The 72,089-nt window shown below is 38.2% G+C and overlaps 1 protein-coding gene across 9 annotated transcripts; it reads left to right on the forward strand.

The window, feature by feature from the left end:
• The first annotated feature begins 35,234 nt into the window (after positions 1-35,234).
• Positions 35,235-59,547, forward strand: LOC110604620 (tobamovirus multiplication protein 2A). Of its 9 annotated transcripts, none has more exons than XM_043952623.1 (8): positions 35,242-35,384; positions 39,239-39,375; positions 40,188-40,447; positions 50,656-50,755; positions 56,361-56,441; positions 56,570-56,674; positions 58,302-58,511; positions 59,224-59,547. In XM_043952623.1, the coding sequence occupies exons 2-8, from the start codon at positions 39,316-39,318 to the stop codon at positions 59,329-59,331; spliced, it is 924 nt and encodes a 307-aa protein (XP_043808558.1). In that variant the 5' UTR covers positions 35,242-35,384; positions 39,239-39,315; the 3' UTR covers positions 59,332-59,547. The 9 variants fall into 9 exon arrangements, with proteins under 9 accessions (XP_021598562.1, XP_021598565.1, XP_043808558.1 ...); XM_043952625.1 differs by having other exon boundaries at positions 35,243-35,384; positions 39,239-39,285; XM_043952624.1 differs by having other exon boundaries at positions 35,244-35,384; positions 40,143-40,447.
• Positions 59,548-72,089: the final 12,542 nt, after the last annotated feature.

A 72,089-nucleotide genomic window follows, 5' to 3' on the forward strand; every position in this document is an offset into this window, starting at 1 on the left:
ACACCATTCCACGTAGGAACTTAAGGTTTTTAGTGTTTTAATTAGAACTCCTAAAGACAAACTTTATATTTAGTTTCTGGCAGCCACTTTTTAACTGTTGATATAATTACACTTTTGACAACTTTGTTATTCTTTACTTTAATAAAAAGTGAGGAATTTTCTTTCTTTATGTTGCATTAAAAATTGACAAACTTGTCAAGGTTAGTAGCTAATGGTGTTTATGCTCTTAATTCTACTTTGTTAACTATGTTTCTAATTATATTGTCAGTTAAGAGTTCAGTAGAGCAACCTTGTAATTTGTCTAGAGCATGTGTTTTCTATATTGAATGTACATTGGGTTTTAGGATTCGTTGTAATCCTAGAGTTCCACATCAAGTTTCTATTTAGAATACATAATATATCCTACCAAAACAATCAAATCACTTGCATATATGCCAACTTTCCAACTCTTCTACATCTCTTTTAAGGCTTTTTTTCTTTTGATCTTTCTATGCTTTTACCCTTGATAGCAAACCCATTATCACATTCTTTAAGTGGTCAGGAGTCAAAGGATCATACAGAGGAAAAGAACACATAAACATTGAGCTTGCCATAAAATCAAAACACATGATTATTATATATAATACAACACCAATTAACAAAGGAATCAAAACAAAACTTGAAAAATCTTTCAACTAACTTCATAATATCTACAATTGAAAAACTTTCTCTCGAGGTTTATTTTTGTCTATGCGCTTTCATTCTAGCTATTTTTCTATAATGGCATATCCGATAAACAAAATGTATATGACTTTCCTTTATCAAAACAATAATTTCAGAAATTTTTTTCAAATTATATAACTCTTGGGTTTTAATTTTATATATCAAATTCAAACAAATAGATTAAATAGAACTAACAAGGCCAAAAAGGAAAATTGCAAGTTGCATGCAAAGCATTCAAAATAAAAGAAAAAATCAAAATAAAATTCTCTGAAAAAGAATGGGATTGAAGAATACGAGAATATAGAGGGGGCAACTTAAAAAAGACCGTCAATTGAATGAATGAACTATCCATTGGATTTGCCATGTCAACATCTATCAGATCCTTCACTTTTTATTATTGGAGCTGGCTTGAAGTGAAGCAAGTTTAATAAAAAATTTAAAATTATTTTTTTTATTGGGTTACCAGACATCTCATAGTTCATATATATTGATAATTCCTATTTACAGGAGAAAATATGATATTGTAAAATTAGAAATTTTCTGCTTTTTAATTAATCATCATATCATTATTGATAGGCATTTCAATCACTAAAAAGCTTTTTAATTGTGTTTTATAATTTTTTTTAAAATTGTTTTAGTGATTTTATGAAATAATTAATATTTATTCTACTATTATTTATTACTTGTCTTACCTTAATGAATAAATATATTCATGACTGTGAAATTTTATAAATAAATTAATTGGTTACTGTAGATTTTTTACTAGAGTTATTTTATATTCTAATTTCAATATAAATATAATTAAAAATTAAATGAGTCACGCATATATGTTATGAAACTAAATTCGCTTTAAATTATAGTGGTGTTGGAATTTCTATTTTAATTTTTCTAATTAAATTCAAACTATGCATATTTAATTTTTATAATTATGTTTTATTATATTTAATTAGAGTAAAAATATATTATTAATTATATCTTTTTTAAAAAATTTTAATAACATAATATTATATAAAATTACATATGAAAAAAAAAATAAATACAATAATATGCATAGCAGGTTATAATGAAAAACTAGTTAATTTAAAAATATAATAATAAAAAAATTTAAATTCTTTTAGTAATAATAACTATATTTAGAACAATTTTAAATTTAAAAAAATAAAATTAAAGTGTAGACTACAAAGTCTATCCTATGAATCTTTTCATATTAATAATAGTTAAATATATAATATATATTTTTTATAATGATATTTATATAATGTTATTGATATTGTTGAGATTAAATTAATGACGTGACCAAAAAGATATTATACTGTGGATGATTAAAATTTGCAAGACAGAAAATGTGAGATGCTAGGCAGCCACTCTGACGCTCAAGTCGTGGGCACTCACTCTGACGCTCAAGTCAATGCCTCGAAGAATAGAGAGAATGCAATAGATGATTCAAAGTTTTAATGGTATTAAAGATAGCCTACCTCTACCTTTGCAATTGCTCCCCTTTTATATTGCAAGTACATAGAGATAAATATGACATTTCTTGATGATTTGATGGAGATATGATCGGTTACTCGATAAGGGACATTACCAGCTAATAAGTTGGTAATCTTTCGATCTCAAGTGAGATGGGAGTACGCCTGATAACAATAACCCTGTGCCAAGAATCAGCCTATTGGATGAATGAGCGAGTCATGACGGTGATTTGGGTGCTAAAGTATCCAAGTCTTCTTTTGCTTGGGTGAGACTGTGTTTTTCACTTGTCAGAATTCTGCCATGTGTCCCCTGTTTTGTGGTGACAGCTCATAACTTACTTTGAGCGGATGTTATGTAACATCAAAGGTTATCCGCTGGTCTTCGATTCTTTAGGCTCAAAGGTGGCCATTTGCCTTTTCGTTTAGGACACGTGGCGTGATCTCGGTTGTGAGCGTCATTTCGCTTACTTGAGGTCTCCTTATCTTTTGCACTACATTCAAAGCTTTGTCGGCTTTCATGCTGTATAAGAGCCCTTCTTTCTTTTTTTTTTTTTTGGCTCACAATAGTTTCTCATGGGAGAAAGAAGTGGTGGTCCTTTTTCTTCTATTCTTGAGGGTGCCCAAATCTGTGTGGAACATATCATAATGGTCTTTGAAAAGCAACTAAAGGTGGGTCTTCATGAAGGTGCAAGCACACTACTTAGCTCTGTGCACTGGCCGAGGACTACAATCAGCCTGAGTATTGATGTTTATTTGCACCTATTCTACCTAATTTTGTGGTTTTAATCATATTTTACAGATATTAGGTGTAAAGAAACAATCTGGAGAAAATGCTCTTAAAAATGCCAAAAAGTGCCAAATCTGGAAAAGCCACCTTCAGAAGCACTTTCGGAAGCCAAAAGCCAGTCACCTTCAGAAGCAATTTCGGCGGCCGAACCTTCACTCCAGAGCCAAAAGTCACCTATCTTCAACAGTTCCTTTGGCGGTCGAACCTTCCGTCCAGAGCCGAAAGTCCAGCCTCCGAAACTTACCTTAGGCGGCCGAAAGTGCTCCCGAACAGCCTCCTCCTTATTCAATAAGCCAAATCTTGAAGATCACATGTTTCCCACTTTATGCCATGCACATTCAAAATTTAAATCAAGGCTCCACCTTCCTCTTTAGTGCATGAATAATGTGAAGAAGGCTTCTTGGACACACTTGGACAACAATTAAAAGATCAAAAAGCCCTTGCTACTCTACATATGCACATAGAAGACACAAGGGCACTTTGGGCAGCCTCCAAAAGATGCATGGACATCCAAGAAACCCTAGGCAGCCTCCCAAGACCTATTTAAAGGCTTCAAGAAGACATGAAGAGGTAGATTTTGTTCCACACAACTTCTCCAAGGATTCGCCAAGGCTTCTCCAAGGGTTCTTCCCTTTGGTTCTTCATCTTCTAGCTTTCTTTTCTTTTATTTTCTGTTTTGGTTCAGCCATGAGTGGCTGAAACCCTAATTCTAGTTGAGGATTGGTTGAAACTAAGGTTGTTTAAAAGGTTGTGAGATCTGAACATAAAGTGTTTGCTTTTGATTAGTTCAATATTCATGCAATTGTGCTTAATTCTAAGATTGCTTTGTTGTTTTGATCAAATTGGCCACTTGATTCTTGATTGCAAGTTAATTGATTGTTAGTTGGGATATTTGTTAGTCCGTAATTGCTTGAAATATTCTGACCTAAGAACACTTGGTGTAAAAACTAAGGAATTGCATGATCTAGTAACATCTCATGCGTTTGAGTAGCTAGGATTGGATCTCTCTCATTCTTTATGCAATTGAAAATTGTTTTGATGCCTAAGGCCCAAGGACCTTCCTTGGCAATTTGTTAATTAGTAATTGATTAGAGAACGTTCCCTAATTGATTTAATTATAAGGAGAGACATGGTGGTGAGAAGCGTTTTCCACCCCATAACTAATCTATTGAATGAATCAAGAAAACCTAAGTTTCAATGATCAACCCAAACAACCAAAGTGGATCCATATCTTCAACTAGACTTTTCTCATATTGATTTCCTCTTTTATTTTGATTACTTGCTGTTTTAATTGCTTTCAATAGTTGTTAGTCAAATCATCTCAAAACCCCCCCTTTTTTACTTTTATTGCACTTTACTTTCATTCAGCTTTCAATTACTTGCTTTCAATTGTGTTTTCACTTAGTTCTCTTGGTCTTGATTGAGAAAAATAAATAGGTAATCAATTCTCCGTGGATTCGATCCTTCACCACTATCTGCAGTTGTAAATTGTTGATAACCAAGAAGGTTATTTTTGACCGGTTTCGACAACCGCGAGTCACCTAGCGAATGCTGCCTTATGGCCTACCGAAAACTGCCTTGTGGCCTTGCTTAGCGGGACTATCACCCAAATGGCCTGACAAAAACTGCCTTAGGCCTGACCTGGTGAAAACTGTCTTATAGTCTTGCTTAGTGGGACTAACGCCCGAATGGCCTGGCAAAAGCTGCCTTATCACCTTATTTACTCTCTCTTTGAGAGAGGCAATCCCATCGTTCCTGACAAACACTACTTGTGAGAATACCCTATTAGTTTGTTATTGATAAAACTTTCTCAAACTACAGATATTTTAGGAATGGGGAATGACTTGACCATTTAACTTCGCCAGCGTATATGACCCTGGGCGAATAACCTTAGAGACCCTGAATGGTTCTTTACAATTCTCGCCTAACTTTCCAGACCTGGTGTTGCCACCCATCACATATGTTCTTTTGAGGACTAGATTCCCTATATTGAAGGCGTGTGATTGAACCTTACTATTGAATATTCTGGTCATCTTGTTTCTATAAACCGCCATTTTGATTGAGGCCTTTTCTCGCTAAAATTATACTTGGTCCAAATTAAAATGCATTTTTTAAGGGTTCCCTGAATATCTCTGGGTATTATGTCCTGAAGCTACCTACTTGGATTTCCACGGGAATAACTGCCTTAGCCTCGTACACAAGCAAAAATGGAGTTTCTCCTGTAGCTGTCCTGGGGAAGGTTCTGTATGCCCATAGTATGTGGGGTAACTCTTAGGGCCACTTGCCCTTAGCCTGATCGAGTCTTTTCTTTAGACCCCGTAGGATGGTTCTGTTTGTTACCTCAATCATACTATTGGTCTGGGGTGATAGGTCGAGTTGAACTTTAAGTCAATTTCCCATTTCTTACAAAATTCTTTGAACCTGGAGCTTGCAAAATGAGTTCCATTATCGGTGATTACTACCTTTGGTATTTCGAATTGAGTGAATGTATTTTTACTGACGAAGGAGATCACTTGTTGGGTGGTGATGAACTGTACTGCCTCTGGCTCTGCCCACTTGCTGAAATGTTCTACCGCCACGATTACGAACTTTCTTAATTCAGTTGCCTTAAGGAATGGGCCAAGGATGTCTATTCCCTACTGAAAGAAAGGCTAGATTAACAACCAAATGTGAGTCATTAAAAATAATGGATTTTTGTATACCTAATTGCTTGACCATTATTAAGGCCATTATTACAGCCTCATATTTAGCTATGTTGTTGGTGACATTAAAGGAGACCTTGGTCGTATATCGGAACTTTATCCCTATTTAAGATTGGGATCCCAATTCCTGAACCCAAAGCTTCATAAGCTCAACTTCCCAGACCTTCCACTCCTCTGTGTTCTCCTCCGAGGGCCTTGAAGGTTCTAACTGTAACGATCCAAAAACTGGACCGCTACCTGTAACGACCCGGAAACCGGACCGCTACCGGCGCTAGGATCCAGATCGGCTTAAGGCCGCCGGGACCTGTAGCAAGCCAAACATTCGTCCTGTAAACCTGTTTAATCCCATACATGATCAACAATTGCATAAAAATTTTAAAACTTTCTCATTTGGTCATTCATTCACTTATTCATTAATTCTTTCACTCATTCTATCATTCTTTCATTCATTAATTCCTTCGTTCACCAAGCTTAACCTGTGCATGCACAAATCATAACATAAAACCACTCACTGGAGTCCTCATCAAATACTCCAATGGGGTGACATAACATACATTAAGCTTGGTTTACAATAATCATCATTAAACATTTAAGATCATGTACTAGAAAGGGATTAACATCATACTATGGTCAAGCATAACTCTAAACTTCCATAAGCATCATTACATTACATTTCTATACCATACTTTTACATTACATCATATTCATGTCCACATCTAGCTATTACAATAACATAACTCTACTCCTGCTGACCTCCTGGTCTACCCTGTACCTGCAAACCTGGGGGTTAAGGGAGAGGGGTGAGCTATAAAGCCCAGTGAGCAGAATAATAACATATTCAATTTATATTTCATGCTTTCATGAAATGCAACACAGCACAAACAAATCACATCAAGGATGGACTTGTCACCAATAGTCCTCAACATAGTCCAATCGTGCCAGGGGCGTAGAATGGGCCTCATTGGTCTTTCTCTTACCATAGCATAACATAACATAACATTCCAAGGTGCCAGGGGCGTAGAATGGGCCTCACTGGTCTTCCGTACCATATCATCATCATACCATAGCATACGAGGACTAAAGGGTCATCCAACATCCATCCACATCAACATCAATTTATGCAATGCAACATATTCGTGAATTCTAATGCAAACAACCTAGTATATCTCATGGCATACGTGATGTATGTATCATGCTCAAAGTTCATTTACTTTAAAACATAAAAGTTTATTCCACTCACCTCTGGCTGAAGCTCTAATGACTCTGAAGCAGCTATCTCACTGCTGAGGTCCTCGGTTCCTCGGGTCCGAACCTACACAGGTGGACTCAAATGAAGGACCAAACATCCATGAACATGACTCTAAAATACTTCCCAAAAACCCCCCTAAAACACCTTAAAACAATCATAGAAATCATACAAATGAGGGCTGAACAGGGCACTTTCGGCGGCAGGTTCGGCGGCCGAAAGGCCCTCCAGAGCCGAAAGTCATGCACCTTCGGCGGCACTTTCGGCGGCCGAAGGTTCCCTCCAGAGACGAAACTCATGCATGTTCAGCGGCACCTTCGGCGGCCGAAAGTCCCTTCCAGAATCGAAAGTCCACTTTCGGGGGCAGGGTTCGGCAGCCGATACATGCTACCACAGGCAGGTTCGGCGGCCGAAAGAACCTTCGGCTGCTGAACCTGAGTTCTTCCCAAAGGGCAGAAACTCAGCCTCTCCATGCATAAAAGCCTCCTAACACATTCAATCAAGCATTTTCCTATTCTAAAACATGCATACTCAAGCATACAAGCTCCTAGGGGCTTCAAACTATCTTAAACCCCAACTACAACACATCAAACATACATATTCAACTTACATTGCTCAAAACTCAACATAAAAACTCATAAACTCAAAATAACCTAAACATGCATTTCTACCCCATAGATCATCATGAAACTCAACTAAAACATGAAAAGAAGTATGGATCTACTCTTACCTCTTGAAGAACGAGAGGAGAGACGATCTAACTCGGATATGGGAGAGATCTCACTCCTTGGGTCTCCAAGTTCCAAACTTGCTCTTTTGTTCAAATATCTTCAAAACAAGGTGAAAACTCGTGAAAATCATGAAAATTCGAAGGAAGAAGCTCGAAAACAACAAGGGACGGCGGAGAGCTCACCTTGGCCGAAAATGGGGAGAAAAGCTCGCCCGTTTCGGACAAGGGACCCCTTTATAGGTGGCTGGCCAGGCCACTTTTGGGGGCCTAACGTGCCTCCGCATGCATGCCATGTTCGGCGGCCGAACATAAGGTTCCAGGGGCCGAACCTGGACTTCCCTCACTTATGCCTTCGGGGGCCTAAAGCACACCTGAACCGCATGCATGTTCGGCGGTCGAACTTAAGGTTCGGCGGCCGAACTTGAGTCTTCCTCACAAGGCTATTTTCATTAAAAACTTAATTTCTTTCTTGCTTAAAACCATAAAATACATTAAAACATTTTATGAAAATATGATTTTACCCTTCTAGAGGTTTCCGACATCCGAAATTCCACCGGACAGTAGGAATTCCGATATCGGAGTCTAGCCGGGTATTACGTAGCGGCTCTAGGATCCAGATCGACTTAAGGTCGCCGAGATCCGTAGCAAGCCTACTAAACATCCTATACACCTAATAAAATCCCATACATGATCATAAATTTCCACAAAAACTTTAAACTTTTCATATACCAAGCTTGACCTGTGCATGCATCGAAACTATAGACATAAAAACTCCATACTGGAGCCATTATCAAATGCTCCAGTTGGGTCAACATCTCATACATCAAGCTTGGTTCAACATAACTTATCATTAAAACATTTACATAAAGATCATGTGCAAAAGGGATTAACCATACATTAGGGCCAAGCACAATACTAATCCTCATTACATTACTTTACATTACTTTACGTTACATTACATGTCCACTAAAACTCTATTACATCATGCTATACCAAAACTCTGATGACTCTCCTATAGCTACCCATGCTCCTGCAACCCTGGTGGTTAGGGGAAAGGGGTGAGCTACTAAAGCCCAGTGAGCAAAACAATAAAAACAGTTAATAACTATATGCTTTCATGAAATGCATCACAACACAAACAATTCACATCTCGGATGGACTTGTCGCCAATAACCCTCTACATATCCAATTGTGCCAGGGGCGTAGCATGGGCCTCACTGGTCTTTCTCTTAAACATGACATAACATAACATATCCAATTGTGCCAGGGGCGTAGCATAGGCCTCACTGGACTTTTTCTCACATGGTGCCAGGGACGTAGCATGGGCCTCACTGGACATTCAAATCGTATCATAACATATCATATCGAGGGCTAGTGGGTCATCCAATATCCATCCATATCAACATCATATTATGCAATGCATCATATTCGTGAATTCTAATGCAAAACAACTTAGTACATATCATGGTATTCGTGATGCATGAACATGTTAAAAATTTCATTTACTTTAAAACATAGTTCAGTTCTACTCACCTCTGGCTGAGTCTGAAACAACTAACACTGCTGGCCTCCTCGGTTCCTCGGATCCGATCCTACACAGGTGGACTCAAATGAGGGACAAAACATACTCTAACATGACTCTAAACATCTCCCCAAAAACCCCCTAAAACATCATAAAACATGCATAGAAAACATGCAAAGGAAGGCTGGGCAGGGGACTTTCGGTGGCAGGTTCGGAGGCCGAAGGTCCCTCCAGATTCGAAAGTCAGACACTTTCGGGGGCAAAGTTCGGCGGCCGAAAGTCCTTCCAGAGCGGAAAGTCACCATCCTTCGGGGGCAGGTTCGGCGGTTGAAACTCCCCTCTAGAGCCGAAAGTCCAAACTTTCGGGGGCGAGTTTAGGCGGCCTAAAGCTGCCTCCATAGGCAGGTTCGGCGGCCGAACCTTGCTTCGGCGGTCGAACCTGCATCCTTCTGAGTGGCAGAACCCGATTCTGCCATCCCATATTCAGGCATCCCAACTTTTCAACATGCATTCAACTATTCTAAAATATGCATAAACACTTATACAAGCATATAGGGGCATAAAACTAGCCTAAACCCCAATAAACATCACATAGCATCACATTTCTCATTAAACTAACATAAACCCTAACATTTTACATATACTCTAAACATGCATTAAACACCCTTAAAACCCCTCAAAACTTACTTAAAACATAAAATAAAGTGAGGATCTACGCTTACTTCTTGAAGATCGAGAGGAGAGGTGATCCAAACTTGGAGATTTGGAGAAATCGAGCTCCGGGGGTCTCCAAGCTTCAAAACTTTGATCTTAGCTCAAAAATCTTCAAAACAAAGTAAAAACTCATCAAAACTTGAAGGGATTGAAGGAAAACATAAAATCAACCAAAGGAGGGCGAAATCTCACCTATACCCAAAAATAGAGAGAGAAAACTCGCCCATTTTCGGACATGGGGCCTTTTATAGGTGGCTGGCTAGACCACCTTCGGGGGCCAAAGGTGCTTCCGCAAGAGCCCAATGTTCGGCGGCCGAACATGAAGTTCAACGGTTGAACCTGAGGTTTGGCGGCTGAACCTGAGGTTCGGCAGCCGAACCTGGCTTTTCCCTCCTTGGTCTTTTCTTTCAAAACTCAATTTCTTTCTTCATTAAAACCATAAAAACATATAAAAATATTTTAGAAAACATTTATTTTACCCTTCTAGAAGGCTCTGACATCCGAGAAATTCTAGATTCCAATGGAGATTCCGCCGGAAGGTAGGAATTCCGATGCCGGGGTCTAGCCAGGTATTACATTCTTCCCCCCTTAAGAACATTTGTCCCCGAATGTTCAATAAACAAGCATAGCATGGCATAACACACATATCAATAAGGAAGCACATGACAACAAAAACACTAACCTCAAAAGAGATAGGGGTATTGCTAAAGCATAGACTTCCGTGTCTCCCAAGTACATTCTTATATGTTGTGGTGATTCCAAAGGACTTTCACCATCGGGATTTCCTTGTTCCTCAGCTTTCTGATCTGCATGTCTATGATCCGCACTGGCTACTCAACATAGGTGAGAACTCCTAGAATCTCTACATCTGGCTCACTAAGAACCTTGCCCGGATCTGATACGAACTTTCGTAACATGGAAACATGGAAAACCGGATGGATCCTCTCCATTGAAGCATGTAAGTCCAACTTGTACGATACATTCCCAATCTTCTGCAAGATTTCAAAGGGTTCGATGTACCGTGGAACTAGCTTACCTTTCTTCCCAAAATGAATCACCCCTTTCATAGGAGACACCTTGAGCAACACCATATCTCCCTCCTGAAACACTACATGCTTCCTGCGGACATCTGCATAACTCTTCTGCCGACTCACAGCAGTTCTGATTCTTTCTCTGATAATGGGCACTACTCTGCTGGTGATCTCGACTAGCTCAGGCCTTGCTAAGGCCCGTTCTCCCACTTCCTCCCAGCAGACAAGTGACCTGCACTTTCTTCCGTACAAAGCTTCATATGGAGCCATCCCTATGCTAGCATGATAGCTGTTATTATAGGCAAACTCCACCAAAGGTAGATGCTGTCTCCAAGAATCGCCAAAATCTAGCACACACATTCTGAGCATGTCTTCTATAGTCTAGATGGTCCTTTCTGACTGTCCGTCTGTCTGTGGATAGAAAGCAGTGCTAAAGTCCAGCCTGGTACCCATAGCATTCTGCAGACTCCGCCAAAACCTGGAGGTAAACTGGGGTCCCCTATCTGACACTATTGATACTGGAGCCCCATGCAACCTAACAACCTCTTCCACATATACTTGTGCCAACTTGTCCACAGAATAGCCACTCCTGATAGGGATGAAGTGAGCAAATTTGGTCAGTCTGTCCACAATCACCCATATGGAGTCCAATCTGTTGGATGTTGCCGGTAACCCCACCACGAAATTCATAGCTATATTCTCCCATTTCTATTCTGGAATCAGCAGTGGGTTAAGCATTCCAGCCGGCTTCTGATGTTCCAACTTCACCCTCTAACATACTTCGTAGGCGGACACAAACTGTGCTACTTCTCTTTTCATAGCTGGCCACCAATAGACTCTTTTCAGATCCTAATACATCTTGGTGGCTCCAAGGTGAACACTGTATCTGGCATTATGAGCTTCTCTCATAATGTCTCCCTTCAGAATCATGTCATCTGGTACACATAACCTATTCCCATAGCGGAGGATCCCCTTATTGTCAAATCTGAACTCTTCATTCTTGCCTGCTTGAATTGCTCTAGCTATTTTCACCAGCTCAGGGTCCTCGTGCTGTTTCTGAGCCACCTGCTCCAGAAACACGGGTGTCACTCTCATCTGGGCTATCAAAGCACCTGTACTAGACAACTCCAACTGTAGCCCTTCATCAATGAGCTTATAGAATTCCCTCACCACCGGTCTTCTCTCTGCTGTAATATGGGATAGACTGCCAAGTGATTTCCGGCTTAGGGAATCTGCCACAACATTTACCTTACCCGGATGGTACTGAATTTTGCAATCATAATCACTAAGCAGTTCTACCCATCTTCTCTGCCTCATGTTTAACTCTCTCTGACTCAAGATGTACTGCAAGCTTTTATAATCTATGAAGATCTCACATTTAACCCCATAAAGGTAATGCCTCTACATCTTGAGTGCAAAGATCACAGCTGCCATCTCTAGATCATGTGTAGGATAATTCAACTCATGCTTCTTCAGCTGCCTAGAAGCATAAGCAATTATCCTCTCATTTTGCATCAACACACAACCTAGTCCCACACGGGACGCATCACAAAACACTGTGAGTCTTCATTACTGGTAGGCAGAGCTAACATCGGTGCTGACGTTAACCTTTTCTTCAGCTCTTCGAAGGTTTCCTCACACTGATCAGACCACACAAACCTTTGGTTTTTCTTGGTCAATCTGGTCATAGGAGCGGCAATTTTGGAGAAGTCCTGAACGAATCTCCTGTAGTAATCTGCCAAACCCAAAAAGCTCTTAATCTCTGTAACTGTAGTGGGTCTAGGCCAGTTAGCTATAGCTTCCACCTTCTTGGGGTCCACTTCAATTCCCTTTTCTGACATAACATGTCCCAAGAAGGAAATGCCCCTCAACCAGAATTCACATTTGGAGAACTTGGCATATAAGCCATGCTCCCTCAGGGTCTGCAAAACTATCCTCGGATGATGGGCATGTTCCTCTGCATTTCTGGAATACACTAAGATATCATCAATGAAGACAATAACAAAGTGATCCAGATACAGGCTAAAAACTCTGTTCATGAGATCCATGAATGCTGCAGGGGCATTGGTTAGCCCAAACGGCATTACTAGGAACTCATAATGCCCATATCTGGTCCTGAATGCCGTCTTCGGCATATCTTCCTCTCTGATTCTCAGCTGGTGATACCCGGATCTCAGATCTATCTTGGAGAAGCAATCTGCTCCTGCTAGCTGGTCAAATAGATCGTCGATCCTAGGTAACGGATACTTGTTCTTAGTAGTGACTTTGTTCAACTGCCTGTAGTCGATACAAAGTCTCAAGGATCCATCCTTCTTCTTTACAAACAGCACTGGAGCACCCCAAGGTGAAGTACTCGGTCGGATGAAACCCTTGTCTACCAACTCTTGCAACTGCTCCTTTAGCTCCTTCAACTCTGCTGGTGCCATCCTATAGGGAGGGATAGAGATTGGTCTGGTTCCAGGCATCACTTCTATTTCAAACTCTATCTCCCTAGTAGGTGGTAGTCCTGGAAGCTCGTCTGGGAAGACATCTGGAAACTCTTTGACTACGGGCACTGAGGCGGGCTCCCTAACTATGGGCACTGAGGCGGGCTCCCTAACCTGATTATCAAGCTCTCTCACATGAGCTAGAAACCCCTGACAACCCCTCTTGAGAAACCTATGAGCCTGCAGGGCTGATATCAGACCTCTAGGCATACCCCTCCTGTCTCCCCTGAAGACAACCTCTGACCCATCCTAATCTCTGAACCTGACTACCTTGTCTCTGCAATCCAAGGTAGCACTATAAGTAGATAGCCAATCCATCCCTAGAATGACGTCAAAATCCGTCAAGTCTAGAACCACAAGGTCGGTTGGAAGGCATCTACCCTCAACAAACACTAGACTGAACCGGTAGACTGACTCTGCCACTGATGGGTCACACTTGGGTCCACTGACCCAGAGGGGACACTCTAACCTAGAGACTATCAAACCCAACCTCTCTATGGCTCTCGGAGCAACAAAAGAATGAGAAGCACCAGGGTCCATTAAAACATACACATCTGAACAACCAATGATGAGATTACCTAACACCAAGGGGTTTGACGTGTTTGCCTCCTGCTGTGTCATAGTGAAGATCCGAGCTGGAGCTGATGGACCTTCACCCCGGGAACCTGCTGAAGAAGAGGCTGCCCCTCTCCCTCTGCCTTTACCACTGCCCTAAGTCATGGCTGGAGCTACTGGCTGAGCCACACTACCTGAAGCCGTCTGCTGGGACGGTGCCATAAAAGCTGCCCTAGGACACTCCCGTGCCATGTGTCCCTCCTGCTCACACCTGAAGCAGGCTGTTGTCCCAAACCGACATACTCCCTTGTGTGGCTTACCACACCTCAAGCATTCTAAACCATATGAACTTGAGCTCGAGCCACCACCTAATCCCAGACCGGACTTTAACCTATTCCAGAACTTATTCTTCTTTAGCTTTTTAGTAGTGCTGCCCCACTTTTTACTGTCTGAAGCTGCTGCACTCAAATAAGAGGGATCTAACTTTCCCCTGCCTGGGGTCTTAGAACCCGAAGACTGTGCCACTGATTGCTTAACTGACCCCTCAATGATGGCACTAGCCTCCATCTTCCGTGCTGCATCCACAATGGTGTGGAAGCTCTCCCTCTCTGCTGCAAGGATCAGGGAGGAATACCTAGGGTGGAGCCTCATGGTATACCTCTTGGCCTTCTTCTGATCTATGTCATATGCCTGACCCACATACTGCAGCAACTCCAGAAACTTGTCGGTGTACTCATCGACTCTGATATCCTCTGTCTGTCTTAGCTGTTCAAACTCAACAACTTTCAGCTCTCTGGAACTGTCTGGAAACGCCCATCCAGCAAACTCATTAGCAAACTGCTCCCAGGATAAGCTCTCCAACCTCGGGTCCACATAGTTTTTAAACCATTATCGTGCTTTCTTGCATTTCAATGTGAACCCTGCCATCTGAATGGCTCTACTATCATTTGCCCCCAACTCATCTGCTATCATTTTTACCGTTTTGAGGTACTCAAACGGATCATCACCTGTCTTGAACTTGGGAGCATCCAGCTTCAGGTAATCTGTCATCTTTACCTTGCTCCCCATAGATGAGCTAGGTTTAGGTGTTTGGATTTCAGGGGCTACAGGTTCTGTTGGTGGAGGAGGAGGTGCAACATTCCCTGAGTTAGGGTTTGCTGTATTTGGGTAGAAGGGTGAGGGTGGATACATAGGGTACTGTGGGTACAGTGGGTAAAAAGGAGATAAGGCATGAAGGAGGGATATGGGTTAAAGCTTGAGTAATCCGATGTACCCCCCATCGGATACCCTGGGCCCTGTGGAAAGGGTTGATATTGGGGTGGGTAACCAAACCCTGAGGCCTGAGCGCCTTCTTGCGATTCTCCCATGCCCTCTTCTGACATACTCATGCCCAAGCTACCATCTCTTCTCTGTTCATCCTCCTCTGATCCCCTCTCATCAACTGACATTCCATCCTGAACTATTCCCTTCTTGCTTACATCAAAAGACCTTCTAGGGTCACTTGACGTTCCCTCTCTACTTGATCTACAAGACATGGCCCTTGGCAAAGCAGGAGGACGGGCATCCATGCCCTCATTTTCCGGTGGAGCTCCTGTCAATCTAGCAGATCGACGTGAGCCTCTCATCCTGCTTCTGAAAAACGACATATACACATAAACATTAACATCATATGGTTCATGTGGAAACACATGAACCCACATCATACATAGCATATCATTAATGCACATGCATATAGTCATGGCATTACATATTATCATCAAGACAAGACTCTACATCCTATCCTAGTGGACATGATTTTTCCTATTGTGCTTGCTCTTCTGTGACATCTATGAGCCCGACACTCTAGGTCCGACCATATGAACCCAAGGCTCTGATACCACTCTGTAACGACCCGAAAATCGGACCGCTACCGGCGCTAGGATCCAGATTGACTTAAGGTCGCCGGGACCCATAGCAAGCCTACTAAACATCCTGTACACCTGATAAAATCCCATACATGATCATACATTTCCATAAAAACTTTAAAATTTTCATATACCAAGCTTGACCTGTGCATGCATCGAAACTATAGACATAAAAACCCCATACTGGAGCCCTCATCAAATGCTCCAGTTGGGTCAACATCTCATACATCAAGCTTGGTTCAACATAACTTATCATTAAAACATTTACATAAAGATCATGTGCAAAAGGGATTAACCATACATTAGGGCCAAGCACAATACTAATCCTCATTACATTACATTACTTTACATTGCATTACATGTCCACTAAAACTCTATTACATCATGCTATACCAGAACTCTGATGACTCTCCCATAGCTACCTGTGCTCCTGCAACCCTGGGGGTTAAAGGAAAGGGGTGAGCTACTAAAGCCCAGTGAGCAGAACAATAAAAACAGTTAATAAATATATGCTTTCATGAAATGCATCACAACACAAACAATTCACATCTCGGCTGGAGTTGTCGCCAATAACCCTCTACATATTCAATTGTGCCAGGGGCGTAGCATGGGCCTCACTGGTCTTTCTCTTAAACATGACATAACATAACATATCCAATTGTGCCAGGGGCGTAGCATGGGCCTCACTGGACTTTCAAACCGTATCATAACATTTCATATCGAGGGCTAGTGGGTCATCCAATATCCATCCACATCAACATCATATTATGCAATGCATCATATTCGTGAATTCTAATGCAAAAAAACCTAGTACATATCATGGTATTCGTGATGTATGAACATGCTAAAAATTTCATTTACTTTAAAACATCGTTCAGTTCTACTCACCTCTAGCTGACTCTAAAACAGCTAACACTGCTAGCCTCCTCGGTTCCTCGGGTCCGATCCTACACAGTTAGACTCAAATGAGGGACCAAACATACTCTAACATGACTCTAAACATCTCCCCAAAAACCCCCTAAAACATCATAAAACATGCATAGAAAACATGCAAAGGAAGGCTGGGCAGGGGACTTTCAGTGGCAAGTTCGGCGGCCAAAGGTCCCTCTAGATCCGAAAGTCAGGCACTTTCGGGGGCAAGGTTCGGCGGCCGAAAGTCCTTCCAGAGCCGAAAGTCACTATCCTTTGGGAGCAGGTTCGGCGGCCGAAACTCCCCTCCAGAGCCGAAATTCCAAACTTTCAGGGGCGAGTTTAGGTGGCCTAAAGCTGCCTCCATAGGCAGGTTCGGCGGCCGAACCTTGCTTCGGCGGTCGAACCTGGATCCTTCTGAGTGGCAGAACCCGATTCTGCCATCCCACATTCAGCCATCCTAACTTTCCAACATGCATTCAACTATTCTAAAACATGCATAAACACTTATACAAGCATATAGGGGCATAAAACTAGCCTAAACCCCAATAAACATCACATAGCATCACATTTCTCATTAAACTAACATAAACCCTAACATTTTACATCTACTCTAAACATGCATTAAACACTCTTAAAACCCCTCAAAACTTACTTAAAATATAAAAGAAGGTGAGGATCTGCGCTTACCTCTTGAAGATCGAGAGGAGAGGTGATCCAAACTTGGAGATTGGGAGAAATCGAACTCCGAGGGTCTCCAAGCTTCAAAACTTTGATCTTAGCTCAAAAATCTTCAAAACAAAGTAAAAACTCATCAAAACTTGAAGGGATTGAAGGAAAACATAAAATCAACCAAAGGAGGACAAATCTCACCTATACCCGAAAATAGAGAGAGAAAACTCGCCCATTTTCGGACATGGGGCCTTTTATACCTGGCTAGACCACCTTCGGGGGCCAAAGGTGCTTCCATAAGAGCCCAATGTTCGGCGGCCGAACCTGACTTTTCCCTCCTTGGTCTTTTCTTTCAAAACTCAATTTCTTTCTTCATTAAAACCATAAAAATATATAAAAACATTTTAGAAAACCTTTATTTTACCCTTCTAGAAGGCTCCGACAGCCAAGAAATTCCGGATTCCAACGGAGATTCCGCCGAAAGGCAGGAATTCCGATGCCGGGGTCAGCCGGGTATTACACTAACAGTGGAGTCATCTCTGCAACAAAATCTTCTAACACCTGGGATTTTATGGCCTTCCTTGGAACATATCTAATATCATAGGCCAATAATATTACCACCTAGGTGGATAATCAGCTTGACAACTCTGGCCTATGTAGAACTTTCTACAAAGGGTAATCTGTTATGACTTCTATGGTATGCGTCTTGAAGTATGGTCGTAGATTTGTGGTCGACATTAGAATTGCGAACACCAACTTTTCGAGAGTGGGGCAGTTCAACTCTGCCCCCTTCAACACCTAGCTAGCATAGTATACCAGATTTTGCTCTCCATTATTTTCATGAATAAGTACCGAGCACATCATTTCCTTTATCACAGACAAGTATAGAAATAAAACTTCACCTTCAATGGGCGAGCTTAACAATGGAGGGGACAATAAGAAGGTTTTCAGACTTTCAAATGCCTCTGAACATTCCTCTCCCCGTTCAAGCTTGCCTTTGCCTTTCAAAGCCTTGAAGAAGGGGAGACACCTTCTGGTCGAGCATGATATGAACCAACCCAAGGCAGCGACCCATCCATTCAACCTTTGCACCTCATTGATGGCTTTGGGTGCTTCCATATTTTGAATGGCGCTGATCTTTTCAGGGTTTGCCCTTATACCTCTTTCTGAAATTATATATCCCAGGAACTTCCCTACTTTTACTTCGAAAGTACACTTTTCAGGGTTCAACTTTATACTTACTTTGTACATGACGTTAAAAACTTTTTAGATATCCCCTGGATGGTCTTCCAAGGATGGACTCTTCACTACCATGTGATCCACATACACCTCAACTATTGATCCCATCATTTCCTTGAAGATTCCTGGCACTAGCCTTTGGTATGTCACCCCTATGTTTTTCAATCCAAAAGGCATCACTTTATAACAATAAACTCCCTCATCTGTTATGAATGCAATTTTTTCCGTATCCTCAGTATCCATCATGATTTGGTGATATTCTGAAATGGTGTCAAGGAATGAGACCACTACATGCCCTAAGGTTGAGTCCACCAATCCGTCAATAGATGGTAATGGGTAATGATCTTTCAAACATGCTTTATTTAGGTCTGTAAAGTCTAGGCACATCCTTCAATTTCCATTAATTTTTTTTACTAGGACCGCATTGGCCAACCATGTGGGATACTGGACCTCCTTTATCAATCCTGCACTTAGAAGCGTACCAACCTCTTCTTTGATCACCTGTTACATCTTTGAGGTGAACTTCCTTTTCTTTTATTGGACTGGTTTAACAGGCTTATCAATAGATAACTTATGGGTGATGAGAGTCGGGTCTACACCTGTTACATCTTTTGGAGATCAAGAGAAAGTGGTTATCTGACTCTTTAGCAATTCTATTAAACGAAATTTTATTTTTTCGGTTAATGTAGTGCCAAACCGCACCTTTTGCTCCTTCCCTATTTGGATCTCCTAAACCGGATCCGCGAGTTCTGGCTTTATGTGAGATTCTGGTTTCTCTAGTAAGTCAATGAAAATGATTGCTTTTTTTAGAATTTTTGCAAGGTATCCATAATCTACTTTGGCCAATTTCGGACTACCTCATACCACTACTATTCCCCTCGGGAGTTGGAAGTTTAAGATACATAGCACTCATATTAATAACGATATCGTGGCAGTTCATGACCGGACGGCCGAGTATCACATTATTTGCAAATGGGACGTTTACCACCGCAAACTCTGCATACAATTCTCACCTATATTTTTCATCTTTAAGTACTAGGGAAAGGTTGAAGGTACCCAGTACTGCCACGGTCTTATCTCCTAACCCTACTAAGGGGTAGGAGACTCTCATAAGACTATTTTTATCTAAGCCCAATTTATTAAAAACATTTAAAATGAGAAGGTTAACAGAACTATATGTATCCATCAGTACCCTTCTTATCTCAAACCAGTTTAGGAGGATCTTAACAATCAGCAAGTCATTTTAGAAGAATTCAATTGCCCTGTCCGTAGGGCTGAACCTTACCTTTTGCCGGGTCTATGGTTCTTGATGAACAGATAGGACGTCCTCTACTACCTACTTATTTTTCCCTTTAACCTTATTGGGTCCTCTAGTGAAGACATGTATAATTTCGGCCATTTCCAAAAATAAGGAAGAAAAGTCCCTTCTTTATAGAGAAGAAGAGAGCAAAAGCCTGGCGCAAACCCAAATGATCAAAGAGAAACCAATAAGGCCTTCCGGCAGCGAAATCAAATGATATTGCTGAGATTAGATTAATGATGTAGTCGGAACGTTACTGTGCTGTGGATTATTAGAACCTGCAATATAGAATGCGTGAGGTGGTGCCATGGCAACTATTTCGATGCTCAATTCAGTGCCTCGAAGAATAGAGAGAATACAATTGTAATACCCGACTAAACTCCGGCGTCGAAATTCCAACCTTCCGACAGAATCTCCGTTGAAACCTGGAATCTCGAAGCTGGAATCTCCTTAGGCAGGGTAAAGTAAGGTTTTTATAAAATGAATTTGAAAATTTTTGCATTTTGTGTTAAAAAGAAAGAAAAGAGTTTTGAAGGAAAACTCAGGTTCGGCCGTCGAACCTTCATGTTCGGCCGCCGAAGGTGGTGCCGCCGCGGGACCTTCCCTTTCGGCCCCCGAAGGTGGCTTATCCAGCCACCTATAAGAGGCCTTCAACCTGAAAATGAGAGAGCTTTCTCTCCATTTTCGGGCAGAGGTGAGTCCTTGCCCTCCCTTTTTTGGTTTTGTTGTTTTTTTTCCTTCAAATCTCTTAGGAAATTCACGAGTTTCTTTTTGTTTTTGAAGATTTGAGCTTGAATCCAAGTTTTTAAACCTTGAAGACCTTCGGAGACCGTTTTATCTTATCTCCAAGTTGGGGTTGCTGTCACCTTTAGATCTCCAGGAGGTAAGTTTAGATCTTTACTTTTCCTATGTTTTAAATAAGTTTTAAGAAGGGGTTAAGGGTTAATACTGCATGAAATGGTTAGATCTAAAGTTTTAAGGTTTGAGTTGGGTTGTTAATGAATGTTTGCTCTTGTATTGTTTTTGTTGTTGCTTGTTGGGGACTAGACTAGTTTTTATGTCCCTTATGCATGTTGAGTGAGTATGAAGGTTTTTGAGGAGTTGGGTGTGAGGATCGGAGTGTTTGGTGGCTGTGTGCATAGGGCAGAATCGGGTTCTACCTTGCTGGAGAACCTAGGTTCGGCCGCCGAACCTGCTTGTGGAGGCAGCCTTTTGGCCGCCTAACCTGCCCCCGAAAGCATGGACTTTCAGATCTGTGAAGGGGTTTAGGCCGCCAAACCCGCCCCCGAAGTTTGCTAACTTTCAGATCTGTGAAGGGGTTAGGCCGCCGAACCTGCCCCCGAAAGTCCCTAACTTTCGGATCTGTGAGGGACCTTCGGCCGCTAAAGGTGCCGCCAAAAGTCCCTTACCCATTTCTTCTGCTTGTTTTAAATACATGTTTTGATATGTTTTAGGGGATTCTTGGAGAGTTGCTTAGAGTCTTGTGATAGTATGTTTGGTCCTTCATTTGAGTCCATCTGTGTAGGATCGAACCTGGGAGACCGTAGAGGCCTGCAGTGATATAATTGCGTCAGTGTTAGGCGAGCATCAGCCAGAGGTGAGTAGAACTAAACTGATCTATTATTTTTAAAGAAATCAAACTGTTTAAGCATATTCATGCATCACGAATGTCATGTATATGTATTAGGTTGTTTGCATTAGAATTCATGAATATGATGCATTACATAATTTACTATTGATGTGGATGGATGTCGGATGACCCACTAGCCCTCGAGTATGATATGTTATGACGGATATGGAAAGACCAGAGCTGCCCATTCTATACCCCTGGTATTATGGATATGTTATGTTATGTTTAAGAGGAAGTCCTGAGGAGTTCCGTCGAGGGTCGGGCATTATTGGAATATGTAGAGGGTTACTGGTGACAAGTCCATCTTGATGTGAATTGTTTGTGTTGTGACGCATTTCATACGAGCATATATTTATTAAACTGTTTTTTTTTATGTTCTGCTCACTAGGCTCTTGTAGCTTATCCATTTCCCCTAACCCCAAGTTTGCAGGGTCAATGATAGCTCGGGGAAGTCAGCATAGTAGCTGGTATAGACAAATGTAATAGTATAGTTGTGGACATGTATTGTTTAATGGATTAGAATTGTGCTCTGCCCTAATTTTTATCTTTGTAATCCCTGTTAACATGATCTTTATGTAAAAGTTTTAAATTATGAGTTATGTTTGAACCAAACTTGAGGCATATGATGTTTACCATACTAGAGCATTTGAAGAGGGCTCTAATTTGGATTTTATGTTTTCAGTTTTGATACATGCACAGGTCGAGCCATGGTTCACGAAATGTTTAAGTTTTTGTGATAATGTATGATCATATATGGGATTTTATCAGGTACACAGGATGTATAGTAGGCTTGCTATGGGATCCGGCAACCTTAAGTCGATCTGAACCCTAGCGCCGATAGCAGTCCGGTTTCCAGGTCGTTACAACAATAGATGACTCAGAGCTTTAATAGTATTAGAGATAGTGTACCTCTGTCTCTGCGATTGCTCTCCTTTTATACTGCAAGTAGATGGAGATAAATATAGTATTTCCTAAGAATCCGGTGGTGATGTGGCCGACTATTCCGTAAAGGACATTACCAATTAATAAGTTGGTAATCTTACGATCTCAGGCAAGAGAGGAGTGTGCCTGATAATAGTATCCATGTGTTAACACTCGGTCTATAGGAGGAATAGGTAAGTCAACGGTGATCCAAGTGTTAAAATGTTAGGGTCTCATTTTTCTCGGACAAAACTGCATTTTTCATTTATTAAATTTCAACCACGTGTTTCCTATTTTGTGGCGACAATTCATAATTTATTTTGCATAAATATTATATAACATCAATTATAAATAAATAAATAAATTTTAAATATTTATAAAATTATGCTGATTTTAAAATATAAATTTATATTAAAAAATTTTTTTAAATAAAAATATAAAATTAGACAAATTTAAATGTTTTTGAGTAACAATCCGCGAAAGGTGGAAAAATTAGGACATTCTAGAACTAATTTTAGGGTAAACGCATTCTACCGGCATGAATTATATTAAAATTTAAGAGAATTTATTTTTTTATTATGTAGCATTATATTTGGCTTTTTTATTATTAAGGGCTATTGAAAAAAATTAAATATTTAAATTAATTTACATTTATATTTAATATTTTAAATTTTTAATGATAAAAATAAATATTTTTAATTTATCATAACTATAACCATGAAAATTAAATTAAATTTATATAAGTTAACAATAAATTATAATATAATCCATAAAATTTTATCTGAATAATAAAATAATTTTTAAATATATATTTTTATTATAATGTCATTTTTTAATAAAATATTTTTATTATAATGTCATTTTTTATTAATTTTATTATTTACTTTCTATTCTCACTTTTATATAATACGGTAAATATTAATAAAAATTTATTATATAAAAATATAAACATTTACAATGTTTTATATAATATTTCTTTATTTAGAATATTATTAATAGGAAGTAAAGTTTTTTAAATATAAAAAATATGCTGATAATTTATAATATTAAGTATAAATATTCGGTGAAATATTTTAATATGTATGTATATTATTTCTATGTGATATTTTATATAATAAAAATTTGTTTGTAATAAATATTTATTTAATATAATATATTTAATATTAAATATAATAAATATAAAATATACTTAATTTTAATATAAAATTTAAATTAAAAGATTATATATTTTATTAATAATATAAAATTTTGAGGATTATATTATAATTTATCATTAATTTTTTTAAATTTAATTTAATTCTTTTAGTTATAATTATAGCAAATTATAAAAATTTGACACCATTCAATATTTAAATTATTGAATATAAATGTGAATTACTGTAAATTTTTAAATTTTTTAATTCAATATTCCTATCATTAAATATGTGTTCTATTTGATGCATATGCAAATTTTGCAACATATAATCAACAAATAAAAATTATTTTAATTAATTAAAAATATTTTTAACCTCTATTTCATTTCTTATTCGCCCACTTTTCTTATTTTTTTTTTCATTTATATCATAATTTCTCATTTTCTTCTTTCTTAATGTTATTACTAACGATGTACTTGATAAAAGAGTAACAAAAATTGAATCATCTCTATTATCACTTCACTGCACGGAAATAATAACCTTTATATTTAAAAATTTAAAATTTGTGGAAACACAAGAAATTATGAGATTAGATAGTAAGAAATGAGGGAGACAAAATAAAAATATATTTTAATTAATTGAAATAATTTTAATTAGTTGATGCAATACAACAATCGTTCAAAGTGAGTTATGAGATGTTACCATAAGATAGAGTCACGTAGTAAGAGTATGATAAGTCGATACACGGTCCACCCGTGGAAAGAAAGATCTGGATACCGTAACACCCAGTTCTTTATCAAAAACTGCTTTCTCCTGAATAGGTCAAGTCTTTACATGAAGTTACCACAGTAGGAACAATCCAACATATCCTCATTACACCTATAATCATAGGATCCTCTATCAATTAGTTGGTACTAATTGGATTTTTCAAAAGTTATAATTAACTCCATCTTCTTACAATATAAAAGTTAATGTTTGCAGAAATTAAGGTACACGTTCTTACACAACTACTCTTAAGTTCTAAGCAATTCCTTATATTTTCCCTTTTCTTTAGTTTACTGACTTGAGTATCGGAGTGGCTGCCATAGGCGCCAACCACCTCATGTTATTTTTCTTGTAGAGTGATCAATTGCAGCACAATTTCGTTTTAGCCACATCATTTAGTTTTGTTGCTGGGAAATTCATTGAATTCTCTCTATTCATTTGGATTAAAATCGGTCTCTTATCTCCTTTCTCTTGAAAAGAAATCTTTCTCTTAAAAAGTAATCTTTCTCATAAAAATAAATCTTTCTTTTCTGTCTCTCGAAATGACTGGCAATTCATGAGCTACTGTTAAGGTTGCTACCAATGAGGGCGCTATCATTTGCTTCGCTCCTGGCAGCAGATAAAACACACCTTCTATGGTTAACCAAGCAGATCTCAACAATTTGAACAATGAGCAAATACTTTAGTACATTAAAAGATTGCAGGCTACTCTCGAGTAATACAAAGCTCGGAGGGAGGCATTATTCATGGCTCCCAAGGGAAGAAAGGAAGCCTCAGTTGATACCCTAAGGACTTAGACAGAGGCAGCCCAGACACGATTCAAAGGGAAGCCCAAGTTCGAGAAAGAGGAGTCATTAGACGATGCTTTGAAGAATGTCGACTGGAAGCTAGTACGGGCTATTCAAAGGTACCAAAAGGAACAAGAGGATGACTATGGCTTGGATGATGCCTCGCCCCTATCAAAAGAGATCTTAGCAAAAACTTTCCCAACTAAGTTCAAGCTACCAAGCTTAGACAAATATAATGGAACAGCATATCCCAAAAGTCACCTGACAATCTTTAGGATGGCCACGCAGCTTCAGGATGTCAATGACTTCGTGTTGTGCTGAGTGTTTTCGTAACACTCACAGATTTGGTTCAGAATAGTAGCAACATCTAATCCTAAGTTTAATTCAGAACTTTACACAATTTGCTATGTTATTTAAATATAAATTTATTACTTGTATACCTCCTAAAAAGCTCTCATATGACTTGCGAAAGATCCGCTAAGGAGAGGCGAGTCATTAAGAAGCTTTATTTAATGAAGAAGCAATACAAGTGGAAGAACCAAATCATGAGATAACATATGAAGCATTAAAGAAAGAAACACGCAATGTCAAGTTCTTGGATTCCCTAATCAAGAATTTAGCTGCTACGTACCAACAGCTAATGGATAAATCCCATAAGTACATCTGGCTGAATGACAAAGTCCAAGTATTGAGAGAGGACAAAAGGACGAGTCGAAAGCAAAACCAAAAGCCAAAGAGGCGATGATACGAAGGAGACCACAAAAGTTACCAAATCTTCCAAAGGAGGGATGACCAAAGTAAGTATAAGAATTATACTCTATTGAATGACTCACGAACACGTATTTTAATGTGGATTAGAAAAAATGACAAGGAGGTTAGGTGGCCTCCCAAGCTCAATCCTGAAAGAGCTGAAAGGCTAGACAGGCCCAAGTATTGTCGCGTTCACAAAGACCATAGACATATAATGGAGGAGTGCCTGTAGTTGAAAGATGAAATCGAGAGGTTAATAAGGGATGGCACACTTTGAAAGTTTTCCAAAATAATAGAGAAGAGAGGAGGTTCGAACCCGAGGTAACAACTCCTAAAACTACCCTTGACAATGAACCTATAGAGGTTATACATGTAATTGCAAAAGGAACTAGCGATGGCAAGGGGAAAAATAAACGCATCATAGAAGACGTCCTATCAGTTGAGCAAGAAGCATGGGCCAAAGAGGAAGTAAGGTTCGGACCTACAGACAAGGTGATAGGACTTTTTCAAAATGACCCACTAGTTGTCAACATCCATATAAACAAGTATAAGGTGAGGTGAGTTTTGGTGGACACAGGTAGTTCCATTAATCTCCTCACCTTAGATGTTTTTAATAAATTAGGTTTGGATTAAAATAACCTTGTTAAAGTCTCCTATCCATTAGTGGGATTAGGAGATAAGACCATGGCAGTATTGGGCACCATCAATCTCCCCCTTGTGCTAGGAGATGAGAAGCATAAGGGGGAGTTGTATGCGAGAGTTTTGCGATGGTAGATATCCCGCTTGCGTATAATGTGATACCTAGTTGTCCAGTTCTAAACTATCATGGTATAGTTATCAACATGAGAGCTATGTGTCTTAAGTTACTAGCTCCACGAGGATTAGCTATAGTTCGAGGCAATTAGAAGTCGACCCAAGAATGTTACAGACACTCCATAAAAAATCTTGAAAAAGTGATGATGCCTATCGACTTCCTAGAAAGCCTAATTCCCACGTAAAACCAGAGCCAGCAAACCCAGTAGAAGAGGACCGGTTATGTAGGGATCAAAAAGTACGATTCAGTACTACGTTAACTGGTGAAGTAAAGAATCATTTAATAGAATTACAAAAAAGTAAAGTGACCACTTTCACTTGGTCTCTAAAAGATGTGATAGGAGTGGACTCGACTCTTATCACCCATAAGCTGTCTATTGACAAAACAATAAAATCAGTACAATAAAATAAAAGAAATTTTGCACCGGAGAGGCAGCAGGTGATTAAGGAGGAGGTTAATAAGTTGTTAAGTGCATGATTAACAAAGGAGGTCTAGTATCCTACATGGCTTGCCAATATAGTACTAGTAAAGAAGGCCAAAGGGAAATAGAGGATGTGCGTGGATTTTACTGACTGGAACAAAGCATGTCCAAAAGACCATTACCCACTCCAATCTATCGATAGGTTAGTGGACTCGACCTCGAGTCATGCAGTGGTTTTTTTCCTTGATGCCATTTCAGATTACCACCAGATCATAATGGACACTGAAAATGCAGAAAAGATTGCGTTCATTACTGATGTAGGAGTTTTCCACTACAAAGTGATGTCGTTTGGACTAAAGAACGCAGGTGTGACTTACCAAAGGCTAGTGTGAGGTATCTTTAAAGACATGATGGGATCAACAGTCAAGGTATATGTGGATGACATGATGGTAAAGAGTTGACCCTTAGAAGATGATCCAGATGATATTCGAAAAGCTTTTAACCTACTGGATAAGGCAAGTATGAAACTAAACCCTGAAAAATGCATTTTTAGGATAAAAACATGAAAATTTTTAAGGTACACAATCTCAGAGAGAGGCATAGAGGAAAACCTAGAGGAAATTAGTGTTATTCAAAATATGGAGGCACCAAAAACCATTAATGAAATATAGATGTTGGATGGGCGGGTCACAACGCTTGGCCGGTTTATATTATGCTCGGCCAAAAGGTGTCTCCCATTCTTTAAAGCCTTAAAAGGCAAAAATAAGTTTGTTTGGGGGAAAGAATGCATAGAAGCATTTGAAAAATTAAAGATCTTTTTATCATCTTCCCCTTTACTAAGCTCGCCAATAGAAGACGGAGTTTTATTTTTATACTTGTCTGTGACGCAGGAAACAGTAAGTTGGGTGCTCAATCATGAGAACAAAAGGGAATAAATCCTAGTCTATTACGCCAACCAAGTTTTGAAGGGGGCATAATTGAACTATTCTCTTTGAAAAATTAGTGTTGGCAATCTTGATGTCTGCCACAAAGTTATGTCCATACTTCGAGTCACACACTATAGAAGTCAGGACAGATTATCTTTTGTGAAAGGTTTTACATAGGTTGGAGCTTTCAGGGTGGTTGTACATCTGGGTAGTAATATTGTTAGTTTTTGATATCAGGTATATCCTAAGAAAGGCTATGAAAGCCTAGGCAGTAGTTGATTTTATTGTAGAAATGACTCCGCTGTTAGAGCCTTATAAATTTCCTAAATGAACCATTGAGAATTGGAAGGTTTAGGCAGATAAAGCTTGCGGAGTTGGGGGTTCTAGAATTAGAATCCTCTTGCAAAGTCAAACCGGGATAAAGCTTTACTACAAGGCAAAACTCACTTTCAACTACCAACAATGTAGTGGAGTATGAGGCTGTGATAATAGCCCTAAAGATCATCAAGGAAATAGGTATACAGGAATCTACTGTTTTTAGTGACTCATTTGTTATTAATTAGTGCCAAGGACAATTTAAAACTCAAAAACTAAATCTCGTTAAATACAAGAAAAATGTTCACTCTTTAATGGAGAGGATAAAAAACAGGCAGGCCAACTGCGAGCTTCACTAGGTGGCTAGAGGTGATAATGAAGAGGCCGATTTTCTGGCCAAAATGACGGCAGCAGGGGAACAACACTTAACCATTTCAGTTTGAAGAGCTGCACACTCCTGCAACTAACAAGGAAGAGTCTTTTCCCATAGAGGAAAGAGAATTGTGGATGACACCCATGTACAAGTTTTTGACACATGATGATCTGTCGGCCGATGAATTATCAACTAAACAGGTAATAAGAAAATCCCCTAAATATGCACTAATTAATGATTGGTTGTACATGAGGTCCTCAACTCAACTATGGGTACGTTGCGTAACAGAAGAGGAGGGCCAGGAAATCCTAAAGCACATTCATAAAGGTGATTGCAGGAGCCATGAAGGAGCTCGGACAATCACCCAAAAAGTGTTCAGACAAGGATACTGTTGGTCAATAATAATGCAAGATACAAAGTAGCTTGTCCAAAAGTGTTGAAGGTGTTAAGTACATGTGAGCATTCTAAAGACCCTTGGTTAGATGCAAGAGGCAATTGGAAGCCCCTGGCCTTTCTTTCAGTAGGGGCTAGACATCCTTAGTCCATTCTCAAAAGCAGCCGGGTCAAGAAAGTTTGTGATAGTAGCGGTGGATCATTTCAGCAAGTGGGCAGAGATTGAGGCAGTTCAGTCTATTACCACTCAATAGGTGATGTCCTTCATCAGTAAGAACATCTTCACTCGGTTTGAAATTCCAAAGGTAATGATTATCGACACTGGGACTCAGTTTCCGAGTTCTAAGTTTAAAGTTTTTGCAGGAAATGGGAGATTGACTTAAGATTTAGTTCGGCCTATCACCCACAGACCAATGGAATGACTTATGTCACAAACAGGACTATCCTACAAAGGCTAAGGAAAAGACTTGATAAAGTCAAGGAAAACTGGCCTGAGGAATTGCCCCACATACTTTAGGCATATAAAATTACCCCGAGAACAGTCATAGGGAAAAAACCTTTCTCTCTTGTGTACAGGGTCGAGGCAATAATCCCCGTGCAAATCCAAGTAAACAGTTTCAAGACATAGCATCCTGAGATTTTAGGAAGTCCTGAAGAAATGCAATTCAATTTGGATCAAGCCGAATTTTTACGAGAAAAGGCTACAATTAGAATGGTGATTTACAAGAATAAAATGTCTAGAATGTTCAATAGGAGAGTCAAGTCACGTGCTTTTAATATGGGGGACTTAGTCCTTAAAAGAACATATATAACAGGTGGTAATGTCGGGTCTATTAAGTTGGAAAAAAACTAGAAAAGACCATTTAGAGTCTCGAAGGTTCTTCATCTAGGGTCTTATAAGCTGGCCAAATTAGATGGCCGAGTCATTCTCCACTCCTGGACTATTTATAATTTGAGAAAATTTTATCAATAATAATTAACGATGTATTTTTTCATGTGTTGTGTTCTTTAGTGACATGGAATGTTGGGGTTGCCTTCTTCAAAAAGATTAAAGAGCATTCATTAAAGGGTACAAGGCGGGTTCTGCCAGGCCATAATTCGAGTGTTAGTCCCGCTAAATAAGGCATCTTATACCAAGCCACAAGGCGAGTTCTACCAGGTCATAATCTGCGTGTTAGTCTTGCTAAACAAGGCATCTTATACCAGGCGACAAGGCGGTATCCGCTAGGCCGCCTAATCCGAGTGTTAGTCCCGCTACACAAGGCATCTTATGCCAAGCCACAAAGTGGGTTTCCGCTAGGCTCAATGACCGGGTGTTAACCTCTTAACAATCTTTTAAAGAGATTATTCAAGTCTTGTTTGACGATAATTGGAAGAGTATTATGGACAAGTACCGATCATACAAGGACTTGGTAAAAATAATGGTAAGATTCAAGAGGAGATACTTTTATTACATCACAAAAAATTACATGGGTGGAGGGATATCTTCAGTTTCCTCCTCCCAAGTCTCTGTTACATTTATATTCTCTAAGCCTATTACATTTTCTATAGAGACTTGGTCGATTTCTTCAAATCCTCTCCTCTTCTTGCTCATCCTTGCCCTCCTCCTCTGCTAAGATGTCATCTATCCAAGAAAAGTCCTTAGAAGGAAATCGCTTCACCAACTCCTTCTTGACTGAGTCTTGGCGCTCAACAAACATCTCCTCTCCTTGGGCCATCATCTCTTAAAGTTCTGCTTCTAGTTTAGTAATCCTGGTAGAGGCGGCCTGGGCCTCCTCAGCCTGAGACTGCAGCTCTTGGACTTGTTACTAAAGTATAGCCACTTGATCCTCGACACTCTTTGCCCGGTGCTTAAGGGCAAGTTTGGAAGCGTTGGCCTCATCCAAGTCCGCCTGGAGCCCGTCTACCAACTCCAATGTCTCTTTCATGGTACCTTCCACTTTATCAACCCGACCCTTCAGCCTTGAGCATTCCTCTTGTAGGAGTCTTCTATCCATCTCTTAGGCCTTGAACTTGTGCCTCATAGCCTTGTTACGCTCTTTGGCCATATATGTGCAAAGGACACTCTCCATTGGAGAGTGCATGATGTTGTCAAAAAGGTCGTCTGTCTCGACCTCATTCAGATGATGACGGTCCCCAGGCCTCAAAGCATTCTTGGCTATTAAGACTGACAGGTGGGGTTCCTCAAGAAGAGAGGTCGTTTGGGTCAGCGCCAGCACCAGTGCCATGTGTTGGATGCTACAAGGCCATGTAGACTCAGCCCTAGCATTTTCTAATGTGGGCTTAATAGTGACGGGGATTGTTGCAGAAGTACCCTTGTAGAAGACTTAAGCTGAGTAGGGACTAATTCTTCTATTGTAAGAAGGGGTGAAGGAGGAGGAATAATGATAATCTCCTCAATAGGACAACCCCATTTATTAGGTGGATCGATCGTACCATCAACAGCTTTACCTTTTCAGGCAGCACATGCTGCCTCAGCGAACTTGTTCTTGGATCTGGCCATATTTGCATAAAACAAAAAGTGAGTAAGGTGGTCAATTCCAAAAATAAAGGGGTTAGAAAGAAAAATATCATGCACGCTACGTGCTTTCTCAAATGTTCAGAAGGCTGGACAGGTGAGGAGCTCGAGCCTAGTCAGCATGGGTGTGGCTTTGCCAGGATAGAAGGGCATTCCTCACCACCACATTAATATCAATCCTCTGTGTTGAGGCCATCCTCTAGAGGAAGTCTAAAGACTCCTCCTCATCCCATCGTGATTGAATTCCATCCTTCCGAAGCTCCACGAATACGTTCCATTCAGTTTGAAGCCGCGCAAAACCCCTAGATACCCGGTGACATAGATTGAAAATTTTTTTTCAGTATTTGAGAGAAGAGGGTATTCGGTCGAAAAGGATTTGGCATTTTCTCCCACTGAAGTACCAAAATTCTTCATTTCATTGGATACCTAGCTGGTACAGTTGGGAGAATAGTGCAATGCTTGACTCAATATTGTTGTTAAAGCAGAGGAAGCAGAAAGCTACCAAAATCTTCCAACTGTTGGGATGAAGTTGGGCAACTGCCAGCTTATGGAAACGAAAGACTTCAACAAAGAACAGATCCATTAGAAATTGAAGACCTGCCTTCAGTTGCTCTTCATAGATGATTATTATGTCCGTAGCAGGAATTTGGTCATTCACACAAACACCAGTGTGGGAGCACAGACTCGGAAGGTCTCTCGTGAGTTTTGATATCGATCATAAAGGCGGTCTACATCCTTCTCGGTCATAGACCGTCCTCTGCAGAATGATGAGAGCAGAAGCACGAATAGGCCCGTCAAAGGAAAAGCTTGAGACTGCGCTTCCACTAGAAGCAGAAGAAGAAGTTTCCCTATTTATTGGTATGAAGCTGAGGATGAATAGGAATTACCTTAAGTGTGTAAACGAAAAAGTGCATGGTCGAATCTTTTCTAAAGTACAGAAGTCAGTTGTGAGCAAAAGTGGTATCTGGAGGAGAAATAGGGTTTTTTATGACGGTTTCAATTGGCAGATTTTAAATGTGGCTTGAAGAACAAGACAATTATCATTTATGATTAGGAATAGGCAGAGTGATGCAAATGTAGAAAGCCAATCTTAATATGCTACGTGCCTAAGCACGTGAAGATAATTATCACCTTCGAATATGAAGAATCGAAAACCAGCGAGGGACCTCTGATGTAATGCAATAATCACCCAAAGTGAGTCATGAGCTATCAACATAAGACAGAGTCATGTGGCAAGGGTCTGATAAATCGATATACAGTCTCACCCATAGAAAGGAAGACCCAAATACCGTAATACTCGATTCTTCATCAAGAACTGCCCTTTCTTGAATAGGTCAAGTCTTCACATGAAGTTATCATTACTAGGAATAATCTAGCAGATCCTTATTACCCCTATAATCATGGGATCCTCTATCAATTAGCTGGTACCAATCGAATTTTCAAGAGTTACAATAATTAACTCCATGTTCTTAAAAAATAAAAGCTAATGTTCATAGAGATCAACATATGCATTCTTACACAACTACTTTTAGATTCTAAGTAAGATTCTAAGTAATTCCTTGCGTTTGCCCTTTTCTTTAGTTTATTAATTTAAGCATTGGAGTGGCTGCTACAAACGCCAACTACCTCACGTTCTTTTTCTTGCAGAGTGACCAATTGCGACACAGTTTCATTTTAATCACATTATTAATATTATATATTGATAATATTTATTTAAATATAAAAGAGCCTATATTTAATAATAAAAAACTATATATAATGCCATATAATAAAAACACATTCTCTTAAATGTAATATTAAATTTGAATAAAATTTATGTAAATTTTTAAATTGTGGAATAATTGTCAAAATTAAAAAATTTAGATAAAATTTCTAAATACGTAAATATTTAATTTTTTAATATCAATTATATTTTATTAATGTGTCAAATGAAATCTATATTTAATAATAAAAAACATCATCTACAGTGCTAGCACAATTACATCAAGATTCATAGTTGTCTTTCAACATCTATAAATAAATAATATAGTCATTATATTTAATTTTATTAAATCAAAATATTATTTTAATAAAAATTCTTTTATTTGACATGATTAAAATATATGACTAAAATATTGTATTTTTAAAATAAAAATAAAAATACATATATATTTTAATATAATTTTTTTAATTTATTTACGTTTAAATGGAAATGAATTATTTCTTTTATTTTATATTTTATAAAATTAATAATAAAAAAATTTCTTATTTTAATTTTGTTACAATTATATCCTATATTTTTTAATTTGACATTTTAAAATCATTTCAATTGTACTCTATTATTTTTTATACAGTTAAAAAACTAACAAAATTATTACATCACTTATCACTTGCGATATCAATAACGCATGTCAATAAAATTTAAAATTAATCGTCAAAAAAATTTATATTTTACTTTTATTACAATTTCACTCTATATTTTTATTTTTTCCAATTAAATTATGTTCTTTTTAATATATAAATAAATGTATTTTACCATTACTTATATAGTTGGAGATTTATGAAATTATCAAATTACCTTTTTTTATTATTAAATATATTTAAAAATTAATATTAATATTATTTAATTTTAATTTTTATCAATAATTTTATAATAATAATAATAATTTATTTTAATCTTATTTTGACTAAAATTTTTATCAACCGATTTTTCTTGAATCTGTCTAATATTTTTACTATTTAACATCATTTTTAAAATTATTATTAAGAAAATAATTTATTAAATATATTTTAAATACTCAATAAGTATTAAAAAATAATATTTAACATGATTCAAATTGAAAATATTAAAAATAATAAATAATTTTTAGAATATTTTTTTAAATTATTCTTTTTAACTTTCAAGTATAATATTAATCTGTCACTTTTTTTTAAATTATACTAATATTTGGACTAAATTTTAAAAATTTAATAAAATAAATAATTATCAAAAAAATTCTATACTTTTAGTTTTATTATAATTTTACTTTAAATTTTTAAATTATTATTAATTTTATCCTAATATTTACTCACATGCCATTGACATGGCGAATGACGTGATAATTTTATTAATTTTTAACGATATAAGTAATAGTAGAATATTATTGAAATAATTTTAAAATATCAAATTTTAATTAAAAAATAGAAAGTATAATTGCAATAAAATTAAAATATAGTTTTTTTGACATTAATTTTATTTTTATTGATTATTTTTTTATATGATAATAACTATTCCATATTTTTTATTAATATTGTATACGTTTATATATTATAATAATATATAAATTAATTAATATAATTCTAGTTAATTTTATTTTATTTTTAAAATAATTTTTTATTAATTATTGAGTATTTAAAATATTTTTTAATAGTGAATAAAAATTTAATGTTTTTTAAAATGAATATAATTAAAAGGTTAATAAAAATAAATTGTGTGTGAAAAAATTAAAGTGAAAAAAAAATTATGGGACTTCTAGTAATTGCACCATGTAAGAAGGGGAGTGGAAATATATGGAAAGAAACGCCAAAAGGCAAAAAGGAGCGAAATAAGGAAATGTGTCCTAGTATCACGTTTCCACCTCTTGAATTTCCAGACACTCTGAAAAACTGAAAAAAGGGGAAAAGCTCGCAGTCTGAGAAATCTTCGAATTCGTAAGTTCCCTTCGATTTTCTGTTTATTCATGTGCCATAGTATTCTTTTCTTAAACATTCTAATTAATTTGACTTGATCGAAGTTAAATTGATGTGAGATTCTTTTCAATCGGAAATTTTTATTTTCTTTTTCGATTATTGGTGCCTGTTTAGGTCCTTAGTTAATTGAATGAATTGAAATTGATTCGATGGAAGTCGATTGCGCTCAACAAGTTCTGTTTATTTATTTATTTTTGTGATTTTATGGTTTTCATGTAATATAACTGAAGCTTTGTTTGGTTGCTGAGAAAACTGGGAAAGGAAAACAAAGTAAAAAAAAAAAAATTCGGCTTTATTTTCTTGTTCTTTCGTGGATTTATGACCAACTTTATCTCTGTTTAAAAACATTGTTTTGCTTCTTGTTAGAAATTGAGCTTGGAAAATTCAATTGGTCAACAAAATAATAACTAGAGAAATGAAAATGATGACATAGATTTTACGTGGTTTGGTTTTCATTATGTGGAATAGCAGAATTTCCTCACTGCCCAAAACCCTAAGTAATCCGTTTTTCTCTCACTCTGGAAAATGCTCTTGGATAAAAGCTTTTTTCAGATTGCTTGATTCTGTAATCAAGAAGCGTTCTCTTTGTTGTAGCTAAGGTCTAAGGATAACATCCTCAAGATAAGGATAATCATTGATTAAGATAAAGATAGTAAATAATCAATATTAGGATAATGTGATGACTCAGTATGAGATGAATGATAGAGATGGGAACACAATGATGTGATTTTCTGGAAATCAACTGAACTTTTGTATTGTCAAAGAAATGGCCAACAGCCACCATTCATAACATACTCGGTGACAGTATTAAAATTCAATTTCCCAATCTAACTACTGAAATTAAAATAACAGAAATGAGGAATAGTAGAACCTTGCAGCACATATGAGTCTTAAAATCTATTAATTTTATTAACACAAAGTCCTTTGGAGACTTTTAGAACTCCATTTTCAGCAGTGTATTCGCGCTCATGAGACTCAAAGGCACCTAAAGAGATGAAGCTTTTCAGTCCGACACCCATGAAGGTTCTAATCTTATTGTCTTGCGTCTTAATTTGTTGCACCTTTACCGTTCTTACTTGTAATATTACCTATCAAAAACAACACCAGAATCAACAAAGTAAGTGGTGAACTAATCCTTATGGGGAAACATGTGATGGGTACAACCAGACTCAAGAATCCATTCAGTTTACTTCCTTTAAATTAGACTCGAAAATAATAGTTTCAGTATATATATATCAGTCTGTTTCAACGTGTTTTTATTTTTATAGTGCTTATTTTTTAACTTCCAATACTTTATGTTAATGATGAAATTTGTTTATATGACTTCTATACTTAGATCTGGATTTTGACGACTTATTATTTCTTTCTTTTTCTTGACTTGTTGCTTTAACCATTAAAATCTTTGCTTCTCCCTCTCAATGAGGTTCTAAATAAAAAATTTCTTAAACAATAAACATGATTAGACATCTTTGGATTTCAGGATTATCTTTTTAAAGCAACTGGTCATGGTGTGAGGATGGTAGTGAATAGACTAGCAAAGTAACTTTATCTTATGTTCAATTTCAACATCCATATTTTCCAAATCAATTAATATGGAATTTTAATTTGTCCAAGTGAGAATCTTGAGTGTACATTCAACCATGTGGAGAGTAGACAAGCACTTCTTGCGACAAAGCTTGTTGGCAAGACTTTTTGTCATGCATATTAACTCCAACTTAGGCCATACACTTGAAGTAATCTTTGTGAATAACTTCATAGATAGGTTCTTTGAGAAGCAAAGTTGGATTGTTGTCAATGTGTTAGCAGACCCAGCCTCAACAAGATCCAGCTACAAGTGAGAGCTGATGCTGCCACGTGTTGCTGAAATTTCAGTGTTGCTACCAGGTTTTAGTTGTCATTTTCTCAAGTTGTTAATTAGTCATGTAGTTAGTGGTTAAGCCATGTTCTTAATAGTTAACTTAAGATGTAGATTCAAGTTAGTTTTTGCTTTTCCTTAGTGGTAGGAGGGTGATACTCTATGTTGTTTAATTGTTCCTTATTTTTAGGAGATGGTAATGTCTTCCTCTTGTATTTAAGTGCAGCAACTCAATAAAAGAATTATGAGAACATGTTTTGAAGTTTTTGAGTATTTCAACTGAAGAGACTTTTAGGTTCTCTCGAAGGAGCTTTTTCTATTGCAACCTTAGGTTGCAAAAAGAAAATTTCATCCCTAGAATATTTTAGCAATAGATTTATAATTCGATCCATTTCTAAGGACCTTAACATTTTAGTATGAGAGCCAAGGGTTAAGGGTGACTCAATCCAACGACAACTTGATTGAATTCTTGCCTTGTTCTTGGAAGAGCAAGCTGCCAACAAGGCTCGCCAAGAAGAATTAAGTTTTAAGTTGGAATCTCTTATTCCTAACATTACCTGGTTCCACTCTAACCCAACACTTGTGATAGAGGGAAGCATCCACTCTCGCGTGTCCAGAGACAAGGGAGTAGTAGGATCAGTTGATTCAGATAAATCAAGCAATGGTATGACTGTTTCAAAATTCATCAAATTAGATTTCCCTCATTCCAATGGTCAAGAAGATCCATTAAGATAGTGGCTGAGTAGGTGTGAGCACTTCTTTTAACACTAACAAACTTCTGTAGAAGGAAAGGTCAGTATGACTTCTTTTCATTTGGAAGGTACAACTCAATTGTGGTTCATGTAGTTAATGCAGAATTTTCCTAACTTGACTTGGGAAGAGTTTAAGCACCATTGCAATCTCCATTTTGGGCCACTGATCCTTAGTAACAAATTAGGGGAGCTAGCAAAATTAAAGCATAGGAACAGAATAGTTGCCGGCTACCAAACCCAATTTGAGGTTCTTGTCTCTCGAATTGGAAGCCTCACCCTGGATTAGAAAATATAGTTTTATCTTAGTGGATTACAAGAATATATTGCTATTGAGGTGGAACTTCACCAAGCAATAGATTTAGTCACAGCCATGAGCATGTTAAGACTTTATGAATGGAAAAATTAGTCCATATGTGTTGTAAGTACTTTAACCAATTGTTTATCTCAACAAATAATGGAAACAAAAGGTACTTGAATAATTAAGCATAAACCACGATGATGGAATGATGACAGAAAGGACTTTATTTTAACCCTAATGAACCCTTTGCTGGGGACATCAGTGCAAGAAATTATTCTGGCTAGATTTAGTAAATGATGACTTGGGAGATGTTGCAATGGACCAACTACTGGTTGAATAGTTCCCAGAAATTTTCTAAGTTTGCGCTCGAGGACAAGCGCATAGCAGACCCGGCCTCAACAAGATTCAGCTACAAGTGACAACTAATGCTGCCATGTGTTGCTGAAATTTCAGTGTTGTTGCCAAGTTTTAGTTGTCGTTTTCTCAAGTTGTTAATTGTTGTCCTATTTTCAAGAGTCATATAGTTAGTAGTTAAACTTATGTTCTTAGTGGTTAATTATGATGTAGATAGTACAAGTTAGTTTTTGCTTTTCTTTAGTATAGGAGGGTGATCCTCCGTGTTGCTTAATGGTTTCCTGTATTTAGGAGATGATTATATTTCCCTTTTGTATTTAATTGCAGCAACTGAATAGAATTATGAAAAATTTTTTCTGAAGTTTTTGAGTACTTCAATTCAAAAGATTTTCAGATTTCGTCTAAGGAGCTTGTTCCATTGCTATCATAGGTCGCAAAAAAAAAAAAAATCGTCCCTAAAAAATTCTAGCAACAGACCCATAACTCTGATCATTTCTAAGGACCCTAACATGATGGTTTCTCAACTACTAATCAAATTTTGCATCTTTCATGATAGGTGGTTTCTTTGACTTGCCAAGCAAACCATTTTGTTACCTCTTTTTGGTAAGGGCTGCTTCCATTTGAATTCTCCAAATGCTGAAACTGATGTTGGCATCAAATTGCCCAAGATTGAATTTTGTCACGGTTGACATGGTATGAACACAATTGAATAACTAGGCTCATATTCTAGTTTGTTAGAAATTCAGTTGAGCGACCAAATAGTAAGCAAAGATATGAAAATGTCAATACAATGATTGGTTCAGCCTTCTAGCCTATGTCCACAGGTGAGAGAGTCCAAAGAATTTTCACTATGTGACTAAAAATGACAATACAATGATTTTATGTGGTTCAGCCTTCTAGCCTGTTTATGGGCCAGACAATCAAAAGAATTTCACTATTTGGAATCAAATAGTAAAAGATACTATCTTTCAAAATATCCTCACTCCTCAAAACTTAAATTATCATGTGTTTCTCCCATTCTAAAACAATGCTCTCAGATGCAAAGCTTTTCTTAGATTGCTTGTTTTTGGAATGAAGAGATAATGCTTAATGGTAAGGTTCTGAGGATAACCAATCATCAAGATTAACATAACTTGGCTTCTATGAAAAAATGATAATTATTACTTTTTAAAATGATGTTCGTAATCTCGATGTGGCTTGTTCATAGGAATTGATATGGAAAAGAGAAGCCATATCTAACAGTTTCCTCTTTTTCACTTCTTGCAATTTATTTTTAGAACTGGATCCTGAATACTGATCAGTCTAGAATCTAGAAATTTGGTAGACTTTATACTTCTTTATTTTAAATAATAATAGTTAATATTTTTTAGATATATCCTTTTCATAATCCTTTATTTAATTTTGGAAAGTGATAATAACATTTAAAGTTTATGGAACTTAATGTTGGGTTTCTAATGAAGGTCAGTGAGTTGGTGAAACAGTAAGTGACTGAACTGAAATTTCAGAGATCTGAGGAAGCTGTAGATATTATGGCTTGTAGAGGGTGCTTGGAGTGCATACTGAAGCTCCTCAACTTCTTGCTGACCCTCGTTGGTCTTGCCATGGTTGGTTATGGGATTTACTTATTTGTCGAGTATAAAAGAGCAGATAATGACACATCATTGGCTCCTGTGAGTGGTGATCAAAGTTTGATGCAGCTTGGTCGTCCAATGCTTATAGCTGTGTCATTTTCAGAAAGTATCCTTGATAAGCTGCCCAAAGCTTGGTATGTTTCCTTATTCATAATTGTGAGTTTAAATTCTTGATAGTTCAGTTGAGCTGTATGTGATGGTTGAAAACTTACTGTATTGTTTGGAATTGTAAAATTTGGATGCTTTGGCTGTTCTCAAAAGTGATATTGTGGTCTCTTTAGTTAGGCTCTTGGGAACGTGCTGGAGTGTGAGTTTGCTGCATTCCTCAAGGCCTTCCATTGGGGCAATAAGGGTAAATTAATGTGGAAACCATATTTTGAAACATTTGAAAGAAGCTTAGCTAGCTGGATGGAAGAGGAATTACTTGCCTGAAGGATGGCAACTAACTTTATTTTGAACTATAATTTTTTGCCTATTTATTTCTTGTCCATACCAGTGTTGTTAAAAGCGAAAAAAGGTGAGAGGTGAGGCATCAGGCGAGACGCCCTGCACAGAGGTGCCACCTTAGGGCTTAGACAGTGAGGTGCCCGCGGCGACGCCTCATAGAAGCAAGTTTTTTTTTTTTTTAAATGCTTTTAAACATCAAAAAGAAAAACCCTAGTCGCAATCCATCTCTTGCAAACAGCAGATAACACTTACTGCAGCAGCCAAAACACAAATTTCTTACTCTTTCTTGCTACCGATACCAGCAACCAGGTATGTCTTTCCTCCTCCCTCTCTTCCTCTCCTCTTCTTCTTTCTCTTCCTCTCTTCTCTCCCTACGGGACCTGCACAGCAGCATGTCTTTTTTTAGTTTAATTTTTCTCTCTTCTCCTTTTTTCCTTTCTCTTTCTCTTCCTTTCTTCTCTCTTTACTGGACCTCGCAGAGCAGCAGATCCTCCTTTTTTCTTTCCCCTTTTTTTTTTAAAAAAAAGTTCTCTCTTCTTTGCAAATAATATAGTTTTTCATTTGAATATATATGTTTTTTCCCTTTAAATATAGGTGTTCATTGATGTTTTTATATTTATGTATATGTATACTTAAATGTATAAAAAAATATTTGGCTTTGTTGCCTTTTTCAAAATGGCGTTGCGCCTCGCCTCTCCCCTCTTGCCTAAGGTGACAGCAGACCCTATTGCTGTAGTGTTGCCCTTGCCTTGATAACACTGCATCCCATTTGCATTCGGTATCTTTTAGTTTGCAGGCTTTCTAATGGGGTTGCTTTGATAGAGTGAGAGAGATGATTTTAAAAATAATTTGAGAAAACGAGAGGCGGATACTCCTTAGTTAATGCCAATTGGGGATCAAGTATATTCTTTTCTTCTTCTTTCCTTCTTTTTTTTTTGTTTTTTTGTTTTTTTTTTTTCCGAAAAACATCGCTTGGGAAGTGGATATGGAGATATGTTGCTGAGGGAAAATTCTTGGTGGGTGATGACTATCGGCATATATTGTCTAGAGCAAAATGAGTGTCAAGTAGGAATAGAATTGGTGTTTGTTTGAACGAAATGACTCAAATGAGTGTATTTCATTGTCTCGTAGGAATCTAGTGGGTGTAGGGTTACAGAAGCATATTGAAAGGGGTTTTATGACTTTTTTGGTTGTATTTCTTTTGAGATGGCTTGTGGATCCTCTATAAGTTTTGGAATTTTTCTTAATTAGAAGAGCTTTGTTTTCTTTATTAGGATTCAGGAGCAGGTGAAAACTTAGATGTGTCAACTTTTGCATTTTAGGGAAGGGCATTTGCCAGTCATGTACCTTGGTCTACTGCTGGTATCTTCTATTGTTAAAAAAGTGCATTTTACTTCGTTGAGAGAATCAGTACTAGATTCAATTCCTAGGCTTCAAAACAATTGTCATATGCTGCAGGGTTCAGTTGATCAACTCAGTGCTTAGAAGTATGCATGTCTATTGGAGTTGTGTGTTTATCATTCCTATGGCTGTAACCAAAGAAATTTTAAAAAAATGTAGTAACTTTTTTGTGGACATTAACTGGGATAGGGGAAGAAGGGGGTCTGTGGCTTGGGAGAAATCTGTAGGCCTAAAAGGGGAGGAGGGTTAGGGTGAAAGAAACTGGCCTTGTAACATAGCAGCAATTAGGAAGCAGATCTAGGATATTCTAACTGTTAAAACATCTTTATGGATTGCTTGGGTTAATCACAACAAGCTAAACGGATGAGTTTTGGGGGGATTACGAAACACACAGGATGCAAGCTGGTCTTGGAGGCACCTACTGAATCTGAGGGGTTTGTTTAAGAAGCTTATAAATATGAGTTGGGAAGCAGAGAGTTCACACTTTGGTATGATCCTTGGTTGAATGGCACCAGTGAGATTGAGAACATGAGGTGAGAATTGAGGATACTGAAGTATCTAAGAAGGCTAACGTGAAGGTTTTGTGGAGGAGAGCCCAATGGAGGTTAGTAGACCCTATAGATACTGAGACTGAGCATGCTTGGGAGGAGGTTAGATCCTATAGGATAAGGGAGGATCAGGAGGATTCTATTCATTGGAGGGTATCAACATCTGGCACCTACTCCATAGCCAGTGCCTGGAAGGAGTTGATAAAGTAAGAGCAATTGTGTGAGCTGGTCGAAACTGGTGTGGGGAAAAGGCCATGATCCTGGGCATGCTTTTATTGTTTGGCTGGCTATTCAAGGTAGATTAGCAGTGAAGACAAGGTTGGCAAAATAGAATCTTGCAGTGGATACCTTATGTTGCTTTTGCATGAACACGGACGAAACTATAGAGCATATTTTCTTTAAATGTCACTTCTCAAGCAGAGTTGGGAAGAATTCTTGCACAAATGCAGCATTAGGAGACCCAAAATGAGTCAGCTGGTTCACGAGGAAGGCTTCAGGTAAGGCCCTGCTGGCCACTGGGAGGAGAGTTGCTTTTGCAGCAACTGTTTATTGCATTTGGTGGGAACAAAATCAGTTAATTTTTCAGCAGAGAGGTGTTGATGCAGATAGAATTTTAAAGGAGGTTGGTTTGACTATTAGAATGAAGTTTATGAATGAATGGAATGGAATGTAAATAGTAGAGTGAATTGGAATAACTGGATTTAATTTTCTTATTTGTGTAGGGCTGTGCCCTGGGTTTGGTTGTGTTCTGTTTCTTTGTTGTAGAGTGTTTTGGTGCTCATTGCAGCTGTATACCCGTGTTAGAGTACGGCGAAATTGCATATCAGGTCTTTTACTTGAGATGTATATGCCTCTACTGGAATGGGACTGTTTTGTTACTGCTGGATGGGTGACCTGTTTAGTTTTGGGAGGTTGGACGGGCTGTTGAATTGCACAAATGCTATTAATCTTCTGCTGATGCTGCTTATATGTTGCATCTATGGAGTCGCATTACTCATGAGTGTGTTATGAATAGGGGATATACTAGAAGGAGATAAGCTGACTGTAATAGGCATGAAGTGGCAGAGCAGTCAGCTTATCTCCTTGAAGTATTCCCTATTCATAACAGAGTGCTGCTGATGTTTTGAATGCCATTTGAGACTGCAGAGTTGTTTACTGTCTTTGATGGCTAGTTTCTTTGGACTGCAGGTTATTGATTATGGGTGAGGTGCTCTCCTGTGCTGAAATACTTTGAATGAAGGGTTGAGAATATGGGGTACCTTCTTGAGTTATGGATGGCATTGGCAGAATGTATGATGGATTTATTTCCAGGATGGTGCAACAAATTGAAAGTTGTGTATCGGGCTGTGGTTGAGCTACACATGGTGACAGTTTGAGTGTTTTCACTCTAGTTTCTTCTTCTTGTTTTGTAGTTTATATGCTCAAGATCTGGTTGTCTTCTTGCTGTTGGTTAGTGATTAATTTGTGGATTTAGTTTGGTTGATTGCTGCTATGTTAGAAAAATGAGTTTGCACAGGGTATAGTTCATGGTTTTGCCTGTCTTTGCATAGACCAAATGTAGATAGGAGATTGCTGTACAGGTCTTTTTGGTTTGTATAGTCTTTAGCTGTATGCAGTTCTTTGGCAATAAATTCTTGTTGACCAAAAACAATATTGTTTTGGAAGGAATCTAAATGATAGTAGGTGGAGAGAGTGTGTGTTTTGATAGAAACCTTTGTGTTCCAAACTGCATTTGTGGAAGGTTAAGTTTAGATGATGTTGATGAAGAAAGGAATTTTAGTGGAAAGTCTAATTCAAATAAGTGCCTTCAAAAGCATTGTATTGTGTTTTATCTCTGCTATTTATTTTTAATATATTTATTATCAAATATAACTTATCTTGTAAATGTTAGCTTGACGGAAGGAGATTCCTAATTATGAGTTCTATTATAAAATTAGATTGTTAAAATCACAATCACAAAATTATAGGATACTCTAGTCTTAGGAATTTATGACTATGGCCCACTTTTATTAGAATCGAATAATTCTAGATTGTTACGAATAGTAGAAAGAAATAGGAAGGCGCAATAGCTGAGAGAATAGTTAGAAATGGAGGGAAAAATATTTAGTCCTTTGGGAACTATTTAGGAGCAGTTATTCTAGAGGCAGCTTGTTAGATTTGGCGGGAGAGGTAGTTTTCTCTAGTACAATACTTGATTATCTCTAAAATTCTCTGTGTCATAGTTTTTCTCTCTCAGAGCTTTTCTCTCTATATTTCTCAATCCCTTTCTTCTATTCTATTCTATAGTTCTTCTCAGTAACTGTCTTATCAGGGTTTCGTTCCTAACATTTGGTATCAGAACTTGTTTGTGGGCTGTATCTGCAAATCAAACCCTTTGAATCAGAATCAATGGCTAGAGATAATGTGGTGAGCCATGAGGCTGTCAAGTAGGCAGCCTTGGAGGGAAGATGGTGTCTTGCAAGACAAATCTTGAGAAACCAAAGAAGAGGGGAGTTGTTGAGGGCAGAATTTAAGTATGAGCTAAATGGGGTTAGACATGAGCTGGAAGGAACTAAAGAAGAAGGGGTTTTGAAGATCAAGAAGGGAAGGAACTTGAAGATTTTTGGAGAATTTTAGAGTATTCTTGTATTTCACTCTTGATCTTGATTTACATGACTACTTATACACAAAGAATGACAACTAAACAGGAAGCAAATAATCAAAAAATAATTACAAAATTAATTAAGAATCCTAATCCATAATCAAATCAAATCATATCAAATAAATCAACACTGCCTCTCAAGTTAGTGCATAGATATTGCACATGCCCAATTTGCAAATCAGATTATGGTAGATTCGATTGTTGATCTCTTTAATAAACACATCTGCAAGTTGCTCAATAGAAGTCACATGAATTAAGTTTAAGACACTGTCTGTTAATTTTTATTTAATGAAGTGCGGATCAATCTCAATGTGCTTCGTTCGGTCATGTTGAACTGGATTTTGTGCTATATTGACGCCAGTTTTGTTGTATCAATATAAAATTATCTTATCTCTCTCGGGCAATCTCAGCTCCTCCAATAACTTCTGCAACCATAAAAGTTCACACACTCCTTGAGCCATTACTCTGTATTATGCTTCAGCACTTAACTGAGCAATAACACTTTATTTTTTACTCCTACAGGTGACAAGGTTCTCTCCACAACTTTGCAGTAGCCGAGAGATCATGCCTAATCTGTATCTGTAAAAGCTTCAACCGTAAAAAAGTCCTTTATCTGGCATAGACTTTAGGTATCTCAAGATGCGAAAGACAGTCTGCATATGAGTCTTGCGAGGGTTATGCATGAATTGGCTAACTAAGCTAATAGCATAGGCTATACTTGGTTGAGTGTATGAGAGATAAATCAACTTCCCTATCAATTACCAATCTCTAATATTTTCCAATATCCACGGACTCACTAGTTTCTGCTTGTATCTTGTGATTACTTTTAATGGGAGATTTTGTTGGTTTACACTTCCAATATATCAGTTTCTTTTAAAATATTCAGAATATACTTCTTTTGGAGATAAAGATTCATTTTTCTAGTCTAGCCATCTCAATATCTAGAAAATATTGAAGCTTTCCTAGATTTTTTTTATTTCAAATTCTTGAGCCAACAATATTTTTAGTCGAGTCATTTCCTCTTTGTCATCACCTGTCACCACCATATCATTAACCTACACAGTAAGAGGGGTGATCTTACCCTTGTGATGTCTAATAAACAGAGTGTGATCAATATTGCTCTGTTGGTAACCAAAGGACATCATGACTCTGCTAAACTTGTCATATCAAGCTCTGAAGGATTGTTTTAGCCCATATAAAGCCTTTTCTAACTTGTACACCTTTTCGTGTGTCTTCTCATCAGTGAAACTAGAAGAAATCTCCGTGAACACTTTTTTCTCTAAGACTAGAACTCTCTCGCTGAACCATATTATTTAGAATCACAAAATTTGGGATTACCTCTTCTTGCTCATTATTCTCCCCTTGAAGAGGTGAGTGGGTGGTACTGAAGTAGGGTTCAATTTCTCGGAAGGTAATATCCATTTTGACAAAGTATTTCCTAAATGGAGGATGATAACACCTATATCCGTTCTATGCCGAAGAATATCCAACAAACACACATTTAAGGGCCTTAAGGTCTAACTTTCCCGTTGTCCTAGAATGGACAAAGCAAACATACCCAAATACTTTTGGTGGAACAACGTATGAATTCTTTCCTTGTAGAACCTCCAAAGGAATCATAAAGTCAAGGGCCTTGAAGGGTATTCTATTAATAAAATAAGTAGATACAAGGACTGCATCTCCTCAATATGCTTTGGGTAGATTCATGGTGAACATAAGAGATCAAGCTATCTCCAATAGATGCCTGTTTTTCCTTTCACCGTCGTCATTTTGTGCACTAATATAAGGACAATTTGTCTGGTATTCTATCCCATTTGTCTCCAAATAAGCAGAAAACCTACTATCCATATATTCTTTTTCATTGTCGATTCTCAAAATTTTCACCTTAGTATCAAATTGAGTACAAATCATCTTGTGAAAAAGATTGAAAAAAAAAAAGACATCACTTTTAGCTTTAATCAAATAGATCCAAGTCATTCGAGTGCAACAATCAATAAAGGTAACAAATTATTGATTACCAGACAAGGAAACAGTTTGAGTAGGCTCGCAAACATCATAATGAATAGTCACAAAAGGAATTTAGCTTTTATTATGACTCAAAGGATAGGAGGTTCTAGTGTGCTTAGCATACTCACAAGCATCACAAAATAAAGAATCAAACTGAGTTCTAGCAAACAAACTAGATAAAGTTTTTCTAAGATAAAAAATGATGTATGTCCTAACCGCCTGTGCTACCTGTAGTAATTCCTGATTGACATTCTTATTTTCTCCAAAACAGGCTTGAGATAACGAAGAACTTGGATTACCTTCCAACATGTATAGGCCATCATGCAGTCTATTATTGCCAATCCTCTTCTCTGTGAGAAGATCCTGAATAACACAATAATCAGGAAAGAACTCAATTTTACAGTTAAGAGCATTAGTGATAGCACTAACAGGTAAAAAGTTAATAAGAAAATAGAGAATATGAAGGATAGATGATAATTTAATATTGAGTGTATAAATAACTGTCTTTAGTTAGAGAATGAAAATAATTGAAAAAAACCTTTAGAAGAGTCTGTCATGTGTCTATTCGCACCAGAATCAATAATCCATGAAACAGTATCAAGAGAGAAGCATTATCTGACTTTACAAAGTTAGATGTGGCATCAGAGTAGGAGAAAAATGTGTCAATATAAGATAGGAGGCGCATGAGACTCTGAATTTTATTAGGGGAAAGAAACTCAGTAGTTGTTGTCTCCTTAAAGGGCTCCTCCACAGTTTGTGCTAAATTATCTTGAGCTCTAGAAGTTTCTCATTGTTTCCCTCTATGACTTCTAGTGGGACAACCATGTAACTTCTAGCAAGTCTCCTTAGTATGCCTCAGTTTTCCACAATAGTCAGAGGCTGCAGTGTGCTCAAACTAGTAGCCAACCCAATCTTTTCAACTGGTGCAGTATAGAGCATAGCATGTTTGGCGATTTTCCTCTTATTGAACATGGACATGGGCCTCTTCTAGAGAAGGAAAAGGATTTTTCCCAACACTTGGACCCGAATTGGATCATATTTGTTATTCAACCTTACAAGAAAATCATAGATCCGTTCCTTTTCAATCATTTTTCGAAATTTGATTGCATCTCCAATACAATCTGCCTGGAAGTGATAGTAATCAAGCTCCTGCCATAAGCCACATAACTCAAAATAATAACTCAGAATAAAATTGGGAGATAATCATTTCTTCTTGCTTAGTACCATGGATTTTATTTCGAATATCATAAATTTGGGCAGCATTCCCAATCTTGGAATAAGTTAAGGACAAAGCCTTCCATATCTTTGCAGCAGTATCAATTAACAAATAGGACTTAGAGATATGAAGTTGCATAGAGTTAAGTAACCATGTCATAACAAGACAATTATCTGAGTCCCATTAAGAAAAATCTGGATTACTCTCATTGATTGCTTTTTATTACGGGTGACAGCCCTGCAATCCTCTAGCCTTGATAAACAACAAACAAAACTTTGACAAAGCAAGAGAATTGGTTCCATCAAGTTTTACGGGACTAATTTACAAGGAAGGATATCAGAGTTAGAAATCGAGACATTTTTATCTTCTGCCATGGTAAAAACAAATGAACTGTGAAAGAATAGGAGGTACCCAAGATTGTACAAACAACAGAAGCCAACCGAATCACCCAAAGACCCGGTAGCGGCATGGCAAGGCCGGAAAGAGGGTCAAAATCGGCGTCGGAGTGATCGGAGCAGCGAAGCAGTGTCGAACGGTGTCTCACGCCTCGGGAAGGGAGGCGCGTGAGTCTCATGCGTGTGCCTTTCCAGCGTCGGAGTAGGCAGTCTGGCCAGCGACGGTCTAGCAATCTTTCTGGTGCCGGCCGACCGTTAAATGTAGAGAAGTCCCTAGATAGTGTAGTACTAAAAAGGTAGATCTAGGATTTTGAAACCCTAAAGAGAAGAAATTGATTTTAAACCCTAAAATCAGGAAAAAGCTCCGATACTATGAAGATTTTTGGAAAATTTTAGAGTATTATTATATTTCACTCTTGATATGTACAAGTGATTTACATAACTAGTTATGCACAAAAAGTGACAACTAAACAGCAAAAGAATAATTACAGAATTAATTAAGGATCCTCATCCGTAATCAAATCAAATCATATCAAATAAGTCAACAAATTTCTGCTGGATCTCAAGAAGTGAAGGGAAGCAAATGGCAGGGTTGTCTTGTCAATCCCGAGGGAGATTTTTTCCTTCTCAAGGCAAGGAGCAAGGGAGTTTTCAGTCTGTAAATGATTTGGGTGAGTTGGGATTACAAATTTAAGAAGGAAAACTGATTTTAGGTGGATGAGTGCTTTATTATTACTGGAAAAATAGAAGACGCCAAAAGGAAAGTGCAGCGCCCAAATTCAGGAGCATATTGTATTATCCTCGACTCTGAGTCTGACTCTATTGAAATTTCAGAAAAAAAAAAAGTATATCGGATGCAATTAAAACGATATGGACTTTACAAGTCAAATTTAAAAGGATTTCTTTCATTCTTGAGACTCCTGAGGAGGTTTTTCATAAAGAAAAAGATAAAAGGAATTGGAGAAATGGGCAATGTTGTAAGGAAGTGGTATTATTTTGAGAACCATGATCGTTCATTTTGTTCTTGTGATTTCCTAATTTCCATGTTGCATAAAAGGGAGGTATCAAGAAGGCCAAAGAAGAAATTAATCCTGAAGGAAATTGCATGCGTTATTCTTAAAGAAGATGTGCATGAAAGCTGGAGAATGCGGAGCACAAGAAAGTGTTGGGAAATTTCTGCAAATAATCAATATCAGCAAGTTCTCAAAGCTCTCATTCGCCAAAATACCAGCTGAGGTCCCACTTGGGAAGTCAGAACCCTCATTGAGGCTCCAATCAGACTTGTACATTCCTGAGGATGATAATGTTCTCAAGGGAGGGTTGTTGTTACAAAAGCAGCTGAGAGAGTAGTTAGAAATGGAGGGAAAATAGTTAGTTGTTTGGAAAGTGCTTAGGAGCAGATATTGTAGAGGCAGGTTTTTAGATTTGGCAGGAGAGGTAGTCTTCAGTGTATAAAAGGAGATGAAAATATCTAATTGACTTATCGAAGAATCCTTCTAATACATACTCAATTCCTCTCTCAAATCTCTCTTTCTTTTATGTTGTCTCTCAATATTTCTCAATCTGTTTCTTCTATTATCTTCTATGATTTTTCTTTTTCTTGGTAACTGTCTTGTTATGATTTCATTCCTAACATGGATTCTCCTTAATCTGCCAAGTTCTAATTTTGATCCATTTTCCTGTGCAGGTTTATTTACTTATTTATTGGTGTAGGAGTGGTTCTCTTCATCATCTCTTGTTTTGGTTGTATTGGATTTGTGACAAGAAATGGTTGTTGCCTCATTTGTGTATCCTGATTACACATTTTAGTCTAGAGAACTTTATCATTGTGAAGGTTATCTGCTGAAAAATGCAGTGTGAGATTTAGGTTTCATCTTTTCATTTAGTTCTCTTTCAATTTCCTCAAAGTCTCATAATATGATATTGCAGCTAAAAAGTCATATATACAAAAATTCTGCCCTACCTTCAATTTAAATTTTATATGTCTTTTCTACCCTATTGAAATTTGCGTAAATGATAAATTTGTTAAAGATCCTGCAATTCTATGTTTATCCAAAGGGGTTGCATCTTATAGGACTGAGGAATTTTTAGTACATTTTACGTGTGCATGCCTCTATTACATATTATAGAAAGAAAAGAAGAAATGTTATTAAAGGTTATAAGTAATTTTGAGGAGGGTAGCATAAGGATAGTTTGGGTATTACTTTCATAAAGTTGTTATGACAGGTGGTAGTTTGTTACACAGCTGTATTATTGTTACAGAAACAGAATATATAGGGGTAGCACACAGGTAGAAAGGTATTAAGATTCATCAATATAAAACTCTCCTTCTATTCCTCTCAATTCTCAAATTTCTTCTCCCTCAACGCTCTTGGTACTATTTGGCAATCGGGTATAGTATATTTGGTATAAGAGCTTGTTACGATTTGAGTTTTGTTTAGCTTCGCAATATGACAAGGTCTGTGGTGGTGGGCACCGACTCTGTGAGATTGGATGAATTTGAAGAACAATTGCGAGCCATACAGGAAGAGTCCAGGAGGAATCTGGAAGTGATGAGGGAAGAGATGAGACAGAGTGCAGTGGAAACTAAGAATGTAATTATGCAAGAACTTCGATCCCTTCTATCAGGGATAGTGAATGATAAGGGCAAGGGAGTAGCTAATGAAGAAAGCATGACTCAGGATGCAATGTTGGCTGGAGGAGGAAAGGGGATCTTGCCAACACCAAAGATAAAGGAACTCTAAAATCAGGATCAGGGTTTTGGGTCTAGACATACTTTCAGAACAGTGTTTGGACCTCTGTCAGGTCTTGAAGGTAAACATAATTATCTCTCAAAAATTGAGGTAATTACTTTTTATGGGAGAGAACCTAGAATATGGGTAAGGAAGTGTATCAAATACTTTGAGGTTTACAAAGTTCTTTGTGAAGAGAAAGTGGGAATTGCTAGTCTATTTTAAATAGATAGAGTTGATGCTTATTATCATAACTGGATTAAGGGTAGGGGTCCTCATTCTTGGGATGATTTTGAAAGGAAGTTGTGCAGTAGGTTTGGGGATCAAAGGTTAGAGGATATTGTGGAGGAGTTTATGAAAATGAGACAAGAAGGGAGTGTAAAGGATTGCCAAGATAGATTTGAGGACCTACGGATTAGAATGGAGAGGGTGATGCCTCATTTGGGGGAGGATTATTTTCTTGGTGGTTTTATTAGGGGGTTTAAGGGATGAAATCAGACCCATGGTGAGGATGCTAAAACCCACAAATCTTTCTCATGCCTTTGAGATTGCTAGATTTCAAGAGCAACTCTTGGGATATCCAAAAACACCTTCATACTTCCAAAAATCACCTTAGCATTATTCTAAGCCAAACACTTACAACCAGAATTTCTCTTCTTATAAAACTAATCAAACACCTATAAATTACCTTTATCCACCAAAACCTCCCAACCAAGACACGGGCAATAGTCCAAAAATAATTTCTGCTACCTCTAAAATTCAGCCAAATAGCAACCAAAGCCAAACGTCAAGCAACAACCCAACCCCAGTTAGCCAAACACCCAACAAGACTAATCAATTTCAAGGGGGTACAAGGCAACTTAGACCTTGTTTCAAGTCTGGAGAGAGATATTTTCTTGGGCACCAATGCAAGCAAAAGTCTGTGATGGCTTTGCAAGGTGAGGATTCTGAAATAGAAGGGTTTCAGGAGTGGCATGAAGCACAAAAAGGAGAGGGAGAAGTGGGAAAAACAGAGGAAATGACCATTTCTCTGAATGCAACAGAAGGTAATGAGACTGGTTCAACTGTGACGCTTATTGGCCAATACAAGAGCTGGCAGTTGGTGATATTGGTCGACAATGGGAGTAACCATAGTTTTATGGATGCTTGGGTGGCTGCTGAATTGAAAGTACCTTTAGCAAAGGTTCCTCATATTGAAGTAACAGTGGCTGATGGAAGGAAAATGAAGTCACATGTGTCCTGGTTTCACTTGGTGGGTTCAACACTTTAAGTTCACATTTGACCTTAGGGTTCTGGATATGGGCAGTTTTGATATCATTCTTAGGGTGAATTGGATGAAGTTATTTGATCCTATCCTATTTGATATTTCCATCAGTCCTCAATCTCCTTTATGAGGCAAGGAAACTAATTACACTATTTGGGATAGAGCCTCTAGCCTCTACTACTAGGATGTTACATTACAAAGATACTGAGCAATTGTTACCGTCTAAACTTCTCCCACAACTCTCAAACTCATCCTGCAGGCTTGTAATTATTGTTAGACCAATACCAAGCTATTTTTCAGCCACCTTCTAGTCTTCCACCCTTTCGAAATCATAATCACTCTATCCCTTTACAACTAAACAGCCAGCCTTTTACTATAAGACCCTACTGATACCCACGTTACCAAAAAAAAAAAAGATTGAAAAGCTTGTCACTGAAATGCTAAACAACTCCCTAATTTAGCCTAGTACAAGCTTCCTCCCCTGTTTTGTTAGTCAAGAAAAAGGATGGATTATGGATATTTTGTATGGATTATAGAAAATTAAACAGCCTTATTATTAAGAACAAATTTCCTATCCCTATTATAGATGATCTACTTGATGAGTTACATGGAACTAATGGAACTAAGGTCTTTTACAAGATGGATCTCAAGGTAGGATACCGCCAAATTAGAATGGATCCACCGGCCATTCCCAAAACTACCTTCAAAACTCACCATGGACATTTTGAGTTTAAGGTAATGCCTTTTGGGCTTACCAATGCCCTTGCTATTATCCAGGCCCTCATGAACCATATTTTTGAGCCTTTAATTCATAAATTTTGTTCTAGTGTTCTTTGATGATATACTAGTTTACAGCATAGATTGACTCCCAACAACAACAGTTATTTGCTAACAAGAAGTGTTTGTTTGAGAGGGCTTAAATTGATTACTTGGGGCATATAATTTCTAGGGCAGGAGTTGCTACTAATCCTGCCAAGATACAGGTGATGAGATCTTGGCTTGTGCTTCAATCATTGAAGGAACTTAGGAGTTTTCTTGGCTTGTTGGCTACTATAGAAACTTTGTGCAGCACTATGGTCTTATCAGTAGGCTTTTGACTAACCTATTAAAGAGAGATGCTTTTCGGTGGAATGAAAGTGGCACAAATTGCTTTTAAAACTCTTAGAGAAGCAATGACCATAACACCAGAGGATTTTACCCAATCTTTTGTGGTGGAAACGGATGCAAGCAATGCTGGAATGGGCGCTCTCCTACAACAAAATGGGCATCCTATTGCCTATATTTCTAACGCATTTGGTCCTAAAAATCAGGGGCTATCGGTTTATGAAAGAGAATTATTGGCCATCACTTTTGCTGTCCAGAAGTGGAGACATTATCTTGAACAGGGTCCCTTTTATATCAAGACTGACCGTGAGAGCATTAAGTACTTGTTAGAACAGAGGTTGCATACAAACTTGCAATTAAAGGGTGTTTCTAAGCCCTTAGGCTTGGATTACAGAATTCTGTACATAAAGGTGGTTGAAAATAAAATAGTTGATGCCCTTTCAAGAAGACATGTGAACACGGCATGCTTGGGTGTTCAAGGAACTTCTGTATTATAGCCTGTTTGGATGACTTATTTGGTGGACAGTTATGAAGGGGATGAGCATGCTATTGCCTTATTCTCTCAGCCGCCGGCTATCATTAGCACAGCTCATGAAGGTTATGCTATCAAGAAAGGGCTTCTTTATTACAAGGATAGGTTGTATGTGGGTTGCGGAGGCAAATTGAGAGCACATCTACTAGCCTTAGCCTTATATCATGACTCCAATCTAGGAGGGCATTCTGGTATTCAGGCTACTTATCTAAAGCTTAAGAGGCATTTCTACTGGACGGGGATGTTTAAAGCAATATTTGGATGGGTTAAACAATGTGATAATTGTGCAAGATGTAAGCCAGAGCACTGTGTTAATCCTGGGTTGTTGCAACCATTACTTATACCTTCACAATTTTAGCAGCACATAAACATGGATTTCATAGAGTAGCTACCTAAATCAGGGAGTAAGGATACCATTTTGGTGGTAATTTGCAGATTTTCTAAATATGCTCACTTCCTTCCCCTGGCCCATCCTTTTTCTGCTACTAATGTTGCTAAAGTCTTTTTGGATTCTGTGGTTAAATTACATGGAATACCATTGTCTATAGTCTCTAACCAAGACAAAATTTTGACTAGCTTGTTCTGGAAGGAGCTTTTTAAATTGTTGGGTATTTCTCTCTGCTATAGTTCAGCTTATCATCCCTAGAGTGATGGACAAGCTAAAAGACTTAACCAGTGTTTGGAAGGATATCTGAGGAGTATGACTTTCACAGCCCTCTCTAAATAGAGCAAATGGCTTCCTTTGGCTTAATGGTGGTACAATACTAACCCTCATAGTGCCATTGGAATGTCATCTTTGAAGTCTTATATGGGCACCTTCCAGCTCCTTTGGCTAACAGACAGGAGACACCTGAGTTGGCTTCTGTTACAGATCTTTTTATCAAGAGAAAGGCCATGACTCAATTGCTGAGAGAGAATTTACAGGCTGCATAGTTGAGAATGAAACAACAGGCAGATAAAAAATTATCAAAAAGGGTATTTACCATGGGAGATTGTGTGTTCTTGAAGCTGCAGCCTTACAGCCAAACTTCCTTGGCTCTGAGAAGATCTCTCAAGCTTTCAGCTAAGTATTATGGATCCTTTCAGATAATTGCAAAGGTTGGTTCAGTAGCTTACAAGCTGCAACTCCCTCCCACATCAACTATTCACCTAATATTTCATGTCTTTCTCTTGAAGAAACAACCGGAGACTAGTGTAATTCCCTTGCAAGAATTACCAGTTACGTCACATGATCAATTTCTGGTTACTCCTGAGCAGCTTCTGAAGCAGAGAACTATTCTCAGGAATGGCCAGCGAGTCTTGCAAGGGTTAATTAAATGGATCAATCTACCTATTGAAGATGCTACTTGGGAAGACAAGGCTTTTATCTCAGCACAGTAGACAAGAAGGTCCTCGTGGGGAGGGTATTGTTACATATTATAGGAAGAAAAGAAGAAATGTTATTGAAGGTTATAAGTAATTTTGGGGAGGGTAAGCATAAGGATAGTTTGGGTATTATTTTCATAAAGTTGTTATGACAGGAGGTAGTTTGTTACACAGCTGTATTACTGTTACTGAAACAAAATATATAGGGGTAGCACAGGGGTAGAAAGCTATTCAGATTCATCAATACAAAGCTCTTCTTCTACTCCTCTCAATTCTCAGATTTCTTCTCTTATTTCTTCTCTCTCTCAACGGTCTCAGTACTGTTTGGCAATCGGCTACAGGACAGCCTCCTGCCTTTTCATTTTATGATGACTGATTTCCTTAAGCAACTATAGTATTCAGTATTGGTTATCATGTTGATATTGGTAGAATTGGGATCTGCAGCCTTCATTTTCTTTGACAAAAGTTGGAAAGAAGTAAGTCTGTCTCTCTCTCTATATATATATTTCTTTTTCTTCTTTTTTTTTTTAAAAAAAAAGGGAAAGAAAACATATTATAAATCTTAACCTTGTTATCTTGGCCATGCTATGATTTTGTTCTTTAGGAACTTCCAACTGACAAAACTGGTGATTTTGACATGATATATGATTTTCTGAAAAAAAACTGGAACATTGTGAGATGGGTTGCTCTTGGAGTAGTTATTTTGGAGGTAAGCACGACATAATCCCATTTGCTTTTGTTAGGCTTTTGATATTACTCTAATTACCTGGCTTAAACTGAGCAGCGGATGTGGCTGAGTGTTTGCTAATCCTTTTATGAGTATCACATATCTTGTAGCCAAAAAGTTAAAAGATGATCATGTGTGCTTTCATCATTACTCATCTGTGTTCTTAGTCATCTCATTCTCCTTGCTGTCACCATAGGCACCATTTTGTTTAAGAGAAAGCATGTTGCTACATTAACAACATAGTGCGAAGTACTTGTCAATATATGTTAAAATTTTACTTTTGTTGATAAAATGTAAACTGTTTGTTAAAAGAAAAAAAATGCATGTGCAGTATTTGTGAATGGGGACAAATGCGAGAGAATATAATGTGGCATGAAGTTCTTGTTAGAAGCTCGCTGATATGTGGTTCATTGACTTTTTGAGTTTTGTTCTTGAAAGACTTGAATAAGTTCATTGTTTAGCTGAAGCCTTGATTGTAAAGGACAAGTTCCATATTGACAAATCAACAAAGCTATATTGGAAATTCATTTTCTTCTCTCCTCAAGATATAAAGATTCTACACGTAGGGCAGAGAAACTGAATGGTCCATATTCCCATAAACATTTATTTTCTAAAGCACCATTTTCACTAAAGGTAGGTTGGAAGATGATGTTCCATATCAATGTGGCAAGGGGGATTCTTTGTCCTATTTTAAGGAAGTTCCATCTCTGTTGAGAATAATGATTCTTTATACCTCTTCTGCTATTTTTCTCCTTGATGTGTTAATTCATTGCTTGCTTATGTGTGTATTTTTTTATTATCTTTTTTATTTTTCTTTGGGTAAGTTGCTTACTTATGTTTTTTTCTGGTTAAATAGTAAAACTTGGAGCCCACACAATTTAGACCATTGTCTCTTACCGTTCACTCAGAAAAGTATACTCTGTTATATAAATTTGGGCATTTGAATTTTGGATAGCATAATTTTGATGCACGGAGAGGAGAGGCTTCACAAGTAATTTGATCACAATGGTGGAATTATGTTATTTTCAGGGACCTTAGCAAGTAAAATGAGTGACAAATGATTACCCAGGTTGCAAATATCTCTTAATGTCATGAATTAAACCCATACTGTATGCCTTATAGGTTGTTTATAGTGTGCCTTTTTGCTTCAAAGGGACAATAATGGCTTTCATACTGCCTGTTACAACATAAAAGTTGAAAATGAGCCTAAGCTTAATTGTTTTGAGTGTAATTAAATGAAACTATTAGTTGTATTACGTTGTACAATTGGCTACTTGCATTTGAAACTATTATCGCCTCGTGCATAGTTTTTGAGACATTTAGTAATTAAATGGAAATGAAAAGGATCAAATTTTAATTCCTGTGATATTTTTATCCATCATATAGTTATATCTGGCAATGTTTTTCCTTAATCCACATGGTTTTGCTGGTGCGAATCATTGGTGTAAAATACAGTGATTGCTGATATGGGACTGGCTCCATAGTCCATATTGTAACATGTGATTTTGACTTCACTGGTTCTTCTGTAATTTTCAACTGCTAATCAAGGAATTGCCTTGTTTTTTGTGTTTCGATGTCTCATTTACAATGAGTTAACATACTCTTGTAGGCTCTACTTTTCGTGTTAGCCCTTATTGTTAGGGCTGCAAACAGGCCAGCAGACTATGATAGTGATGATGAGCTTATTGCCCCAAGACAACAGACCCGCCAGCCTTTGCTTAACAGACCACCAGGCCCTGCAACAGGTGTGGCTGCTGCTGGTACCCTTGATCAGCGACCTAGCAGAAATGATGCTTGGAGCGCGCGAATGAGGGAAAAGGTATGATTTGTTCTGAGCTAACGTTTTTCTCTTGGGGCATATATGGTTATCCATCTGGTGGTCTTTGATTATTTGTATGGGTGAGTATATCCAAATATGCAAGTTCCACAATTTGGTGCACAAGTTAATTTTCATGAGCCGAGTATTTTGATTTCCTTTTTTCTTAAAATAAAAAAAATTCCCTTGCAGTTGACATTTGTGATGTGAATTGCTTTTGTTGTATTCTTCCATTGATTTGCTCATGCTTTGTTGTTGACATTATATTCAGAGTGATGCTGGTATAATGATGGAAATTTGTCTTCCAACTCATTTTGTTGTTATATCTGCAATATTCCATTTATTTTGGTTCACAGTTTGCACAACCTAGAAAATGTATTATTTGCATCTCGTTCAAGAACTTAAATGTCCAAATTCGGTGATTTGACTAATATTTTATGAGTTGTCACATGCTGCCAATTCCCCCTCCTTTTCCTCCTTTAAGGATACCTGATTTCTTGATCATAGCGTACTTTAGTGTACATTGTTATATCCCATTATCTGGTGGGCCAGGCCTCAGCTCTGCATCGATTACGTGCAGACAATTTTGTAATCTCATATGATTGAAGACAATTTTTATTTTTTTTTGGGTGATAAATAGTTGAACAATCAGATGAATGTCTTTCTCATAGCATTGATTCTAATCATTGTACTTTTGTTATTTTTTGTTGTCCAGTATGGACTTGATACTTCCGAGTTCTCGTACAACCCGTCAGAGTCACACCGGTTCCAGCAATCGTCCACAGAGTCTGCAGAAGAAAGGAGCCGATGCACCATCATGTGATAACTTATGGGTCTTGCTGGAATTGGTTTTTTTGGAACCAGTCCGTGGACAAGGATATGAGAGTTCTGTTGCTCTGAAGTTTGTATATAATAGACATTGTTTTATAACTATTAGTTTAATATTTTAATATTTTTACGTAAACATGAAATTTATATTAGCATATAACTTGGTTATATTATGTCTTTATCATCCGATAATAATCAATGTTTTAAATTAGAACTCTTATCTATTAATTTAATATTATTTAAATTAAAATTTATTTTAAAATTATCCCATAAAAATTAAAATTTTTTTACCAACTTTAAATTAATCAAGACAATAAAAATTATTGTTCATTTTATAATTTTGATATAATGGTTAATATTTAGTAATATAAATAATTTATTATCTCATAACATAATATTATTAAATTTGTTAATTTTTTATAATTATTTATATATACGTATAATTAAATTTTAAAAATTATTAAAACGGTTAACATTTAAAATTAAGTTGATTTTTAAAATTATAATCCATCACTTCAATGATTTACAGTTTTTTTTTAACAATTTTGAGTTAATTTTTTAATTATTTTTAAAATTTATTAATATTTAAATGTGTTATTTTGATAATTTTAAATGAAAATTTTATTTTTAATATCTCATAAATTAAATATTTATTTAATTAATTTAAATAAATTGAGATAATAAAAATTATAATCCACTTTAAATTTGAGATATAATTATAAATAATTAAAATAACTTCTTATATGATAATTTTATATATCAAAATTATAAATCTTTTATAGTTACATAAAAAAAGTTTTTAGATTATATTAAAACTGTAAGATTTTTTTTATATATAATTGATAGTTTATTCTTAATTATTATAATTAACTTAATTATTATTTTATAAATTTAATTTCATAAATTTAATTATATTATAATTTATTATTTTATAATTTTTCACATCAAAATCTGAATTTTCTTACTTAGATGTATATACTAAAATTTACATATTTATTTATTAATTTTAAAAATAATAATATTACATGGCATCCGTGTAAAGTAAGTTAGGAGTTATTGTCACAAGAAAGGAGTCACGTTAGGAGTTAGGAGTTATTGTCACAAGAAAGGAGTCACGTTAGGAGTCATCATCACAAGAAAGGAGTCACGTGGCAGTCTGACAAGTGAAAAATGTGGTTTCGTCCGAGAAAAGAGATATCTGGACATAACACCCGGATCATTCTCACAACTCGCCCATTCCCTGATAGACCGAGTCTTGTATAGAATTACTGCTATCAGGTACACTCCCACCTCCCCTAAGATAGCGGGATTGCTAACTTATTAGCCGATGATATTCCTTATCGAGTAACCGATCACATCATCATCTGATTTTCAGAAAATATTATATTTATTTTCATCTTCTTGCAATATAAAAGGGGAGCAATCGTAGAGATCAAGATAAACTATCTCTAATACTACTCGAACTCTATTTAGTCATTTACTTTCTCTCTATTTTTTAAGATACTAACTTGAGCGTCAGAGTGGCTGCCCCATCGCCTCATGTTTTCTCTCTTACAGGTTTTAGCTAATTACAACACAACTCAATTTCGACCACGTTATTAATTTAATCTCAGCAACATCATTTGGTTCCGTTTGTTGAAACCCATTGGGTTCTCTCTGATCAATTGAGTTTACTCTAGACTCTTCTCCATTCTTTGCTAAAATGATCAAACAGTTTGATTTTATAAAAAATTATAGATGAATCTTGTGTACAGGAAGGTTAATGGGAGTGAAGTTGTATTTTTTATTTTATATGTAGATAACATATTAATAATAGGAAATGATATTTCATCACTAAAATTTGTAAAGATTTGGTTGTCCAATAATTTTTTTATGAAGGATTTGGGAGAAACCACTAAAATCTATAAAGATAGATCTAAAAAGTTACTTGGTTTTTTCAAATCCACTTACATGGACAAAGTACAAAAATAGTTTAGCATGGTGGGATTCAAGAAATGATTCCTGACTATATCACTTGAAGAGACTGATGAACTCAAAGTTCATGGATATTCGGATGCGAATTTTCTAATCAGATTTTGATGATAACAAATCTCAATCTGATTACAATTTTACTCTAAATGGTGGAAGAATGAGTTCAAAAGATTCCGAACTAGAAACCACTACACATTCTATAATAAACCAAATACATTTTTGTGTCCTAGATAGCAAAAGAGACAATTTTGGATTAAGAAGTTCATTTCTAATCTTAGTGCGTTTCCTAGTATTGTTAGTCCAGTTATATTAAACTATAGTAACAATAGAGCCATTGCATAAACAAAAGAACCCATATCTTATTAAATATTTAAGTATGTACTTAGGCGATTTCAAATAATTAGAGAGATCATTGAAAAAAAAGATGTGGAGATAAAATGAGTTTCACTAATGAGAATATTGAAAAGCCTCTTACTTATTCCAATAGAAACATAATTACCGCATTTATATTTATGTGATAAGTCATATGGATTATTGGCTTTAGTGCAAGCGGAAATGGTTAGTAATATGCCCTACAATCAATTTGTTGGTTATAATTGGATATTATTTTTGATGTATTTTAAGTGTTTAAATACACTATATAAAAGTCGTTATTTATCTTTAATGTTAATTTAATTGAATCTTGAGTAAAAGTAAAATTCATAAGACTATATTACTGATGCAAAGAAAATTATAATGTTGTTATAATTGTGATATTTTTATTGCATTTAAGTAATATCTCCAAATGTTTCTAGTTGATATTCTTATCATGATTGGACAATGATTAGAGTTGTTGAGACTGATACATATTCTGTTCTTATTTTTTAGAGAAAACAATTGATCTCATAGGTTGAGATATGTGAGATATCTAGAACTAAAATATAGATGTTTATTTTATGAATAAATGCACTAAACTGATCTGCCTGATAAATCCATATGAAAAATAATCTGTGTTTATGGATTACTCAAGTGATGGTTGTGTAAGTGATCTTTTAACGTGAAATCAATAAATAATTTTATATGGGAACTTTTATATTTTGATTCATCTTTGCTTAGTTCATAAATAATAAATGGGGATGAATAGGATATATTAGAAACTTTATAAATGTATTTATGTAATTGAGATAGGATTCTGTTAAATTAGAAAATATCTCATTTGTTCTCTACTAGCATTAATCATGAAAATAGAATGAAATTAGCGAATAAGAAGTGAAATTCAATGGCTGATAAATAAAAACTAATATGATTTAGCACTGTAAACACGTTCATGCATTAAATGTTAAATCGGGACATTTGTGATGAAAAAATATTAATTACACTGACAAATCATGTACCAAGAAATTAACTCAAATCACTTTTAACATACCAAGTATTTGGATAGTCTTGACATGTTGATGTTAATATTCTTTACCTTCAATTTAATTAATTAGTTAATTATATTTATTGCCAACATATTTGGAATCTAATGGGTCAAATGTATAAAGAGTTGTATAAGAAAATAAAACGTGAAGTTAAAGTAAGTAAGATTTGATTGCATATAAATTGACACTGAGATAAAATTATAATTTGAAAGAATTATGATTTTAATCTAATTAATTAAGTAAAGACTTAATTAAAATTATATAAAATTTATATGGTCTATTTATTAAATTTAACGACCCGAAAATCGGACCGCTACCGGCGCTAGGATCCAGATCGGCTTAAGGCCGCCGGGACCCGTAGCAAGCCTGACATGTAACCTGTAAACCTGTTTAATCCCATACATGATCAACAACATACATAAAAATTTAAAACTTTTCTTTCATACATTCTATCATACGCCAAACTCAACCTGTGCATGCACTGAACATAATCATCATCATAAATTTGACCCCTCTATGGGATCTCATCAATGCCCCCAATGGGTGGCATAACATGTGTTGAGTTGGCTAACATAGTCATCCATAAACATTAAGATCATGTAACAAAAAAGGGATTACAACATCTATAGGGTCAAGCACAACTTCTAATCTTCAATATCATTATACATAACATAACTACTCAGTTATACATCATCTTACAATTTATCATGTCCACTTTCTAACTATTACAATTACAAGACTTTACTCTTCTTGACTTCTCTGTCTAGCCCGTACCTGCAATCCTGGGGGATTAGGGAAAAGGGGTGAGCTACTAGAGCCCAGTGAGCAGAATAATAGAAAACAACATTTAAATCTCATGCCATCATGTAATGCAACACATCACAACAAATCACATCTCGGATGGTATTGTCACCAATAGTCCTCTACATTCCAAAGTGTCGGGACGTAGAATGGGTACAACCGGTCTTTCTCTTAACATAACATATCATGCATACCAATGTGCCAGGGACGTAGAATGGGTACAACCTGGACTTCCATACCATATCATACCGTAGCATCATCATACCATATGAGGACTAAAGGATCATTCAATAACCAATCCACATCAACATCATAAATGCAATGCAACATATTCGTGATTTCTAATGCAAACAACCTAATTCATCACATGGCATTCATGATGCATGAACATGCTCAACTGTATAATTCATTTGCTTTAAAACATAAAGGTTTATTCTACTCACCTCTGGCTGAAGCTCTACTGACTCAGAAGCAGCTGAACTCACTGCTGGGGTCCTCGGTTCCTCGGGTCCGAACCTACACAGGTGGACTCAAATGAGGGACCAAACAACTAGAACATAACTCTAAAAACATCCCCCAAAAACCCCCTAAAACACCTCAAAACAATCCATGCAAAACATGCAAAGGAAGGCTGGACAGGGCACTTTCGGCGGCAGGTTCGGCGGCCGAAAGTCCCTCCAGAGCCGAAAGTCAGGCAGGTTCGGCGGCACCTTCGGCGGCCGAAACTCCCAGACAGAGGCGAAACTCATGCATGTTCGGCGGCACTTTCGGCGGCCGAAACTCCCAGACAGAGGCGAAAGTCCTCTTTCGGGGGCAAGCTTCGGCAGCCGAATGCTGCCTCCACAAGAGGGTTCGGCGGCCGAAAGTTCCTTCGGCTGCCGAACCTGGTTTCTCCCAGAATGGCAGAAACTCAGCTCTTCTATACATATTTGCCTCCAAAACTTCCAACATGCATATAACTCATTCAAATCATGCAAATATACATACATTGGCTCCTAGGGGCTTCAAACTAACTTAAACCCCAACTACAACACACAACAACAACACATTGCTCATAAACACAACATAAACTCAAAAACCTATCTATGAGCTAAACATGCATTCTACCCCATAGATCTTGCATAAAACTTACTTTAAACATGAAATGAGCTTAAGATCGGCTCCTACCTCTTGAAGATCGAGAGAGAGACGTCCTAAACTCGGAGGTGGGAGATTTTTGAGTTCTTGAACCTCAAAGCTCCAAAACTTGCTTTAAACTCGAAAATCTTCAAAACAAAGCAAAAACTTGTGAAAATATTGAAAGATTTGAAGGAAAAACTCAAGGATTGGTGAGGAACGGCGGAGAGCTCACCTTGGCCGACAATGGGGAGAAAAACTCGCCCGTTTTCGGCTAAGGGACCCTTTTATAGTGGCTGGCCAGGCCACGTTCGGGGGCCGAACGTGCCTCCGCATGCATGCCATGTTCGGCGGCCGAACTTGAGGTTCGGCGGCCGAACCTGGACTTTCCTCCACCTATGCCTTCGGGGGCCTAAGGCACACCCGAAGTGCCTGCATGTTCGGCGGCCGAACCTGGGTTTTCCTCCAAGGTTGTTTTCATTCAAAAACTCATTTCCTCTTTACTTAAAACCATGAAAAACATTAAAACATTTTATGAAAACATGTTTCTACCCTACTAGAGGCTTCCGACATCCGAGATTCCACCGGACGGTAGGAATTCCGATACCGGAGTCTAGCCGGGTATTACATTCTCCCCCCCTTAAGAACATTCGTCCCCGAATGTTCCTCAACTAGCACATAACATGGCATACACATAACATACATACAAAGCACATAAAACTCACAAGGAACAAACCTCAGAAAAGATAAGGATATTGCTGGAGCATGGACTCCCATGTCTCCCAAGTGCATTCTTCCATATTGTGGTGGTTCCATAGGACTTTCACCATCGGGATTTCCTTGTTTCTCAGCTTCCTGATCTGGGTGTCTAGGATCCGTATTGGCTGCTCAACATAGGTGAGATCTTCTTGGATCTCCACATCAGGCTCACTAAGAACCTTGCCCGGATCTGACACGAACTTTCTCAACATGGAAACATGGAAAACCGGATGGATTCTTTTCCATTGAAGCAGGTAAATCCAGCTTGTACGACACATTCCTAATCTTTTGCAAGACTTCAAAGGGTCCGATGTACCGTGGAGCCAGTTTACCTTTCCTTCCGAACCGAACCACTCCTTTCATTGGAGACACCTTGAGCAATACCAGATCCCCCTCCTGAAACTCTACCTGCCGTCTGCGGATGTCTGCATAACTCTTCTGTCTGCTTGCAGCAGTCTTGATTCTTTCTCTGATTATGGGTAGCACCCTGCTGGTAATCTCTACTAGCTCAGGCCCTGCCAAGGCCTTTTCTCCAACTTCCTCCCAGCAAACAGGTGACCTGCACTTCCTCCCATATAAAGCTTCATATGGAGCCATCCCGATGCTAGCATGATAGCTGTTATTGTAGGCAAACTCCACCAAAGGTAGATGCTGCCTCCAAGAACCGCCAAAGTCCAGCACACACATTCTAATCATATCCTCGATAGTCTGGATGGTCCTCTCGGACTGTCCGTCCGTCTGGGGGTGGAAGGCAGTACTGAAATCCAATCTAGTACCCATGGCATTCTGCAGACTCCGCCAAAACCTGGAGGTGAACTGGGGCCCTCTATCAGACACTATTGAAACAGGAACCCTATGCAGCCTGACGATCTCATCAACATACACCTGCGCCAACTTGTCCACAGAATAGCGACTCCTGACAGGGATGAAGTGAGCAGATTTGGTGAGTCTGTCCACAATCACCCATATGGAGTCCAATCTGTTGGACGTCGCCGGTAACCCCACTACGAAGTCCATAGCTATATTCTCCCATTTCCACTCTGGAATAGGTAGCGGGTTAAGCATTCCAGCCGGCTTCTGATGTTCCAGCTTCACCCTCTGACACACTTCGCAGGCTGACACAAACTGTACCACTTCTTTCTTCATCGCTGGCCACCAATAAACTTTCTTCAAATCTTGATACATCTTGGTGGCTCCGGGGTGAACGCTGTAGCTTGCATTATGAGCCTCCCTCATAATGTCTCATTTTAGCCCTATGTCATCTGGTACACAAAGTCTGCTCCCATAGCGGAGGATCCCCTTACTGTCAAATCTGAACTCACTGTCCTTGCCTGACTGAACAGTCCTGGCAATCTTTACTAACTCTGGGTCCTCATGCTGTTTCTGAGCCACCTGCTCCAGAAACACAGGTGTCACTCTCATCTGGGCCACTAAAGCACCTATACCAGACAACTCCAACTGTAGACCTTCATCAATGAGCTTGTAAAACTCCTTCACCATTGGTCTCCTCTCTGCCGTAATGTGGGATAGACTGCCTAGTGACTTCCGGCTTAGGGTGTCTGCCACGACATCCGCCTTACCCGGATGGTACTGAATCTTGCAATCATAGTCACTCAGCAACTCTACCCATCTCCTCTGTCTCAAATTCAAATCTCTTTGACTCAGGATGTACTGCAGGCTTTTATGATCTGTAAAGATCTCGCATTTTACCCCATAGAAGTAGTGCCTCCACATCTTGAGTACAAAGATTACTGCTGCCATCTCAAGGTCATGTGTGGGGTAATTCAACTCATGCTTCTTTAGCTGCCTAGAAGCATAAGCGATCACCGTCTCATTCTGCATTAGTACACAACCCAGTCCCACACGGGACGCATCACAAAAGACTGTAAAGTCTTCATCACTAGATGGCAGAGCTAACACTGGTGCTGAAGTCAACCTCTTCTTAAGCTCTTCAAAACTCTCTTCGCACTGGTTGGTCCACACAAACTTCTGATTCTTCCTGGTTAATCTGGTCAGAGGAGCTGCTATTTTCGAGAAGTCCTGAACGAACCTCCTGTAGTAACCTGCCAAACCCAAGAAACTCCTGATCTCCGTCACTGAAGTGGGTCTAGGCCAGTTAGCCACAGCTTCTACCTTCTTGGGGTCCACCTTTATCCCATTCTCTGACACTACATGCCCCAAGAACGAAATGCTCCTCAGCCAGAACTCACACTTGGAGAACTCGGCATACAAGCCATGTTCCCTCAAGGTCTGCAGAACCAACCTCAGATGATGGGCATGCTCCTCTGCATTCCTGGAATACACCAAGATATCATCTATGAAGACAATAACAAAGTGATCCAGGTACTGACTAAACACTCTGTTCATGAGATCCATGAATGCTGCAGGGGCGTTGGTTAACCCGAACGGCATTACAAGGAACTCAAAATGCCCATATCTGGTCCTGAAAGCTGTCTTTGGCACATCTTCTTCCCTTATCCTTAGCTGATGGTACCCCGATCTCAGATCTATTTTGGAGAAACAACCTGCTCCGGCTAGCTGGTCGAATAGATCATCGATCCTAGGCAACGGGTACTTATTCTTGGTAGTGACTTTGTTCAACTGCCTGTAGTCGATACAAAGCCTAAGGGATCCATCCTTCTTTCTGACAAACAAGACTGGTGCACCCCAAGGTGAGGTGCTCGGTCGGATGAAGCCCTTTTCTACCAGCTCTTGCAACTGTTCTTTCAATTCTTTCAACTCGGCTGGAGCCATCCTGTAGGGAGGGATAGAGATCGGTCGGGTTCCAGGCATCAATTCTATCTCGAAATCTATCTCCCTAGCAGGTGGTAAACCTGGCAGCTCGTCTGGGAAGACGTCTAGAAACTCTCTAACCACTGGCACCGAGGCGGGCTCTCTAACCTGACTGCTAAGCTCTCTCACATGAGCCAAATACCCCTGACATCCCTTCCTAAGAAACCTACGAGCCTGAAGAGCTGATATCAGACCTCTAGGTGTACCCCTCCTGTCTCCCCTGAAGACAACCTCTGACCCATCCTGACCTCTGAACCTGACTACCTTGTCCCTGCAGTCCAAGGTAGCACCATGGGTAGATAACCAATCCATCCCTAGAATGACGTCAAAATCTATCAAGTCTAGAACCACAAGGTCGGCGGAAAGGCATCTCCCCTCAACAAAGACTGGACTGCACTGGCAGACTGACTCTGCCACTGATGGATCACACTTGGGTCCACTGACCCAGAGAGGACACTCTAACTCAGAGATCATCAACCCCAACCTCTGAACGGCTCTCGGAGCAATAAAAGAATGAGATGCACCAGGGTCTATCAAGGCATACACATCTGAACAACCAATGACTAAATTACCTGCCACCACGGTGTTAGATGCATCTGCCTCCTGCTGTGTCATTGTGAAGATCCGTGCTGGAGCTGATGGACCTTCACCTCTGAAACCCGCTGAAGAAGAGGCTGCCCCTCTCCCTCTGCCTCTGCCACTGGCCTGAGTCGCGGCTGGAGCTGCTGGCTGAGCCACACTACCAGAAGCTGTCTGCTGAGACTGTGCTCCAAAGGCTGCCCTAGGACACTCCCGAGCCATGTGTCCCTTTTGCCCGCATCTGAAGCAGGCTGCTGTCCCAGCCCGGCAAACTCCCCTGTGTGGCCTACCACACTTTGCACAAACTGCATTATCCGCACCAGAGCTCGAGCCACTCCCTAGTCCCAGATTGGACTTGACCTTGTTCCAAAACTTGTTCTTCTTGGGTTTCCTAGTGGTATTACTCCACTTTTTGCTACCTGAAGCTGCTGCACTAAAAGACGAAGAGCCTGGGGTCTTAGAACCAGAAGGCTGTGCCACTGACTGCTTAACTGTCCCCTGAACGATGGCACTGGCCTCCATTTTCCGGGCCATATCCACTATGGCATGGAAGCTCTCCCTATCTGCTGACTGGATCAAGGAGGAATATCTGGAGTGGAGTTTCATGATATACCTCCTTGACCTTTTCTGGTCTGAGTCAAGATTTTGCCCTGCAAATGGCAACAGCTCCAAGAATCTGTCTGTGAACTCCTCTACACCCATCTCATCAGTCTGCCTCAACTGCTCAAACTCTATCATCTTCAGCTCCCTTGAACTATCTGGGAAAGCCCATCCTGCAAACTCGTTTGCAAACTCCTCCCAAGACGTGCTGTCTACTCTGGGGTTCACATAATTCTTGAACCACTCTCGTGCCTTCTTGCACTTAAGAGTGAACCCAGCCATCTGAATGGCTCTACTGTCATCAGCCCCAATCTCATCTGTGATCACCTTAACCCTTTCAAGATACACAAATGGGTCATCCCCTTTTTCATACTGAGGAGCACCCAATTTCATGTAGTCGGTCATCTTGACCTTGCTCCCACTGGCTGAGCTAGGTCTAGGAGGTTGAGTAACTGGGGCTGCTGGTTCTGTAGGTGGTGGAGGTGGTGCAACATTTTATGAGGTAGGGTTTGCTGGATTTGGATAGTAAGGTGGGGGTGGATACATTGGGTATTGTGAATATGGTGGGTAGTAGGGTGGGTATGGCATCTGTGTGGGATAAGGGGTGAAGCTAGGATAATTCGATGTACCTCCCATCGAATACCCGGGATTTTGTGAGAAGTGTGGGTAGTGGGGTGGCTGAACAAATCCCGAGGCCTGAGTGCCTCCTTGGGACTCTCCCATTCCCTCTTCTGACATGCTAACTCCCAAACTGCCATCCCTCCTCTGCTCTACATCCATATCATCCCCCATGTCTTCTGACATTCCTCCCTGAACTGTTCCCCTCACTGATCTGCTCCTACCCAGATCCAGAGACCTTCTAGGGTCTCTTACTGCTCTTTCTCTGTTAGACCTACTAGACATTGCCCTAGGCAATGTAGGAGGACGGGCGCTCACGCCCTCATCCTCAGGTGGCACTCCAGTCAATCGTGCAGATCGACGAGTTCCTCTCATCCTGTTTTCTGAAAAGCAGCACATAACAAGCAAACATTAGCATCATATGGTTCATGTGGGCACACATGAACCCTCATCACATACATCACATATCATTAATGCACATGCATATAATCATGGCATTTCACATCATCATGCAAGACAGGACTCCACATCCTATCCTAGTGGACATGATCTTCCTATTGTGATTGACCTTCTACAACATCTATGAGCCCGACACTCTAGGTCCGACCATATGAACCTAGGGCTCTGATACCATTCTGTAACGACCCAAAAATCGGACCGCTACCGGCGCTAGGATCCAGATCGGCTTAAGGCCGCCGGGACCCGTAGCAAGCCTGACATGTAACCTGTAAACCTGTTTAATCCCATACATGATCAACAACATACATAAAAATTTAAAAATTTTCTTTCATACATTCTATCATACGCCAAACTCAACCTGTGCATGCACTGAACATAATCATCATCATAAATTTGACCCCTCTATGGGATCTCATCAATGCCCCCAATGGGTGGCATAACATGTGTTGAGTTGGCTAACATAGTCATCCATAAACATTAAGATCATGTAACAAAAAAGGGATTACAACATCTATAGGGTCAAGCACAACTTCTAATCCTCAATATCATTATACATAACATAACTACTCAGTTATACATCATCTTACAATTTATCATGTCCACTTTCTAACTATTACAATTACAAGACTTTACTCTTCTTGACTTCTCTGTCTAGCCCGTACCTGCAATCCTAGGGGATTAGGGAAAAGGGGTGAGCTACTAGAGCCCAGTGAGCAGAATAATAGAAAACAACATTTAAATCTCATGCCATCATGTAATGCAACACATCACAACAAATCACATCTCGGATGGTATTGTCACCAATAGTCCTCTACATTCCAAAGTGCCGGGACGTAGAATGGGTACAACCGGTCTTTCTCTTAACATAACATATCATGCATACCAATGTGCCAGGGACGTAGAATGCGTACAACCTGGACTTTCTCTTACATAGTGCCAGGGACGTAGAATGGGTACAACATGGACTTTCATACCATATCATGCCGTAGCATCATCATACCATAAGAGGACTAAAGGATCATTCAATAACCAATCCACATCAACATCATAAATGCAATGCAACATATTCGTGATTTCTAATGCAAACAACCTAATTCATCACATGGCATTCATGATGCATGAACATGCTCAACTGTATAATTCATTTGCTTTAAAACATAAAGGTTTATTCTACTCACCTCTGGCTGAAGCTCTACTAACTCAGAAGCAGCTGAACTCACTGCTGGGGTCCTCAGTTCCTCGGGTCCGAACCTACACAGGTGGACTCAAATGAGGGACCAAACAACTAGAACATAACTCTAAAAACATCCCCCAAAAACCCCCTAAAACACCTCAAAACAATCATGCAAAAAATGCAAAGGAAGGCTGGACAGGGCACTTTCGGCGACAGGTTCGGCGGCCGAAAGTCCCTCCAGAGCCGAAAGTCAGGCAGGTTCGGCGGCCGAAACTCCCAGACAGAGGTGAAACTCATGCATATTCGGCGGCACTTTCAGCGGCCGAAACTCCCAAACAGAGGCGAAAGTCCTCTTTCGGGGGCAAGCTTCGGTAGCCGAATGCTGCCTCCACAAGAGGGTTCGGCGGCCGAAAGTTCCTTCGGCTGCCGAACCTGGTTTCTCCCAGAATGGCAGAAACTCAGCTCTTCTATACATATTTACCT

The sequence above is a fragment of the Manihot esculenta genome, chromosome 17 (genome assembly GCF_001659605.2).
Source record: "Manihot esculenta cultivar AM560-2 chromosome 17, M.esculenta_v8, whole genome shotgun sequence".
Taxonomy (NCBI): domain Eukaryota; kingdom Viridiplantae; phylum Streptophyta; class Magnoliopsida; order Malpighiales; family Euphorbiaceae; genus Manihot; species Manihot esculenta.

Excerpts from the sequence above, each read along its gene's own strand:
- LOC110604620 (XM_043952623.1), top strand. The coding sequence starts at position 39,316 with ATGCTGAAACTGATGTTGGCATCAAATTGCCCAAGATTGAATTTTGTC. Across the intron at positions 39,376-40,187 it reads ATTTTGTCACGGTTGACATG|AGATCTGAGGAAGCTGTAGA; the intron begins GTATGAACACAA and ends CTGAAATTTCAG. Across the intron at positions 40,448-50,655 it reads GATAAGCTGCCCAAAGCTTG|GTTTATTTACTTATTTATTG; the intron begins GTATGTTTCCTT and ends TTTCCTGTGCAG.